This window comes from Pleuronectes platessa, chromosome 11, assembly GCF_947347685.1.
Source record: "Pleuronectes platessa chromosome 11, fPlePla1.1, whole genome shotgun sequence".
In the NCBI taxonomy this organism is placed as follows: Eukaryota; Metazoa; Chordata; class Actinopteri; order Pleuronectiformes; family Pleuronectidae; genus Pleuronectes; species Pleuronectes platessa.
The window spans coordinates 10,626,269-10,698,357 of record NC_070636.1 but is presented as its reverse complement, the minus strand read 5'-3'; the positions used below and the strand labels follow the sequence as shown (position 1 = coordinate 10,698,357).

Sequence of the window (72,089 nt, the reverse complement as noted above, 5' to 3'; positions counted from 1 at the left end):
TTCGAGCCATGTGTCCTTGTTTCTTGCAGCATGCTTTGCACTTGCACCATATACGTGCCCTGAATCACACAATACATTTGTCCTCCCATCTCCTCGGGAGTCTTTGCATTGAATTATCAAGCCAAGTCTTTCAACACAATTCTTTTGCCTTTGTTTGTTAGCACGCTTATTAAAAAGTAAAATAAAATTGTAAAATTGCAAAAGTTTCATTATCTGCTGAATAGAAGAAGATTTAATAGCATAATACAATCACTTTTTAATTAAGAGTATTGTTTTTGAAGGACCCAAACAACTGTTCAATTCACAGAGTTAATTTAAACAATAAATTATTACAAATGTTCACCACCTCAGATGTGTGATTTAGTCAGGTAAAATAAACAATGTGTGCGTTGTCTGTTAGAGACGAGCGCTTTACGTAGATTTCATGTAAATGCCAAGAAATTAAATGTTCCAGGTGAAGATCTATCAACACTGAACTTCAAGGTATCATGAGCTAAAAGTGATGAAGGGATATGCCGGTAATTTGAGCAATGAAAATCTGTGAAGATTGAGAGACTTGCAAGGTTTGGATTAAAAAAAATAAAAATAAACCCTAACCCACAAATATAGCGACCTTTAAATCTACCTCAGAAATATAACAACCTTTAGACATGAACATTAGCGAATAGTGTGTGTTTGCAGATACAGCGATATGAAAACTGTTATTTTACATAAGGGCAATGAACAATACAGAAAAGATGTGCATTCATATCACAGTAACTTAACTCAAGTTCAATATGTACTTGGTTTTATTTCTATTTTCTTTTTAATCATGGTTATTTAATTTACATTTTTGGGTAAACTGTTTTTTACTGTCAGCCCCCATATTCTGTACCAGTCAGGCTATAATTTAAAGTAAACTTTCTGTCCTCAAGAGAAATTCATGCTTCTACCCTCAGTTTGTTTCGCTGTTTATCAGGTGAATAAAACTTAACTTGTGTTTTCATCTTTACTCCAGTACAGAATTCATGTGAAAAGCTTACAGCAAAGTGTGAAAACACTTCTGGAAGCCTCAGTATTGAGGTGGGCGATGAAATGGGACATTTCTTTTTATGTCTGATTACAGAACCCACAGTGTCACAGACAAGTGGCTTGAGTTCAAGTATGGATTGACGTATGTGTGGACGATTATTTGTATTGATTGTGTTGCTATAAACCTTGTCATTATGGAGACACAGAGCACACAATGTCAGCTCTCACACTCCAATAACTTCAGCTTTTTCTACGGAGGCTAACACTTACAAATCCTCTGTGTGACAGCTTAATACAGCTGTGTCCTCCAACACAGAGATTTACAAAAAGGGCAGGGATTCCTGAAGAGGAGATTTATGTAAATCTGTCACATACAAGTCTGTAAAGGGAGGAAGATAAATGACTGGAAAATCCGATGATTAATCCAGGAAGTAGCCACAGATTTATGTGTCAAAGCTGCTGTGGAAACACACAGACACTCCACAGACATTCAGCTCTGCACCATTTAACCAACGTTCGTCAGTGAGAAAGACAAATGAACTGGTCGGTATTGCATTTATGAATGTTTATTTAACTTGGAGTTTATTAACTGTGTAAAGGGATTATAGATATATTGTTGTAATTCATATGGATGACGTGTAAAAATAAAAAGATCCAATGAATACAAAAACAATGATATATAAAGATAATTTCAGATCCTCAAAGGGGTAAAAATATGTAACACACACACACACACACACACACACACACACACACACACACACAGCTCAGTAATAACGTATTTCTGCACACATAAATCGAACAGAGTCACATTGGCAGGATGCCTGACAGAATGCTCACTGGGAGTTGCTTGATGAGCGCGCTGTCATCGAATGTCAACAATGCTGCGTTCGTAAAAATAAACCAATAATGTGAAGATGATAGTGTGGGGATTAAAGCCGTTTGCATCTCCCACCTGATTGACCGAGAGGTTAGGTTGCCACTAGGCAGCACCCTGGGAAATATGTTAACGACTGTCGTACCACAAACAGAGTCTATGGAGCATATGCTTGTATTCATAGTGGTTTAATTGAAGGTCTCTTCAGGGTTTACAGAGGCAAACATTCCTGATGATCTGCACTCCCCGATGTGTGAGGCAACTGGTGACCTGACCTGAGACAAAGGCAGCAGTTTACAATTCTACTCAATATGCCCTCACATTACTTACTTGGTCTGACAAAACTCCAAAACTCAAAATATTGAGAACTCTCGATAAATCCAAATATCTCAACTGTGGCGTTATGTTTGTCAGTGTTATCCAATTTCGTGTTTAATTTGATTCAGTAGAGAGTTAAATACATCATGTTCAGGTAGTGGTTAACTAGGTTCACTAATTCAAAACTGTAATTTTTATAAATGGGCAGCAGAATCAAACTCATCCTCATCAATGGATTACTGCCATTTTGCTGTCACTATTTCTCATGGGTATAGCTAATCGTTATTAGCATGTAGGGTTTGCTCAGGTGTAGATGGATCTGTTAAACTCGGTGCACAGTAGGTTTGGTATTGACGGGTGTGATTGAGGGCTCATAAGAATGATATAGAGCCCTGACAAACATGCATTGCTTCATAACAATAACCAATCACAGTTTCCTGCTCGGGATAACGTAACAACATAGCTGGCTTCCGTTTTAATGTGCCGTGTTAGCTGGTCATGCAATGCTAAGTTTGACAATTGATGTCAGCCGTTTATTTGCATAAATGTGATTTCTACTGCACACAAAGCAAGTACAGTCAAGCAATGGGTTCACAACGCAATTCGATCTACTTTGAAATAAAGAGAGAAGTTCAAACCCTATAGCTCGCCTGTCACCTCACCAGCTGGTTACAGTTTGAGGTGGGTGTGAATGTTGATCTGTCATTTTTGAAGGGTTACAGAAAAGGTTGGACACGACCCTCACTCACCTTCACTAATCTGACATGAGGTAGAGGAATTTCCTGAGTCCACACCGACAAGCAGTTGCAGGTCTACAGGAGCTAACTGAGTGTAATTGCTTTAAAATGAACATTTCCCTAATAAACCAGATCACAATTTGCAGTATGACATCTCTTAAATCATCTTCATGGTTCAGTGCTTCAGGAGGCGATCTACGGGAGGTTCAACATCTGGAAGACCCTTAAGGACTTCAGATCTTTACATAAAATGAAGTCCTTCCTTAAATTGCTTTAATTCCACACCTCCGTGTCATCCCACTTACTGCAGAATGGTCCTCCCCAATGCCACCCCTGGTCTGTCAAACACAGTTAATATTAGCTGTAAGCTCATGTAGTAATCTCCATCACCGCCATCACCACTGATCTCACAGGGAGCAGAGCAGCCGCACAGGCAGAGAAACCCACGGAGCCATGAAAAGAGATGAGGAGGAGAGCGCCATGGGTGGCTTCACACAGTTGAATGGTGACAGACATGGTGAGCAGGAACATGCACATGAATAACGGAGTGCGCACACACACACACAGAGGTTTGAGTGGATTGAGTTGACAGATTGCCTCCAGAGTCTTGACGGTAAGCAAGAAAACACACTTTCCACATGTTCCATCTCAATCGCTGGGAGATTAAAGAAGGACGGGGGAAACACAATCAACTGCTTTCTGACAGGGATAACAAAACCCACTGAACCCTGTCATACATAAAATACAAAACACATAGTGATCAATCATGAGGAAGCTCTCCGTCTGCAGCAAGAGGTTTTTAAGAGAAGAAAATGCCAAAATACATCGAAAACACAAATCACGGTTGCAGAGGTGTTAACTGGTGCAGGTTACTGGCAGAAACTAAAAATATGAAGGGAGAGGACAGGACAGGACTTAAACTTGAACAAGATGGAGTCTGGAGATTTGACTTCATCCAAAACAGTCCAAAAGTCATTTCATACTTTGTCTGCATGTGAGAACACAAGTTCAGTTGCTCTTGACATTTTAACGAATTTACCAGTCCCCCAGTTGTGGGCGTGTTGGTGAGGTTTCAAACTATAGTTACCTCCTGCCGGCCGTAACTATATTCCAGACATTTTCCTGTCTGGAACATGTCCATCCCGAAACAATCTCCTGCTGATTCCTTCAAATGTGAAGGCAAACTTAAAAAAATGTCCATGCCAACTTTTGTTTGAATTTATATCTGAAACAGCTTTAGAGTGTCAGCTGCGGACATGTTGGCTGAAGACCCAAGAGGAGAAAGTAAAGATGGCAAAGCAGGTTGGCAGATCCAGAACAGACGGTCAAAACACAGGCAGCAGATCATGGACAGATTGACACATCAGACACTGGGACAGGATAAAGGCCCCCAGGTTCAGGTACATGTCAAGGAAGATGTGGTTTCAATCCAAGAGCAAACAGCAGCAGAGAAATACATGATTAGTACAGAGGCATTTACACTGAGTTGCAGCATCTATATGCTTCACAATGACTGGTTCATGCAATATTCATGCCGATGTACAGTGAGGACGTTATTTATGTAACTCTGAGGATTATGCTCATGGCAACAGCATTTGCATTCTGCTGCTCCCTCCAACCACACAACCCCCCCCCCCCCCTTATAAACTATCTTGTGTTTCTTTAAGGGTTCATGAACGTTTTGAAAGGAGATTAGCTCCACTGTAAAAAACTGTGTAAACATTTACTATGTGTGATCAGTTCATGAACTGCCTAATACTGGGGAGTTAATTAGGAGAAATTATGGTTTGTTGGCAGGTGAGGATCTGGGAGATGTAAAAGGTAAATGAGCTGCATTTACATCGAGCTTTTCTAGTCCTACTGACCTATACACAATGAGTTAACGTTCCCACGTCATTCATGCACTGCTGGCTCAGCAGTCAGGGGCAATTTAGGGTTCTGTGTCTTGCACAAGGACATTTGGGCGTGCAGATCGAACAACCGACCTTCAGGGTTAGTGGACGATCAGCTGTACCTCCTGAGCCACAGCCGCCCACAGGCAGGTGTGAAGGCGAACACGTCAGAGAGCACGTGGAGAGCAGGGAGGCACAAAGAGACAGATTGTCTTCATAAAAGTATGCCTGTGTTCTCAAAGCCGAGAGGCACCGAGATGATGCTATTATACAATCTCTATAATTTTAGGCAGTCAGACTTACTAAGGCTACTATAGGTTGTCATGTACAGTAGTTGGCACAAAGTCAGCTGGTGCGTACTTACATTGAACTGATATATGTCTTTGATTAGGGCACAGAAACCAAATCTTGGCTTTTGCACAAATCTAATACTCACACACTGGGATGATCTGCTCCAGTTTCCCCACAGATCAATCACGGTCCTAACAACAGGCCCCCGGGGACTGAGGCAAGTTGTCCTGCTGGAACTGAAAGTACCTGAGGCAGAGCATCTAAGAAAGGAAATTCACACGGCAGGATCTTCTGGTCAGTGACCCGTGCCACAGCAGCAGTAGATGTGGATTCATGCCATTTAAAGTTAGACGCAGGGGCTTTGCTGTCCACTCCTCTGCAGCCTTGAGTAGTCGTCAGTATTGTAGGGAAGAGGAAAGGTAAAGCCAACCGAGGCGTTAAGAGATGCACAGCCACAAGAGCAGCTAGCCACCTGGACACAGGCTGAGGCCTGATAAACTCTCGGCTAGTTCCTCTTGGGGAGGATTTTCTGAAGAGGAAACACCAGAAACAGGAACATCATTAGTGGTGCAGTATAAAAGAATGCATTAAAGGTTTCGTCATTAATACATGAATATTTCGCTCTGATATAATGTGAAACATTTACAGGAATAGTACATTCCTGCTCTCAGGAAATAAGCACATCACTGTCCTGTATGTCTGAAAGGAAATTTACAACATATGTTCCACAGCATATCAACACTTTATGATTCATATATGTATGCGACAATTACAGTTTGTCCTCTGCCAACAAAACGTCTCCTCACCTCCCTTGATGTAAAGTATAGGTATATAGCTTCATCGTGTGAAGGTATGGAAATCTCTGCAGCTGTATGGGGCCATTTGTTCCCTTCTTTCCCAACTCTCAGAAAAGTGAAAATGGAAATGAGGCAGCTCTCTCTCTTCACCCAACATCCCCCGGCCCCAGACCTGTCAGGAGAGTGCGATGGGGACAGCCACCTAGTTCTCGAATAACTACCCATGTCTCACAGAGGCTCCTACAATTCACTGATATAAATGAAACCTAGATGTTACATGACAGTTTCAAGTTGTACATTAAATACATGCTGATGGTTTACTGGTATGATTTAACTGTGTTTCTAGATGTGCTGTAATGTCCTGGTTAATGTGCTGTAAAAACACTCCATTAAAGAGGGAAAATGCAGGGGCGGCCCAAGGCATAGGCGACATAGGCAGCTGCCTAGGGTGCAAAAAAATACAGAGAGGGCGCCACAAGAGACAGATTTATCATGGTGTGATTCATGCAATGTTAACCAATGCAGTGACTTCACACCATCCTCGAACCCCGGGGACAAATCGGAGGCAGAAGCGTTGCGAAGCGTTACGGAAATCTGTCCGCCTCCTTTCTGCGCCAATGTTAATCAATTGGGCTGCTCACACCGGCAGCGAGGGTTTCGTCGCAAGTATATCAGGCCAGAAAACAAGCGAATCGGGCCAAAAAACAAACTGAAAATCGATTTAAAAGGATATAAATTAACAAATATGCATCCCATTCTTTTGATTTCCTTGATGTTCTCCTATAGTTTCAATTTCCCAGATTTTTGCCCCTACATGACATTTCCCCATCTTTAATTTTGTACTTATTCTACACATTTGTCAGTTGTGACAGACACACAAAAGCACAGAAGGGAGGGGGGGGCGTGGCTATTTGAGAGCATGAGAAATAAATGATGTATAGCATTTCCTTATGTTTTACATATCCATAATTCAAACCTAGTTCATATTGAATTAAAATGCAGACACCAAATGGATTCTGACCAGAAGTGTCACAGTCTAACTGTTACAAGCAGTTCATTGATATGTTGGAGTTGGTCGATTATTTGGTACAAGCTTAAATAATTCAACAACTTTTAGACGGGTTAAAATATATTCATGGCCCCCAAACAATGAATCTAATACAAACTAATACATTTGGTAGCTGATTCAATATTCTTCCATCACCCCCATCTGGTCATAGTTGTAACTTTCTCGAGTACAAAATCATTCAAGTTCACTGGTCTTAGCTTCTACTTAACAAATATTAGCATGCCAACATGATGGGCTAAGATGTTGCACATGGCAAACAACTGCTAAACATAACTTAGCATTGTCATTATGAGCTTGTTAACATGCCCACATCAGCATTTAGCGTATAGCACTGTCAGCATCCCTGTAGATTTGCCTGCATTGACAATGCATTTGTGTTTACACATCACATTCATACATGATCACCTCCTGAGGTTGAATGGCTGGATCACAATTAAGTCCCAATGCACCTTGGGCGGGTTGACGCCTTCAGTCTCACATTTTCAGAACCCGAGGTCTATATGCACATATATATCCTTAGCCTAGTTGTGTCTTGGCAGAAAGACCATTTGTTTCAGCTTGGACGTCAAAAATAGTGATATAATAATCATAGGATTTGACAAATGGATAGTTCACTACAATTGTAATAATGCACACATTGCTTAGAGTTGGAGGGACAGGCTAACAAAATATGAAGAGGACTGTTGACGACATTGACAAAGTTTGTTCCGACTTCATCCTCCACCTCCCACAATGTTGTTTGAGCCTCACATCAAACCTTAAAGTTATCTGCAGGAGGCACCACCATGTTGAGCCTTTCAGCAGCCGCAGTAAGGAGTGGGAAAAGATTGCAGCTCAAATACGTATTGTATAATTCATGTAGTGTCTGTACCCTTTCACCCTGTACAGTTTAATAATACATACAGTATGCTTTTCCCACCCTGGAAAAAAACACACCGCGCACAACCACCACTGTCAGCTGTCGGGTCAAAGACGTAAATATATGTTAAGGGGTGAGAACCTGTCGTCTCTTTGGTCACATCATCTTTGAAATGTTATAGTGAAATATCTACAACATAGTCAGCTCTCATGACCAAAAATAGCGTCTTTATTAATTGAATAAGCTAGAGTTGTGGGCAGTGTCTTTCTGTCAGTTCAGTCTGTCACTTTGTTCCAGACTCTAACATTTCAACAACTATTGGATGGATTGCCATGACACAGATCCAAATGATTTTGTGCCGACATTATGTTGACATCGAAAGAAATGTCTTGACGGTTGCCAATAAATGTGCTACAGACATCCAATTCCCACAGCGTGAATACTAACTTCAGTGAAACCTTAAGTTTCAAAAAAGCAAGAGGTTCAAAATTTCAATCTGTCCTTTCCTATTCTTTTAAGTTGCTAAACTAAGGATGTTTATATCAGCCTCAGCAATAGACTATATATGCACATTGAAGACATGATGGCTCCCCTAAAGTGAAGCCAAAGCACCTTTATCGCAACCTTGTGGCTGGCTACAGTATTGTCCATAAACCCTGCCTACTCCATGTTATCAGATGGGACATGGATCAGACTAAAATGCCAACATTTTATCTTAAAGACAGGTTCTGTCATTTTAGGTAGTTTTTATCATACTGATCTACGTACAAGTGCTATTTTTTGGTAAGTTGGGCTTTAATTAGTTATTTGATGCTATTAAATTGTGACTGACTCTCGTATGTGACGGCGAGAGCTCGATATGGCGGCTACTCACCATGTTTGCTACTATATAAAACTAAGACATACAGGCATTTGAGCATGTTTATATGATGATATCCGCATATAGCTCAAACCACTAGTTACCGACTAACGGAGAGGAAAGGAAGGACACAGGTAAATAACAGAAAAGCTGCAAATAAACTCTGAAGTTTGTTTGTGTATACTTAATAACTTTCATTTAATTGGATGAGTGACACTTGTTTTCTCTTATGAATAATGCATCACAAAACATGAGGCTGAGTGGCAGAATATAAATGCAAACAGCTTATCTTAATTGGAGAAGCACCTAGTGACCACAGATTCATTAAATAGATTCAAGCACAAGATGAGGCACAACACTGCGATGTTATCTGCGTGTGAATCGGAGATTATGAAATATAGGAAGGGAAGAGTGATGTTCGTCTCCTACACGTACCGTCATCTTTTGCAAGGTTATTTCACCAGGCAACGTGTGCCTAAAGCTTGATGGTACATTACTTGCGTCTGAATCTATTTTAATTAGGAGCCTTAAAGACAAGCATATCTTTGAAGTACTACAGCTCGGATTAACTGATGTATCACGAAACAGCGGGCTGAGGGTTTGAGTTTTAGTCAATTTGATAATCACCCATTGGTGGTGACAATTTAAAATGGGATAATATAGAATGTATAATTTCATTTCCAGTGATGAAATGACTCAATGCCGAATAATAACCATATACAACTCTCGGACAACCTTGGGTTAAAGGACTCAGAGAACTTGGGACGTCTCGCTGCCTGAAATCTGAAAGGGTTTGACTTTGTGGGCTTATTTTGCAAAGATAATAAAGATGTGAATTTGTGACCTTTCTTTCTTGCAGAGAGAATATTACTGTTGAAGCCACAATTTAGATCCAAAATTCCTGAAGGTGTCCATATCAAGCATGATGCAGATGGATTGATGGCTGCAGCACAGGTAGGGGTGATCTTCCAACATGACATGACATGAAATATTCCATTATTCTTTTTTTAATATTTTTTATCAAATGTAAAGATGTCACGTTGTATAATTGGCCGACACGATGGTGCAGTGGTTAGCCGAAAGTCCCTGTGCTTGTGGGGGTTTTCTCTAGGAACTCCTGCTTCCTCCCACAGTCCCAAAACATGCACAATGGGGTTAGGTTAATTGGAGATACTAACTGGCCCAAGCCCCACCTGCGACCCTCAAAGGATAAGCAGTATAGATAATGTATGCTTGGAAGGCTCGACATAGCATGATTGAATCCATTATAGAGTTTAAACAAAATAATTGACACCACCTCCATTAGCCACCTTGCAGCATTTGCAGTAATCTATATGCATCATTCTTAAAGCCCAAGGCTATTGAAATAGTGTATCTGTGTATAAGGTGTTTGTGTCGCTGAGCTCGCGAGGATTAATCCTTGCAATCTTGCGCTGACGGATTTATGACTACTGGGCAATCTCTCCATTCTGAAGTACCTGAGGAATAAGTACCCCAAGCAGTTTTAAAGACCACTGGATTGCCTCACCAATGAATCCACTAATCCAGTGAGATACGAGTCCACAAACACAGCTGAGCTTTGCTGTTGGAAGAGAGAGAGACAGACACGGCAGTTGGTTGATTTATTTGCTTTTGATTTGTGAGGGGCAGTCAGAAAAGAGAGGAGGGTGGTTGCTCCTTTGAAGAACCGAGGAGGCTTTAAAGCTGCTGTAATCAACGTTTTAACATTAACGATGGAACACATGATAAATGGGAAAGGAGCCGCTCGTATGGACAGAATTATCATCCAGCTCTGCGGCTCCTCTCAGATCTATGGTCAATGGAGATTTATGGTCTTTGAGGCTCAGGAATACAGCGGGCACGTTCGGAGCTTACATCTGTGTCGAGGCTCAGCTGGTACCTGTACTACAATAGGCTCTTTGGGAGGTGCCAGCACACAGGCTATTATGGTTATTATGGATTAATCAATACAATTCATCAACTCTAAATATCTTGTTAGGCTCAGAATACAGTTCAACTACTGGTCCGTGTAATAAAATAAAAAGACCCTGAGCTGCAGCTGCTGTTTCCAAGGCCACGTTGTAGTTTATTTATATTTCTTTAGATATTTCAGAACAGGATCCAAAGAAGTTCTAGATCAACAGTTTTCTCACTCAAATTAGTTTGTCTATCGATAAATGAAACTCTGTAGACACACGTCATGTCCGCATAAATATTGTCAATGCCTCCGCGACAGTGACAGGCAGCGACTCAAGGCATGTTTTCAGTTTGTCCGTCCATCCATCTCAATCTTGTGAACATTCTTTCTCAAGAACATCTGGAGGGAATTGGCAAAAACATAAATTTGGACTCTTAGAAGAACTGATTGGAATTTGGTCATCAAAGGTCAAAGGTTAAGGTCACTGTGACCTCACAAAACACATCTTCGGTCTCGTGAATGCATTATCTAAAGAACGCCTTGAGATAGTCTTTTCAAATATTCACTTCGAATCACAGATTAACTGCTTCGGTTTGGGTGGTGAAATTTAAAAGGTCAAAGTTACTGTGGCTTCACAAAACATTTTTTGGGCCCCTTGAACATGATACCTCAAGTCTGCCTTCAGGGAATGTCCTCAAAGTTTGACCAGTTATCATTTGGACTTAAAGAGGAACTGATTAGATGTCAAAGGTCACAGTGACCTCTTATGAGTCTGTATACTGGTACTTCTAGTGTCTAAGTATACATTTATCTGAACATAAAGACGAGAAGACAAAGTACAATGCTGCCCTCGGAGAAGGTGAAACTTACCTTGCTTCTTTTGCTGTAATGGAGGTATTGTTACCTGCAGGTCAGGCCAGCAACCAGAGGATATGGTTCTCGATTCCGTAATCTTTAATCAGATCAGGTGACGGGGGAGTGAAAGCGGACTCTTCAGGGGAAGAGGTTTGCAGCCTTGCTGGATTGCCTGCAGTAATTTACACTTGAATGTGGTAATAAAAGAGGCCATTTGCTCACTATAGGGTTTGTCTGCAGCTTACATTTGATTTGCATGAATTCCACAGTGAATTAGATAACAGCTCCTATAGAACGAAAACCCTGGAAACAAGCACATGTGCAAATTATCCCCACAACACATATGTACACCGGCTGAGGTTGACAGCAGGAGTGGTGCATAAAAAACAATGAAATCAAATATTATTATCGGTGGTGTTGGGTGAACTGAGAAGAGCACAACAGGACAATTTAACCAACAACATCATTTGTATAATGGTCCCTAAATAAACACCCTGTAATAACAGTGAAATCTAATTAGAGGTTATCTAATAGCTTCTGGCAGAGCTCGCTGTGGACACCACCTCAAATACTTTTCCGCAGCCTTACTGTAATTGCTGCTTAGTCAACTGTTAACATTCAATTACTGATAATGATTTTTGCTCCCATCATTGCTGAAAGAGCCCCGTGGGCCGATCGGATATATGTAAACTAAGAATAAAAATGCCACATAGGGTTTTATTGTCCCTTGCAAACCACAACAAGCACACCCAAACATCCCAGTAAAGGATGCAGCTTGAAGCGAAGACCGCACAATGAGAGCCGAGGTGATCTGTATTCACCGTACAGCGCTACGCATTTCCCCAGGAGCCGATGACTTGACAGGCTCGTGTGTGAGTTCAGGGTTGTTTAGTCTTTTGATGTTGAAGTGACTCTTCAGTATGGCTCTCTATCCACCTCCTTCAGTGGCTTCCAGCAGAAACCATTGACCTCTCAATGAGGCTTTTGAAGTCGGGGGCGAGGACACGCGGCCACTGTACACGTGTGTGACTGCTGCTGGAAGCGTGGAGATTTTTTCCAGGTTACATAAATATTAAGTATAATACACAGGCGTCTTGGTTTGACAAGCAAAACAGAGAGGCATTGTAAGTTCCCACTGTGTCCTGAGTCCACTTCTAATATCATGAGTCGATTTCAGACTCAAACTCTGGAGAATGTCCCCGCAATTGTTAAAAAACGCCCACTGAATCTCCTGCCGCAGAGCGGGTCGTCCACTAACCAGAAGGTGGACCGTTTGAACCCCTGGCTTGGTCAGTGCTCATGCTCAAATGTCCTTAGACAAGACACCAAATTTCTGTTGACGTGTGTTCAGTCAAAGTCGGACTGACATGTGATAGAAAAGTGCAGCATAGAGGAGGCATGTATGAATCAATGTGACTTGTAACTGCCCTCTCTGTGTTTGGTATTTTGACTTTTCTGACTTTCGTTTTCTGTTGTGTATTCAGAATTCCTTGTGTTTGATCTTTCGTACACTTGGTTGTTCAGAATTGTCTTTGTTTGCACTTTGAGTTTTTAGCTTCCTCTTTTATTTAGAAACTACTCTCCTTGTTCTACTTCTTGTCTTTGTCCTGTTTCCCGTCCTTGTGCTCATCTGCACATGTCGTCCTTGTGTTCAATAATCCCTCCTCCATTGTGTCTTTAGTCTCTGTGTTTCCCTTTGTCTCTGTCAGGTCGTCTGTTTTGTTCAATCTTGCCATGTCTCTGAGTCTCACCTATGTTTTGCTACTTGAGTTTTGAGTGATGGTTTACCTAAGTTTGAGTTTTTGGACCTCCTCAGTTTTTACCATCTTCCTTCAGAGACAGTAAGACTCTTTTGGTTTTTAGTTAAATTTACCTTCACCAACTTTTGTTTCTGTGACCGCTTATAGGTCCTGCTTGCTAAACATGACATAAAACAAATTTTGTAAGTTTTGGGAAAAGTTTGTCTCTCCAGGGGCTCTCACAGCTACATTTGACACTTGTTGGATTTCATTTGTTTAGATTGTTGTGAAAACTGGTGCGGACTAAAGAGGCAGTAAACAAAGAAGACAAATACATATTTGTCTGACGGAGGTGCATCGTTATTTGCTGCTGTGCAGCGGAATCCATTTTCTGCACCGCAGCGATGATAACACACAATATGAAAGCCGCCAAAACGACTTCATGATTTCTCCTCTTGGTTTGTTTGTAAAATAACACAAAAAACATCTTCCCTTGTTCCAGATTAAATATTCCAACTGCTGGTGTGAAACTCCCTGTTTGTGCTGTTTATTTGAAGGGTAAGGAGACGTGCCTCTGACTGTGGCCGTTCAGGATATGAGGTATTCAAGTATAAATACCTATGTTTTAGACATGGTCTGCTGACAAGTTCCATGACCTGATTTGTTTGAAGAGCACTGAATCCAGGAGTTCTCCGAGAAGTCGAGCATCTCTGAGAAGTTGTGCGGTAAATTGCAGAGATGTGGAGAAGCATGATGTTAATCATGTGAAGCACACTGTGCATAATTCACACCTGTGACTGTGGCGTCTTCCCTTCAGATCTTGTATTGTTCGCACTCGAGCTCTCGTCAAATAAGCAGCTGTTGGAACAGGCACTGCAAAGTGTGTTTTCTGTTGTGTGACTGGTGCAGGGGACAGAAAGGCATGGTGTCTTTATCTGTCCTTCACACCTGAAGCTTCCCAGGATTTAAACAAATTCATCTTCCTGTTCAGCGCCTTCAGTGGCATGACTGTGTTACTCCTGATTTTCTATATATCACTACCTACACATCTCTCTGCTCACACTAAGAATAAATTCACCCTGATTTGATAATTAATTCTCATCTCAATTCTACTATATATACACTGCCGTTCAAAAGTTTGGGGTCAGCCAGACAACTTCGTGTTTTCCATGAAAACTCACACTTTTATTTATCAAATGAGTTGCAAAATGAATAGAAAATATAGTCAAGACATTGACAAGGTGAGAAATAAGGATGTAATGTAAACAGTGTATTTCTGATTAATTTAATGTTATCTTCATTGAAAAAAACAGTGCGTGGGCAGAAGGCGGAGGTCAAGAGAGCGATGACGCAGGAGACCAAGGCCTTCTTTACATTAATACAAATATTTGTTTTGAATGAATATCCACAAAATCTCGATCCACAAGGATTTAGTTTTACAAAATAAAGCACAAAACGTCACCAAATGCTCAGATAAGTATGCCGGGCCAGTAGGTGGCGATAAAATCTGCACTTTGGAATGAATGGAAGGAAAAAAATCTGTTTTCTGGGCTTAAAAACTTCTTTTGCATGTGGACGAGAGGCCCAAACTCGGAGGAAACTATTACTGTGGACAGAGTGTAAGAAACTTTGGAATCTGGAGGGACAATTATTATGAATTTTAATGAGCAAAAGCAGACAAATGGAGTTACAATCCTCCATTTATTAGTAAACATGAGTTTAGCGTTTTCTCGCTTCTCCTCCACCGCCCGAGCCATAGGAGACTTGAAATGATTAATGTGGTGACGAGTAGATTCAGCAGCATCTTCCTCTCCTCTTCCTATTTGTAGTTAATCTCACCTCTGGCCGAGGACGAATGCTTTTATAGACATAATTGGACAATGTGTTTAGATCATCAGCTTTAAAATGTAGAAACTTCACGGGTAATGTCACTCACTTAAGACTCAGTTTAGTCTGTTACGTCTTGTCATCCAGCAGACTTGGTAGCGGCTGCAGAGTCAGGTGTTTTGAATTGCTTTGTTTTTTTTACTGACCATGCAAAATAAAAATAAAACAAGAGGGATTTATTTCTTGTGTGTTTTAAAACAAAATGCAGCCTCTTTGAATATTAGTCAGTGCTTCAAAGTTTTTTATCTCAGTTTTTAAGAGTCTAATTTCATTATTATAATCTGCAGCTGAGTTGTCGGCCCCACCTCTGGGGCGCAGACTTGTGATGATACCGGGACATGAATCAGGAGGATTTTTTCTCTTCCTCCTGGGTCGTCTCAGCTGGGACATCAAGGTCTGTCACATCCTCCTGTAATCGAAGGAGGCAGCAGACTTCACCGCCCTCGTGCAGCCGCAGCTCCCCGTCTCCGTCGTCTTCCATTGGCCAAGCAGAGCAAACTGGATGGGAGTCTGATCGCTCCTGCCTGCAAGCGGTGAAAACCTATCTCTACCACATTTCCTCGGTCTCTGGAGAAAACATCCTAACCGACTTTATCGCTCTGAGCCCAAAAGTAACAGCTCTGTCACACTCGTGCTCCAGTTTGGTCCTGAGGGGACAGCGGCGCCCAAAAGACTGGAAATTGAAGACAAAAGGGGAGGGAATATGGGAAGAGAAGCCTGCAGAGGTGAAAAGCGGTGGAGGTTGATACATTTCCACAAAGGAATAGATCCAACACTTGACAACATCAAAGTGAAGAAAAATGCAGTTTCACTTCATTCATGACTCTTCCTCTGACCTGCACAGTTGTGGTATGATTTAAACTTTTAAATTACAGCTTCTTGCAGCTTGTAAATTTGTACATTTCTTCTTCGCCTATATAATTGTATTTATGACAACCAGGAGGAGGTGGTGTAAATTGTTGTTGAGTCATTGGTGGAAACAAATTAACTTACCTGAAATGAATAATAAGTGACTTGCGGGGAGGGTGAAAGGTGGAAGCAGCTCAACAATGCAAATAATCGAATCCTAGCTCTGCCTGCTGTTCTGACACACTGCTGCCGACAAGCAGAGGGTGTCATCGTTATAAATGGGCCCTGAGCGGATAACCTTTTGATCTCATTGAATTAGTGATCATGCTCACGGAGCGAAAGATCGCATACCTGCCTGTGGCGGAGGACTGTGCCTCCCACTACCACTCACACTGAGAACTGGAGGCACCGAGAAACGGAGGAAGAGGGTGGGAACAAAGGGTGATAAATGTGTTCGGGGTGATAGAAGTGATGGGAGGTAAAGAGAGCGACATAAACTGAGGAATGAATATAAATTGGTATCTGTGTTTATCTAACATTACCACACTGAGGTTGTATGCCTTTGCCGACCAGTGCAGTTTCAGTCTACATACATGTTATTACCAGATTCCTATGAGGTCACTGGGACCTTTGACAACTTAAATCTGATCATTTAATCTTTTCAGTACAGGTGACAATCGAAATTGTGGAAATTATCTAAAAGCAGACCTGAGATGTTCAAGAGGCCAAAAGCATATTTTGTGAAGCCACTGTGACCTGGACCTTTGACCTCTGATCACCCAAATCAGTTTATCCATGACATTTGTGCCAAATTTGAAAGGATTTTTTTTTAGTCCTTCATAAGATCATTTGTTCATCAGGCAGATCAAATATTTTCTTCGTCTATTCTTTTCATCTGAGGATCAATGGAGGGCTTCAACAAATGGTTTGCTTCAGAATGAAATGTTTCAACATGTGTATTTTACTTGTCATTTACAGTTTGATGGCAACATTTGACAAATTCTGTCAATGTGCTGTGAATCTCCTGTTACGACGTCTGAATTTGAAGACAGCCCGGCTCATGCTCAAACATTAAGAATCGAGTTTATCCCTGACGTGAGGCATGACCAGTCTGTGGGAATGACTGAGCTGATTCACTGATGTGATGTGACACGTGAAGTCTGCTCCAGTGAGTCTCAGTGTGCAGGTAGAGGGGTCATGATGTGGAGAAGAAGTAATAACAAACACAAAGGATGAGAAAAAAAACGGTGCCAGTGAGGATGTGTAGTGAAGGAGAGGGAAGACGGAGAACAAAGGCAATAAGAGGTAAAGAGGGCAACAGATGAAAGAAAAAAGCTTCCCGATGAAAGCTGTGACCTTTTCTCATTTTTTCTGTGTGTTAGTCAAATGTCAGCTGTGATGTGAGGTACTGAAAATTCACAGTAATGGCACTTATAGAAACAGTATTGTGAATCTCAGTCCAATCTTTTTCTACTTGTTCAAAGGTTCCGAATAAAAATACAAGTATAGGAACGAAGGGTTTACTTGCAGTCATTAAATGTTGTTGACAACAATAGAATTATTCCCCTGCGGTTGTATCAGTACTCAGTCTGTAACGTGTTATCCAGACTCATATTAAGTCACGATGACCTTCTGTCCACTGACAACTATTCAAAATTTAAAGAAGTTCTCTGAAGGCAGACTTGAGATGCCTTTTTCACAATGCCAAAAACAAGATTTGTGAAGTCACCTGGACCTTTGACCACACGAATCTCAAATCAGTTAATCCGTTAGTCTGAAGGAACATTTGTGCCACATTTGAAAGGATTCTGTCGGGGCCTTTCTAAGATATTGCGTTCACAATGCTTAAAAGAATTTGCAAGGTAACTTTGACCTTTGACTACCAAAATTGGATCAGTTCGTCTTTGAGTCCAATTTAACATGCCTACCAAATTTGATGGAATTCCCTGAAGGTGTTCCTGAAATGTTACGTTCAGAAGGCAACAGTCTTGACCATTGAACTTTGACAAACAAAATCTAATTAGCTTGTCCTCAAGTCCAGCTGAGCATGTCTTCTAAATATTAAAAAAAGGACTCTCAATGCATCCTTCACAGGAGTGGGACAGACGGACGAATGGACAACACCAAAACATAATAAGTCCGGTAGCAGGCTGTTGCCAACATGGAGGTTTGCAACAGAGCTCTTGCAAATCCCAAGATTGATCATATTCTGATGGAGTTGACATCAGATGGAGACATTTCCCCCCTGACAAACCAGAAATTAACTAAAGCCTTCAGAGCCGTAGCCACTAACAACTACACATCAATGTTCAGGCAATGGTGAAACCACAATCTCCACCTTGGCTCTCTAGGACTGGTGGATGGACTTCTACATCTTCTCATGCACACTAAACTACCACTTATTTAAAAAATGACATGGACTCATGCCAGATCAGGGTTTGGACTTCGCCAAACTGGGACCAACACCAGCCTAATCTTGCGGAGTCTGGCTCTCCCTCTGTTAATGACATCTGTGAATCACATTTCTTAAAAAACTGTTTTAGCTGTAGCGCTTGGTCGGGTGGAAAATATACCACAATTTTTTCTCTAACAGTATGGAGAGGAAAATACTTTAAATGGAAATGTAGGTAAATGTAATAACTCTTAACTCCAGTCATAAACAATATTTGGTGGAGCTAAGAACAGACTGCTTGCTGAAACAGATGCTCACTGAGCCTGAACACCAACCCCTGATTTGTAATTTGCATGCTGTCGGTAAGTGAAGTCTTGCAGCAGGTGATGGAATACATTAAAAAGAAACTGTTCAAAATATTGGCTGTAGAAGCAGTCGTACACTTTCTGGACTCTGTTCTAACTGTAACTTTATATTTCTCACGTTTGCACAGATTGCTGCTCCTGATGCAACATTTAGCTCCTGTTTGAACTAAATATCAAAACCAGTCAAAGCTTTTATTGTTAGACACCAAGATATTGTGCTGTGATGAGCACAAGCAAGAAAATGTTTTGTACAGATTAATCACATTTGATATAAAATATGAATTCAGCCAAATTACCTGGATTGCCCCCTGGTGGCTGTTTGCATTTGAGGTCATAAACCCCACCTCCTCCATGTTAGAACATTTATCTGCGATACTTTGATACCATGTCTCTAAAATCCAATCACTACCTTGCAGACTCCAAATGGCGTCACATGTGCAACATGGCAGCCATCATATCCTGCAAATTTTGGCTTCATTTCAGGATGGTGAGAGGAAGGAGGGACGTATCTCGCACCTTTATAAACAAGCTAATTGAGCGCTGCTAGTAACTTTAACACACTTACATTTCTACAAATCTAACTCTCAGTAAGAATGATATACTGTATGTCTTGTTGTGAAGGGTATATCACAAGTTTCAAGGTTTTATGGTGACTTGGAGATAAACTGTAGGTGTGTAAAAATAATCATTGTGAAAGTAAACTGGCAAATTGTGCGGCACTGAGGTTTTTAATTATTTCTTTTTATTTAAAATGTCAATCTTATTTTCAATGCCGAGTCTCTGAAGCGTAGGGCTCCCTTAAAAAAACGCTGTTTCCTAATCCTTTAAGGCATCTGTCAGTCTATCACTTACCATTGCATTTTATATTTCTCATGCTTTCTCTCTGTCTTTCTGCTGATGGTAAATCAGAGGGCATACACCCGGGTAGCATCATGATTTATTCTCCCACCCCTGCTGTTAGCTGCCTGCTGAGCCAACAGCTTATTACCAGGGAATTACAGAATATTCAGTAATCACTCATCCACATTCATACAATTCAAAGCCCCCGTGTGTCTTTATGAGGCAGTTTGGAATATGGATACATTTTTTACTGGGCTGCGTGGAAAACCAAGTACTTTTAACACAAATGAGATCTGTAATGATGGCCCAAACATTGCACACTGTCTTTATCTGAACATAGACATTTTAAAAATAGCTCCGCTGACCGGAGGATAAAGCCCTTGTGAAGTATCTTTGGGCAGAATAAGCGTGGGGTGTGATGCAATGGCCTGGCAATTTAAACAGACTTCACACTGTCATGAAAGACACGCTGATATTAGAATTTCAGAGATGTAATGACTGTCAATGTGGGGTAGATAATACTTTACATAAGCACAATGTGTGCATGGTTCATACAGCACAGAGGATACAGCACTGTTTGACTTGTGTGTTTGACACAGAGAACAGAAAGGATCATAGAAGTTGGAATACCATTAATATTCATTTTTCTGGGCCTTTATAGTCTGGGTTTCGCTTGATAACTCTCCATGGCAGACATGAATGAATATGGATGTTTATGCATAATACACTTAAAACATGAGTGAAAATTTCCTTTTATTTTATTTCATGCTATAAGATTGAATGCAGCTTCAGTTTAGGTTAAGAAAATCTGTTTTTATGAATATATATATACTGTATGTGTGTGTATGTGTGTATTATCATTGATTGAAGATAAATATATAAAGATAAATGGCTAAGGTATATGAATATATACATGTTTATATATTGAAGCGATATACAACTTAAAAAATGTATAGATAAGATAAAGAATTACTAAAAGATAGGAATAATCTCAATAAGATGAAGAAAAAAAACTAGATTAAAGTAAATATAGATAAAGTCATAAAATGAAAGTGAATCAGACGAAAATAAAATAAGACAACATAACAGTAAAATGGAGAATGATACAAACATAATATAGTTATTAAAAAGTGAAGCGGCAACAATATTGTATCTGCAATGAGATAAATAGAGAATAATGTTACTTTGAATATTGGAAACAGGGCTGAAAGAAAATCCCTCATAGAGTTTGACAGAGTAAATGTAAAAGCAGAGGCACAGTCCATACATCAGTTAAACTGTTGCCTCGTGTTTATAGAACAGGGCAGAGAAACAGTGTGTGGGGGAGGGTCGGTGCTCTGCTGTGAGAATCCCTCTTGGTTTTCATGCTGTTCATCAAACTCCAGCCCCCACCTTTACATGTGCACATAAAATATGTCTTCATTCATCTCTCCACCTGCAGCAACTCCCCTTGAACTTAACGCCCAAGTCCCACACAGACAGCCAAGTTTCAAACTGCCACGTACTCTCACACCTGGCAGCAAGGGTCTGTCCCCTTGATCCACTCTGAATCTTCTTTATAAATCTATTTAAACTTTCCAGAGCCTTTGTATTTTACTATTTTACTACCACACCTTTCCTTCACCTGAAATCAGACATTCCCCAATAACTCTCAATGTCCATTACACACACGCACACACACACCCGCACACACACACACACACACACACACACACACACACACACACACACACACACACACACACACACACACACATACAGATTATATATCATTGTTTCCATTGTCTTGCAGCCTCGTCTTTCTTGCAGGGACATTGCAGCAGGGTAGGCAGCGCAGGCAATTCTCTTGGGCCCTGAGAACACCACACAGCGTTTTGCACTGAAAAATAGTTTTTGTGAAAACCCCCTTAAAGGCGATGAACAACGATGTACAGGAGACTAAAAACGATATCATTGTAAGAAATCCCCTAACAAGGTCCCATGCCACGAGCTTTCTGTCAAAAAGCTGTGTAATTCCACAGCTTTGGTTGAAGCCAATATGTCTATCAATTATCATGTGTTTCTTGGGGTGTGGGTGGTGGGGTTTGGCTTGCTTTCGCCCCCCCGCAGGTTCCTTTTACCTGGATCCCTCAAAATCCCTTTAAACACTCCTGCTCTCCTGCTGTGTATAGGCACTGACACTGCAGTAAATCTGTTGAGCAGAGAAAGCAGAGAAAAGGGTTCCAGGCCGGTAACGACGTGATGGGTCTGTAATTTTTCGCCTGGATGAGGTTTCACAGAGGAGCTGGCAGATCACTGCTCATCGCAGAAAGCGCTTGTGTATCACTATTAGTCATGAAAGTCACGTGACACTGTCTTTAAATTGGATCCATGGTTACGCTTCAGAGCTAAACTGACCATGACAGGAGGTTACATGCTGCAGGCCGGGGGGGTAGTGAGGCGTATGTGTGTGCTCTTGGACCTCTATCTTTCTTCGAAGTAACTCGAGCCTTAGACATCGAAAGTGAGAATATTTTAACTGGTCTTTAATTCAAATAAAGGCTATTTCACACACACACACACACACACACACACACACACACACACACACACACACACACACATGCTGCTCTTCAACAGCCTGCGCTGAATATTCTATTATTTGGCTCCAGCAGTAAAGTTTGGCTGTGTTGTGGTTTCGCCTGAATTTCACAAATGTGCCAAACTCATCAAAGCCTATTTTTTTTTATCTCACAGAGAAGCAATTTGGTGAGAATGAAGCGATGCCGTTGAATGTTTTGCTATTTTCAGCTCACACAGGTTATGAGCTGGGTCTGTTACTGAAAACAGGAAGGTAAAGCTTTTTAATTTGAATAAACTCATTTTGCTGACATGAATATTTGTATAGTCTGCTAATGCAACAATGAAATTAAAGGTAAATGTAAGAAAGCTGTTGACCCGGTGCTGTGATCCCGTAGTATTACAATCTACTGTATCTATTATAAACATACATTCTATATACAGATGGACTACATGTCTCCACCTATTTCCACTGTCCAGAAATGAAGCTAAAATATCCCCGATAGAAAGTTGCCATCTTGTAACTTTGGAGCCAGAGTCTGTGCAGTAACGATCGGGGAATGGAGCGGTGTTCGTGATGCCTTTGACTCAGTGGTTTCGTCCATGTCCTGGGATTTAGGACCTATATTGCCGCCAGCCACCAGGGGGCGATCAGGACACTTTGGCTTCACTTTTGGGGAGCAGTCAGGTCTTCCATCTTTATAACCAGTTTATGATTGTAACAAAGTAAATTTTTCACAGATGTTTTGTGGGAGATTATAGGCAACTACAGTGAAAATAGAAACTTTTATAAATTATACCAGACCAGTTTCTGTCTTAATACTCATCAATGAAAAAAGTAGGTGGTAATGAGGAAGGATGGGAATTAATCCTAAAAATAATTATTTTTTATATCCCTTCAAGTTAGGAGGAAGTTAGAAGATAATGTTAAAGTGATAATGATATTGGCAGCAGTGAACCTTTGTATAAGTTCTTTTAGACTTCAATGACAAACAATACAATCCAGTCTGATGGTGTAGTTATGACTTATCCTGATACAAAATGGCAGCGACAGGAACAATAAGTGTCTTTGTACATCTACATACATCAGATTCAATGTAACACTGCTATTTCGAGTGCAGATTATCATAAAGATTCCCAAAACTTTTAGCATAGTAAACGAATGACAGTGTTTACAGCCACAGGGAAAAGCTGTCATTTGATGAGATTTACAGGCTTAGTGAAAGGACACTGTATTCTCCCTGAACACAATAATTTATATTCCGTTTTAATGACAGTCAGTGTAATATTATTTTCCTAATTATTAAAACATATGTAAAGGATTGCAGTCACTTTTTTGTTGATGCTCAGTACACAATGTGTGTTCAGTCAGGTTTCCCCGTCTAAGGTTGACTAGGATGGATCCTGGCAAGAACACTCCGTCCTGCTGAGGTCCAATCCCTTGCCTGCTTTCCATTTAGAGGTCGGTCCGCTTGGTGGGATTTGAACTGACAGACCTCGGGTGAGGAGCCAAGATGCCGGGACTTTCAGATTAATGAGCTGATCCTGATTCCATCATTTCCACTACACAACAAACTTTTAAGGATCATGAGCCACACTTGATTTCATGTCCAAGTGTAGTGTTTGTGTTTTTGTGTGTTTGTGTGTTCGCCTGTGTGTGTGTGTGTGTGTTGTGGGGGGGGGGGGGGGGGGTGCAGGTGTGCATATGTAAGGGTATCTGACTGAGTGGACTCACCAGTTCTAACTGTATCTGACAGGAGAGTCATGTGGCATCCTGGGGCAAACAGACGGGTAGGATCCTACTGGGATTTAGAGTCATGCATAAGTTAAACAGGAAAGTTTCAGTACACAGTTTCTGTGCCTAACTGTGTGACACCTGTGTGTGTGTGTGTGCGGTGTGACACCGAGATACAATCCATGTATATAGAGGTGAATATGTGCCAAGATTCAGGAACATGAGGGACTTGAATCCAGTCCTTCAGTGCAGTAACTGTACTTCAAATACCTTGCCCCTACATATAAATACATATATAGAGAGAGATTTAAAAACATGCTTCATTGCCTTTGAAGGAGATTGGCTACTGGGATGTTGTTACAGCCTTATATAATCCATTAGGCGAAAGAAAACTCATTAGTGGCTTTCATTAGAAACAGGTCCCCTATGCGTGCCTGTGGTCAGATGGAGCCCAAACTCCATTTACTGCAGCTGTATTGATGTCGGGACGCTGCAGTTGCAATTTATCAGGACTCAAGTGTTTAGGGAATCTGGGATCACTCGGGTTATTTCCTCATCATGACTAAAATAGAACTGATCGTAGTTCGTGAGACCACCACTTTTGACACAAACGCTGATAATCCCACGAAAACATTCATTTTGCAAATGAACAGCTGTTATTATACTGTATGTTTCTCATCAAGGGTTCTGTATTGTTTTCTATGTTACAGAATGTGGTGATTTCTCTCAATGTGCGTAATAAGGTTCTAAACTGTTAAACTAACCAACCTATGATCATATTATATCTCCCAGCTCTCCTAATATGATTGGTGTAATTCGGAGTTAATATCCCTGTTTGTTTAGAAAATATTTTTACAGTTAATATAGTTATAAGCCTCATATATTTAATTAAATGTGATTTGTTGTAGTATTATATATATAATTATAAGAATACAGTGATTATTCACCTCTGGAGTTAAAGGCTCTGCGCTTGTTAACTAATAACGTGCTAATTTTGATTTGATTAATTTGTCCGTTTAATTAACTGAGCTGATAAAACCTTTAGCCAGAGATTAGATGGACTGAGCTTTATATACTGGCAATTACTGTCAATGGGAAATAAGAAGGGGCCCTATCTCGCCAATTTAATAGTGAGCCTAATTCCCGGATCTGTCAGTTCCACCCTAAAATGCAATGTCCTGTGTGTAAGATCCTGCCCCAGCCCTCCACAAAGTATCATGGAAGCAGGTGTGGTGCTTTTTGCGTTATCTTGCTAACAGTCAATCTAACTCGGATGAAAACATCCTTGGCGGAGGTAGCAATAAAAGAGGGAGGTGTTAATCAAACCATTTCGTATACGCCTCCACTTTCCTGAAATGGGAAGCAAAATTGGACTATGGACAACTAGGACCTATTTTATTATCAAAGAACTATTAACTATTTATTATACTATTTTCACACTATTTATCTTGGCTGTGGTGTTTATCACACTGTACAGCTGCCACTGTATGCGTGCGGCAGCTGCAAGGCAACCTCTGTAAAGAGTTGAAAAGGTGACAGCTTGTTATTATATCCTGTCAGTCCAGACTTTTCATTGTCGCCATAAAAACATTTTTTTTAATTGTTGAAGCAGTAGAACGCTTCCGCACAGATGCACAGATACTTTTCCTGTAATTTCCTGTCTCTGTCTGCTTTTCTGGCCGTGGTATTGTTTTGTAAGTGACAAAGGCAACAGTGTCTGTGCCATGGCTTGCATTGTCCAGCTTTTCTCATCCTGGCAACGTGTTCCCTCATCGTTCGGTCCTGCCTCTGTATCACTACGAGTCATTGTCGGAGCCAGAGCTCATTCTCAACCTCAGACATCAGCTGGGAAATCTGAGTGTTCAGCAGAAAATAATACTCTGCACAGTGTCTGACTTTGTAAAAAAACAACCCATGTCCAAGTGTTGCTATAACTCAGTGCAGTTAAATGATTGGATTCTGTGCTTGAATAAGATCGATCTTCCATCCCGTCGTCATCACAGACTGTATATAAAGATGGATGCACGGCAGCTCCCCATGTGGAGCCAAAGTGTCTTGATCACCCCCTGGTGACCGTAAAGATTATACATCCTGCCTCCTCCGTGTTAGTGCGACACGGACTAAACTAAAATGTTACTTCAAATATTTTCTTTTTCAAAGAGGTAAACACCTTGTCCTTGAAACCAGTCTAATTCACGATAATTGACATACTGTAGCTATCATGACATATACACCTTGGAAACTAATGGTGGGCCACTGAGCCGGACTAGCTGCTGTTAAAAATTCCTCTTCTTCACCAACCTGTGTTTACAGATGAGGTTGGGGCGCTCTTACATCCCGACTCATCTGCTGCTACAGCATCAGCAGATATGTATTCCTCCCCCTCCTCTATCTTTTCACCTTTCAGATCCAGGGCTTATAAGAAATCACTTGGGGCATTAGACCTGGAAGCCCGGGCCTGGACAAGCCTATGGGTTGAGATCCTCATGTGGGTGTTTGCTGGGAACATGTATCACACCAAGCTGTGCATTAATATTTAATGTCCATACAGCATTTATCAAGAGGCATCATTAACATTCATATCAAAACAACCCCAAGGCCAGGACTTGTATAATAACTGAGGTAAAAGTCCCGGGTGTGAAGAGGTTAGGCGGTGTGAAAAGACCCAGAGGAGCCGTTATTATATCAGTCTTCAGACCTTAACCTTCACGTCTGACTCTGACTCAACAGTTTGGATTGGAGATCAAATCTTTAGACGCCAGTGCCCCAATCGCATGATTTCCCACCTTTGACCTAAGACGGCATTTCCATTCTCAGAGCTTCTTTGTGTATCGATCAGAACAATTTGTCTCAGTGTGATATGTAGAGTAAGTGTGTGTTTATTAGTATACTGGTATACTAAGATGATAACGACAATAATGGGTTACACAACCACATTTATTCACAGCAATGTTTACAATTATGTTTTATTTAAAAAAAGGTTAGTTTCCATATCCTCTGTATATTCTATAATAAACACTGCAATGTCACATATTGAACCATCAATATAGAGATGGACGAGGCGTCTCCACTTCCTCTCAATGTCCAGAATGAAGACAAATATTCCATCTCATGGTTTGGAGCGCAGGACTCTGGCTCCAAATGAGCTCTTGAACATATTCTATCGCAAATAGGGCTGAATCTACTAGAGAGTTTTACAAGTGAACCAGATTTTCTCAGACAGATAGAGAGTCCAGAGGGTCAGTGTGGCTGAGCAGCTGTCTGAGTGTGGCCGGCAAACCGGGATAATGCAGGTGATCCTGATCAAAAGAGATTCCAGGGTTCTCGGGTGAAAAGAAAAAAAAGGAAAAAACGAGAGCTTTTCCAAAATCTTGTGATAAGGACAAATCTTGCCAAGCCGTTAATTCTAAAGGGTATTCAATGATCCGGCAGAGGAGTAGAGGTCAAGTTGGTTGACATGGACATCAATATTACAACTGCTAAGCTTATTCTGAACAAGACATTTCTGTGAATAGGATATTGAAATGCAACAGAATTGCCAATAGAAAATTATTTTCACATTCCCTTTTACAGGTTACACACCATAGTCTGATAATCACTAATATCAATATTACATGCTACTACTTGACTCAAACCCAGAGCCTGTGTCGTCAAAGCAGTTTGTAACTGATGTAAGTCAATGTCTCAGAATGCTGTGAAAACTCATATATGAGTTATTATATATTATTGTTTATTCCAACTTTGATCTTATTTCGGGTTAAGACAATCAGAAAATGGCAGTCTCCTATTCATGCTATTGTCTTGAGCAGGTTCACATCAGATTATTGCCGTCTGTGAAAATGTGTCAGAGAATCCCAGCAGTGGGCCGAGCAGAGAAGAAGAACACAGAGTAGATACACCTTGATGTTGGTTACCACCTGCACAATAAACCCAACAGTATAAGATACAGAAGAAACAAGTCCCTCATTGACTCATTAATGAACCATTAGCCTCAACATTTACTGTCGGAAAAACAAACTTTTTCGCCCTTCATTTAGAAAGCAGTATTTCAAAGTGTTGGCCCTTAATAAGTCTTCACTGTTTCTCATCCCCGTGGGTTTTTCTCCCTTTTCCCAGAACAGAGATGATGGGATCAAAGACAAATCTCTCCATTTAAAGCTCAGCAGTTTTTATTTCCACTTAAAAGGTGTGTATGTGTGTGTGTGTGTGTGTGTGTGCGTGTATGTGTGTACTGTACATGTTTGTGCAAGAGACGTGCTCTGTGTCTTCATTCGCATTTCCTCCACTTGAAGAGCTTTACTAATTAGCTTTAGGAGCTGGTATTGATTCAATTAAAGATAAAATATACAGGACAAGCGAGAGAACCAGGAGCAAAAAAAGAGTTTTTAATGAACTAACACGACTGCTCTTTCTGTGAATTACTACGGGTCTTGTAAAATAATTTAAAAAAACGTTGTTCTTTTTTAAAGTGGAGCTTTTCAGGGAATCCTCTGGGGTGTGATCCTCCACAGCTCATTCTCCTCAACCTGTGTGCAAACAGCACAACTCAACATTTACAAATTGAAATTTGCAAGCAGTTGATACGTCAATTCTTACCATGTCTGTGTAATGCTCTTCAGATAACAGCAGAATAATCAGACTTTTTCATTACGACCGCCAACAGGTTATGTTTTCACTCCTGTCCTGTGGTTGGTTTTAAGAAGGATTATGCAAAAAACTACTGGAGGGATTACCACAGATCTTTGTAGAAGGATTCGGTGTGGGTGAGTAGAAAACATTTGGTGCAGGTTTGGATCAGGGTGCAGATCTTAATGAAAATGAACCCAACTTATTTATAGGACAGATATTTATTCATGACAATTTGATTAAAATTTTGTTTCATAAAGGTTGTGTTGGCCCTTGGCAGAAGTTTTCAATTTAATGAGGTGGTTTTTGCTTATTAGGATGATACCATTTTTACCATGACTTCAGGACATTTGCATTAGACTTTTCTACCAAAATGTCAACTTTTCAGGGCATATTTTGATTTTACAGACACTGTTAGAAAGGATTGTTGGATAGCAAACTATTATTGATACATATCTTATAGGTAACACAAATGTATTAAGTATAGTGAAATTGAAAATAGTTAACTTAAATACATATTAAATAAACTTTGATTAATCTCTGGCTTAGTAATTAAAGTGGTTTTATCTTTCAATTTTTATCTGAAACCATTGATTGCCATGGGAACTATGTGAAGTGTAAAGATGTGTTATTTGTACACAGATCGATGAGACTGTGATTACTTTGGATATCCCAAGAAAACCCCACACCAAGTAGTTGTGAGGAAACATCTGCTTGATGGAAGTTGATGCTGGGATATTTGACTTTTCTATTTCTCCAAATATCTATGGAAAGAAGCTTTGTAACGGCGACATATGCTGGACACTGTGCTCTCTAAGGTCAATGCTATTATTAATGGACTTGCTTCTTTGTGATTTTGTACTTTTGTACCAGTTAACATGATATACAGGAATGTGCTTTAAAGATCAAAGTGCGTTGCTCAATCTTCAATTTCCATTATGTTCTAAAAAAAAAAAAAAAAAGCTGTCAAAGTCAGGCAACTTGGCTCTTTAAGTACAGGAGCCCTGTCTGCACAGGCACTTAACTTGTAGCTTCTTCAGTCCTTTATCTCACCAAACATGAGAGGTCAAAACACTTTGCCTCTTATTCTTCATGGCCACTCATTATTACCACCCCTGCAGATTCTCAGTAAATATCTCAGCAGTGCAGGTGAAGTAGATATACGAGTTGGTGGGATGTGGATTTATTATTCGTGACATTTCCAAGCTTCCTCTCTGCAGGTTGTTCCTTCAACCTTTTTTCTCCGACTTAACATTTTCCACTTTATTTCCAGGCGACAGGAGTTGTCCTCTGCAGATTATATTGGGATGTCCATAATAAACAAGATGAGGGAGTTGGTGCCCCCTATTGGACTCCCCCTCTGGAGGTCCTGCCCGTTGGTTGTGTAATGGACTGATCTCAGTTTGAACTCAGCAGCTGATCCTCTCTAAAAATGGAATGTTGTGGTGTTAGGGTCCATCTTGGATGAGGCCGTTTACCTGTAGGTTTTCAATAAGTCAAACCAGTTAACTGTTAGGGTCGTTTTGGCCTTGCTCATTAATTAGCTGATCAATAAAGACCAAGGGTGATGCAGCAGGGTTAGCTGTGGCTCAGGAGATAGAGCCTGTCGTCCATTTACTAGAAAGTTGGCGGTTCGATCCCCGTTAAGCATGCGGAACTGTCCTGATACCGATCCCCAAATTGCCGCTGACAGAAACAGTGTGTGAGTGATGTTAACAACCTCTATGGATGGATGTGTTGATGTAGTGGTTGTGTGTCGTTTAAGACTTTAGCCTCTTGTGAGCCCAGAGAAGAAAACCTCTGCCTTTCCACATCAAAGAGGAAAATCGTCCTAAACTGGGCAATTGTTTGTTCAGGAATCTCCTCCTTTCATTTCTGATAATCTTCTACAACGTCTGGAGAAGTTCAGCATTTTTCTTATACAACTCTTTCTCTGGTTTAGCTCCCAAGTCACTTTAAATCTTTACTATTATTATCAGAAGGAGCATATGTAAACGACAGTAACAATATTCACTCTGCCTGTTTTTTTAAAACATTGAATGATGTCATGTGCATTTTCAGAGTCGAACTAGTGAATACAATGTATTCTGCATCAGCATTACAGCACATAAGCTGTCAACAATGTACTCAAGAGTAATGTATGTGGACAAGGTTTTAGACCTCGTGCATTTTTTATGAAACCAGTGCACACTCTACAAGATTCTGAGGATTCACACTGAAGGAACATATTGTTCCTACAGACTTTTGCTGGAGATGACGTTTAATTTTTCAGTTTTCTTTCCTGGTACTAAATTAACTTTGAGATGGTGAAATGTAATACATCACTTTTTGTTTCTTGTGTAAAATCCAATGTGAAAGAATGTGAACCCCAGCCCATCAGTCTCTCTCTGTGACGGGACAAACAACACAAATGTGACATTTGATTCTTGATGGGGTTCAGTGTTTGAAATCGAATTTTTACAGTAACCTCTCACTGTAAAGACTCTGAAGGTAAACATAGACGTGTGGCATTGGTGTGATTTACTTAAATTTTTATAAAATTTAGATTGGAGTGTCAAAAAACTCAACAAAATTACTGGGAAATTCAGTGTGTGTGTATATGTATATTTTTGTTTGTGTGTGTGTGTGTGTGTTTGTGTGTGTTTTAGGGTTAGAGACACCCAGTACTGCCATGAAAACCTCCCACGAACGCAGATTTGAGTGTAACTTGTTACTCGTTGACGTCTCTCTGTAACCCCCCCCCCCACCTCGGGGCTGGATGGTTCGCATCAGCACCATGAAGCCCCCCCGCCCCTCTCACCGGGGGTTTAGTTGTCGCTGGAGACAGCCCACACCGGGATCAGCCCTGACGCATATGATGGGATTTCTTTTCTGCCACTTTTTTACGCACCCTGGTGTTTGAACTGTGGAGCAGAGCGCCCTGCTTTTCCTGCAGAGAGGAAACCAGAGTCTGAGCTGCTCATGTTTGCCGGACATGGGAGAATAAAGCTGCTCTGGATGCTCGCTCGCTCCGTCTCTCAGTGGTAACACCTACAGAAGCTTTCCGCAGGCGCCCTCTGAATATAACCAATCTGTATTTCGTAACGTGCGTAATGGAAGGACACGGCTGCCGGGATTTCCCTGACTGACGCTCTGCTGCGCTTTTATTCAAAAGAGAAGAGGAACAAAATCCCCCAACGAAGGAATTAAAAACGGTAAGTTTGATCAACCTTTATTTTTTAAAAGCTTTTTCGTGGCTCCCTGTTCGTTTCTTACCATTACGCACGGATTTGTGGGCGCACAGGAGACGACATTGAATTATGTTCTAAACGGATGAGTGAGGAATATTCTCTCTGCTTGTAAGAAAGACAAACATCAAAGGTGAAGATAATAAACATGGAATTTAAAGAAAGTATCTGAAATTATCCCATATACAAGAGACACAACTGAGCACCATAAGGTCACTTGTAATTACCAGTGGCATCGTTTGGCACTGTTTCATTAACCCCCCCTTAGGAGATGAAGATGTCTCACAATAGGCTATGAACAGGTCATAATATACAAAGTCCCCATGGGGAATAGCAGGAGCTTTACATGGTTTGGGGACATGAGAGGGATGAAGAGTTGGAAATAATCCCACGTAGATAAAACCTGCATGAAGCCTCAGTGTGCCAAAATGATTTTCGGGGTGAGGAGTCAGGTTAAGACTATTAAATGTTTAAAGGGGAGGAACACACTCAGTCCAGTTCATTATTTAGTGCAGCTTTGTCATACTTTAAACAGACCAGCCCTTTCAGCAGTCCCTGCCCCCTCAAACATCCTTCACTCAAACTGTGATTTTGTGGGAAAATAATGGTGATATGACTTTTTTCTGACTTGGTTTTGGAACCTGGTACTTAACATCTTAAAGGTAAGATTGACAGCAGACATGCATTTTTTTTATGTGATTTAACTGCTTTAATTTGAAAATAAGGCTTAACTATCTGTAGGGTGATGTTATCTGCTGTGCAAGGTGCTTCAGAGACCATAATATTTGCATTATATCGAAGGTGTTGCCTCCAACCTCCAGCTGAGGGTGTGATCCATGAAACAAATGTGGAGCACGAGAATGGAACTACATGGAGATGCTGGTTATAGGTTAGCGAGTAAGGACGGCAAACTTTGTGACATTATGCTGAAGGGAGAAACTGCAAATTATTTAATATTATTTTAAACATTATCTGGTAAATAGCTGTTTCTGGGCAGGGCTTTAACAATCCTCATATTATATACCCCGCTGGCATTTTCCCTTTGAAGAGGTAATAGAGATATCCATATAACATGACAAGAATCTCCTTTTGGCCATTAGCAGCTGCTGAGGAGAAGAGGTGAACAGCTCATGCAGGCATTAAGTCCATTTCAAGCCGGGAAAAAATAGACCTGTCTTCTATGCTCTCAAGCTTTTCAGAAAACCCACCTGGGGCTCTCTCTTCGCAGGAAGCGTGTTGCATTTTCTGCTCTAAGTAGCCGACTGATGTGAGAGGCACTCTGCAAAATGAAAGAGAATCACCATGTCCATGCAGTGATGATGAAAAGTACTTCTGTGAGCACAATATCCCTCCATTTCGTTTGGGAGACTCGCACATGTGGAGTCTCCGCTTTGACACTGATGCCCCCTTCCCTGTGTTCTCTCTCTCTCTCTCTCTCACGCACAATGCACACACACAAACACACACACACACACACACAGACACTCACACACACACACACACACACACACACACATACACACACACACACTTGTACTCTTGCTTTCTGGGCATGACTGGAGACACTGAACTGAATCAACAACCCACTAAAATGACGGAAACCCCTTTTCATCCCGTGCCATCTCTGCTGTCTCCTCAATAACGGAAATGAAGATAAAAAGTGGAACAACTAATCTTGGTTGAATATGTAATTTTCTTGCTCAATTATGACAGAGTCTTTTTCCCCCTCATCTGGGCCACGAGAGAGAGCGTATCACAAAGAGGAATCATTTGTAGCTCATTAGGCAAAGTTCTGGTTTAATAATTAATGTAGGAACAGGCAATTAATGCCCGACGGTTTCGCGAGTGCATGAAAGAGCAGATATGTATAATGTCTTATTACATGTAGAGGATATCCTTATTTATTTATTTTGAAGTCACCATCTATTCATCACTTGCCTGGAGCTACCTGGAGAATTGAGCTGAAACTGAAATGCAGCCCTCCCTGCTTGGACAGTCCCTCCTCTCACTCCAGGGACAAGTGATATGATGCAGAAAGTAATTGGACTATACAGCTGTGGACATTTTCCTGATATTTTTCTGGAGGGGGTGTATGTGCGGATGCAAATGTCCAAGTCAAGTGTTCCTGGTATTTTCAGGGACTTCTCCTGCCTGCCCCCTGGTAAAATATCAGAGTGAGCGCATGTTGAGATAGAGCTGGAAAATTCAGTGTGAGCTAGTGAGCGTGTTGATGTCGTTTCACATGATGTACGTTAAACTGAAAAAATCCAACAGGAATACCGATTATTTCTGAATAAAAAAAAAGTGCCATACACATGGAAGATGCAGACAAAGATGTTCAATGAGAAACGAGTCTGCGGTTCTCTGGAATTCAGATGTAATTTTGTGTAGTCCATTCTTCTTCTGTTACCAATAAATCAAAACTGTAAGCTTGACTGATGTGGACAAGCTCCTAATGAGACACACATTCCTTACATTACGTCACCAGAGATATGAATAACACTTCAGTCTGATAAAGCTTGTAATTCGACCTGCAGGTAACCAACACGTAGGACTGAGCTGAACCCCAGGAAGCAACAAGCAGATGTATTTAGTTGCGTTACAGCCTCATTCCCTGGTTTTAACGTTTGTCACTACTGTACATGAACAACGTGTTTCTGAAATTCCTATTATTCACAAAAACACACAAAAACCCTTGTGGTAATTTACTGCAGTGTCATCATCGCACCGTTTGTCCTGCAGACCGACACAACTTTTGTACGGTGCTGTGCGACTTACAGGTCAGCTGATTGTGAGAATTACAGTTGAGCAGATGGGGGGGGGGGCAGTGTTTGTGAGCAGGAGTTTACCATTGGGCCGTAAAACACCCCGTCTGAGTACGACTTTGTCACAACTATTTAAAGTATGACAGAAATTAAAATGTCCGTGTTAGAAGATTGACCAGGAGATACTGAGAGTGAAAGGAGGAAGACTTGAAGAGTCAGAATTGGCCCGCCACCGTCACGTTAGAGAGAGAGGGAGAGAGAGAGAGAGAGAGAGAGAGAGCGAGCGTTAACTATAGTCTGCCAAACTAAACTTCGCTGAGCTCAGAGCTGAGCAGTCAGACACCAGGTCTCAGAGCAGGATTACTTACAATTCCCATGACGACCATAACTGAAATCAATGTGCTGACTAGAGGAGCGCTCTGAGAGTTCATTCTGCTGACAGGGCTGATTGGCCACTTTATCGCCATATTGCATGTTTTGAGATCATCAAAGCGACATTCATTTGCCATTAGGATCCTGAAGCTGCATCCCCGCTGCTGTACAAAGGGCTGCTCACCTGTTTATTCAAAGTGCTTTGAAGTTGCCCTTGCCGTTGTCCTGAGTGCCCCCGTTCGTTGCTAACACACTAATGTCACGATCAACAATACATCACTTACACGGATGAGTCCCAGCTGCCACTGCCACATAGCGCTGATCGCCTGTTTATACAAAATCTATAAATACTGAACGTAGTGTGTATTTAACCGTATGCGAGCAGTATTAAGATGGAATTCCTCGCCATGTTAAAGACAATGACAAATGAATCTTCTCCAAAGATTATTGGGTTTTACAAAATTTTAAGGATAAGTTCAGTAGTTTTTTGAGGATGGCAGGTATGGCAACGTGCAGTCCAGGAATAAAACCTTCAATCTTAAACACTAGAGCCGAGGCTGCAAAGGACCTCAACTGCTCAAAACAACTAAATGCCAAAAGCATCATGAACTCCAGAGACTTGTGGACGACTTCAATCACAACTCAAAACCTGGCAATCATCTACTGCAACATACGGACACCGAAACCCCTACGGTGTTCTGCAAAGGCCTGAAGTCCTCAATCGGGCATCAGAATAAAATGCGCGCAAGAATGAGTGGAGCTACCATCATCCTCCACCTCTACAGGGAAAAATTAACTATGAGCCACATATGACAAAGAAATCTGCTCAGTTAGCAAAACCCTTGATTTACAGCAAACATTTCAGGAATGAAAAGACGGCACCGATACACATGATAGTAATCTTGATTATTGGTTAATGAATTATTCCAGAGGAAGCTGCCGATGGGGATTCCCTTAATGATGGCAGTTTCAAGAACGTCCAACTCCAACCCCCTGAAGTCCAATGCTTCCGGGAACATTCAGCGTTTCCTGCTTAGGAAATAAAAGTAATGAGTTCCTCCACCAGTTTCAGAAGCAACCATTAACTTGTTTACCTTTTTAATAGAAACATTACGATTTTTTAAAGATTTACCAGGCGAGGAGCAGCATGTTGGCAGAGCAGCAGATCCAGTGTGTCCACACAGGGGGCGTTTACAGACAGTATTGATTTCGTGTCACCTGCATGTTGGCAAAGCTCGGAGCTCGATATACAATCAGCTACACATAGAAAACGATAAAAATCCAGTTGAAATGTATAAAGGTACTCAGATTAGCAGGTGATCAATAGAGCTTGTTAGCTTCACACGTAGAGAATGAGAGCATCACGGAGAAATACCAGGAGAAAAGCTGAGTTTTTTACATTGTCAGTCAGAATCAGAGGTACTGATGTGTGAGAGCAAAACTCACCGCTGCACTAAACACCAGCTGGAGTTTAGTCGTTTTCTCCAACTGAATCTGAATCAGGTCTAAGTTGAAAGGTGCCAAAGTGCTGATGAGCTGGACCGTTGTTGTCAATGGCCGTGTTAAGACTGGGCCCAATTTCCTTTTTGGAGAATCTATGATCTAAGATCTCTGGCAAGAAAAACGCATTTGTAAGGACGTGTGCAAAATCGTCTAATTCCCAGACCTCATCACTGAACTCTAAAGCTGCAGCAGATAAGGAAGTCCCAGTTGCACAGCTGGTTTTATATATGGAATATGGACATTTGTAAATACATGTTAATGTGCTGTCCTCTCTTTCATTCTGTGCTTTACCTTCTCTCATCAAATCCTCTCGTCACTATTTGTGCTGCAGAGATTTCTCTTTACACTGGAATTAAAGCAATCCAGAAAATTGGGACTATATCAGTGGTAATCCCATCGGATTTACCGGCAGGATTACTCCCAAGGGATTGGACTCGGCGTGAGAAAGCAGTTTTTCACTCACTAAATAACTTCCCTCTGCCCTTCTCTCTCTCTCTCTCTCTCTCTCTCTCCCTCCCTCTCTCTTTCTCTCTGTGTCTCTGTTCATCATTCTCTAAACCACTGTTTCAACAGAGAGTGTGATCCACTTCATTGTAGCGTGACACTGCAAATCTTGATTTTAACCTCAGAGATCTGTTTTAATCGTTTTTCTTCTGACTCCATCTTAGTTTACCATTTTCCTGAATGTTCCTCCTCTTATGTCATTATATTTCTCATGTTCTTCTTCCCCACACCTCCCTGTCTCTGACTAATCCGCCGTTAATACCTGCGTAATTGCAGCTGAATCCTGAGATTGGCCCCTCCAGATGAAAGTCCTAATCATAAATCATGACAATGTGTCAGTCACCATCACGATGACAGCAGGGGTCATATCTGAATCCATTCAAGCGTGCACTCAGGCCATTAGTGGTCAATGTTTTGAGTTTGAGTTGTTGAAAGACGGCCTGTTTCTTGATGGCAATTAGAGGGGGGGTCCTATCTCACATTTTCCAAGACACTGTAATTTGTTGACTGAGACCTTGTACGGAGAAATGTTACAGAAGAGAAAAATACTGTGTTTTTTGAAGGATCTGCAACACTCAGCTCAGTATGGTGCACATCAGCAGTATTATATGAACCGTGTGAGGCAGAGTGCAAAAGCCAAAACATAATTAGAGCTTTTTAATCTAGATGTTATGTTCTAATTACAGCAGCTTTTAAATGAGCCAAGTCCAGATAACACAATAGAAAATGACCGTTATTATTAGTTCCAGCTCTAGTAACTGTTGTGCTATCTTGCAGATAATCAGTGTTTTGTCTGTACTGCCACAGCTAATGGTGAAAAGTGCTTTTTTTGCAGGGTAATGCGTAATTACACATTTAACCAAATGTTTTTATGCAAAACTATAACATACGCTTTCCCACACAGATACAGAAAGGTCGAACATACTGTGTTCACAATGTGGATTGACCCCGATGAGAACCCGACAAGCTGGGTTCGGGTTGGGTTCTGTCATGTCCGCTGGGCTAACTACTTGATTTTTTACTTTGCAATTGCCTGTTCTCGGAAACACACTAGCTGTTGGCCAAGTCAAAACTATAAGAAGTCTCATGGAAGAGCCACGTATAGAAACAGACTAATTTACCAATTTCCTTGTACTGTAAATGTTCAGTTTGAGGATTTTCTTGGCGTCTGTGTGATGAGGTTGCATATTGCAAACAATGGAAGAATCCTGGCCTCATTCTCCAGTGTGTGGGAGATCCTACGGTGGCCCTCAGTTGACCTAACACCTCGGAAGGCTATCTCTAGAGCCAGTGTTTGGTTTGACTAGAAGGCTACTGCAGAAACATGGTGGTGCAACATGGCGAACAGCGTGGAGGAGGACTTGCTTCTAGATATAAAGGGATCCTTCTAAAAGATCAGAAACACAGTTATTCTTAGGTTCAGGTGATTCATACAAAATGTCTGAAAATAGATCACCATAGGATCCTTGGATCCTTCACCTTTAATTGAGGACAAATGTTTTTTAACATCGAACTTGGTGGTATTTTTGTTTCTCCTGCTGGGTCAGTAACCCCTCATTATTTCTGTTACGGTACAGCACTGCTCTGACAACAATTTATACACACGGGTCATATTTTCTAGATGTTCCTAACACCACTATACTGAGAGTACAATTGTAAGATGTGAAGCTCCACAGTGTTAAATTCCCTTCTCTACTCTTCAGGAACTTTTTGGTAAATTAAACTTTGCCACAACAGAGTCCAGGTAGCATTTATAGCGTTGTTAATTATACTAATGATCAAATCTCATAAACGGACACCTGCTTGTGACCAGATTGCATTCATTAGGCTGCAACAAGCAATTCACCATTTATTCCAGCGTTTGGTTAACTCGATATTTACACGCTGGCACCAGTAAACCCCAAAGAGAGATTTACGATGAAAATAAAAAAAGTATTCCTGTTTGAGTTCCACATGACAATTATATTTCAAACCCTCAAACAGATGCAAATCAGGCACGATGTCAGAGCTTTAGGACAAGCTCCAGAGCAAAGTAAAACAAAGCTGTAATGAGGACAGAGACCATGACGTAATCTCCATGTCCTCTTTGTGACTTCATCTTGTTCTGCTGAGGTTCAGAGCAGGATTTAAAGTTTCTCTTAATTGGTGGCTTTCTATGTAATTTAAATTTCTCCTGTGTGTTAAAATACTTTGGTATGGTTGAATTATTGTATTTGATTAAAGAGAATTTTGCCAGTATGACTGAAGCTGGTTTTGAATGGAAGGTTTTTAAGACTTTCTAAGTTTAATGAGTTGATTGACTGCGCCATCTTTTAAAGTCAAAATGTCAGAGTTTCTGTTCCCTTTACTTACAAATGAGTTTGCACTTGTTTTCTCTAGGATTCCGGATATTCTGTGAGGATCCATCCTGCTTAATTGACAGTAAAATCAATTCGCCAGATCCATGACAGATAGAGATGAATTTCTGCAGGCCACTTTTACAGTTTCAGAAAGAAAGGGGCAACCAGAATCAGGCCAAACAATCAGTCCCTTTCAAACAGGCAGGTGCTGGTTTTATTATTCCATACTGTCTTCTACATCAAACAGCCTGCACGCTGTTATTTTTAGTTTTTATTATTCCTTTCTATGTTCTTTCTATAATCACAATCCGTCCATACGGGGAAACTAAACCTCTTATACGCTTTGTCTTCTTCAGCGTTCTCAACAAACATTGACTGTTTTCTTTCAACCTCTGGTGAATCAGTGCCCCTTCATTGCCATGACTCATATACACACACACACACACACACACACACTCAAACACAGGAGTTAAAGATAAAAGCACTTCACTTTGTCATCAGTCAGTGATATGGATGCTAACTGCAAAGCTTCCGCACTTAAACACATCAAATTTAGATGTACGGATATTGTTGGTCTACGTCCTCCTCACTGTCATGGCATCCACTGAAGACCTGATTCTTTTCTGTTTGCGTGGAGGTATTACACCACTGTAGTTTTTTTTTTAATTTAGTCACTGACCAAAGGAAAACATTTTTTTTTTTATCCCTGCACAATATTTTCAACTGAATGTGGCTTCAAAAAGGTCGATAGTTACCCACTACCCATGAGTAGAAACTATTGACCATAAATAAATGTTGACAACCCAACTGAACTTTCTCATGTTCTACAAAAACCTATAATATTCTGGTGCTTTTAAAGTCATTTGGAGTCTGTGCAGGAGTGACAGTAGCGTGGAGCTGTGGTCTCAAGGTCCCGCCGATATTTGTGCTCGACCGATCACAAGTCAGTTTCAGTCGTCAATAAGGGCCTCACAACCTGAACTGACAAAAAACATTATTGAGAAAAATGTATTTGAGATGCACTTTGACTCTATTGTTTGGTCCATGTCCCATCTACTAACATGGAGGCAATGACTCATAGGAATAAGGATGGGAATTATGACCTATAATGGGGCCAGCCACCAAATATAGATCTGAATTTTAGATCCGGTAACCAAACAGTCATGTTAAAATAATAATGTGGACCATTTCATGTATTAAACTGCAGCAATTTTACTGTAATACGTTGCTTATTTCTTGGTTTCTGGATATAACATTTCTTTGAAGACAATGCCCAGAAATTTTGTTAAAGCACATTTAGTACTAACCGTGTTCTAATCATAGGTTTGTGTATCATCACCTCAGGTTTAAACCAGATCCCCACGGTCTCTTCCTCTACGTCTCCTCTCTCCAAACTCGTCGGCAGCTTGGTCTTACAATCTCCTCTGCATCAGCTCATCACAGTCTCACTCTTTAAGAGTTGGCATCTCCTAGATGTCGTAGGTCTGCACTTGAACTGTTCCACTCTAGATGGGGTCCTGTACCTTGAGTCTATAACTTTGGAGTAGTTTGAAAAACCATCGGTCTGAAGAATCACTGCAGTAGAGGGTTTTGATGATTGTGATGTAAGTTGCTGAACGCTGCATTTTGACTAATGAGAACGTCTTTAATTGTAACCTCTTAAAACTGTGAAGAACTTTGGAACTAATCTGTTTCGAGCCGCGGAAAATGCTTAATTGTCCCATTTTCAACAATCTGTTTGCCTCTTATCGGCTTATGGACGAGCTGAGATTATCCTTCCCAGCTGCTGTAATGAGTCCTGAGGTTTGAAACCCAGTGGTTTGATCAGACCAATGACACTTCACTCCCTTACACTCGCTCTACAGTTCATTTATTGGCACAGGAATCAGCCACCATAACCCCCATGAACTTGCGAAGCCCCTTCAGTGTCATCCCGTGTCTACTACTAGGAGGATTATATTGTTTGGTATTTTGCATTGTATTTGTGTGTGTGTTTATGTGGGTGGGTGGGTGATTGTGCACGTGCGAGCTTGTGCACACATGCAGCCCACACAGCCTCAGAAAAACACCCACGCTCCACACTCCCAGGCACCTGCAAACAACTGAGATATGATAAACCCTGGAGCCCTCAAGAAATAATGTGATTCCGTTCACTACTTCCTGTCTCGCAGCGCGACATGGCAGCGTGTTACACTTCACGGACTCCATCGCCCTGCAGTCTGTTTGGATTTGTATACTCTTGCACTTGTAGGCTATACTTTAACAAATAATCACTCTTAAGTCATGTTGACTGTTCAAGCAACTAATCAACAAATTAGAGTTTCATTTTCCCTCTCATGATTAAGCTCAGTCGTCTGTTTTCCAGGATTTGCATGGCACTATGCAAACAAAAAATAAAAAACTATGTCTGTCGCCAAATCAAACAAAAGACTCCTTGATTGCGCATTGACTGGAATGACAAGCAACATGAGCCAAAGTCATTCCTGGCAGAGCTGACTTGGCTACGAGACAGTTAAAAGGCATTTACCTACTTGAAACCACTGAACAATGATTATTGATGAAACTAAACATCTTCAGGGGATGAGTTGTTTCTGCAGGTTTTACTGTCAGGCTAATGATGCTCAACACAAAGTAAAGGCAATCTGTATGAGGATGATAACTGAACTCATTACCTCCACCAAGGATGTTGTGTTTTCACCCCTTTCCAAGTCTTGCTGTTTCTTGGTTGTTAGGTTTGTGTATTTGTCAGCAGGAATACACAAAAAAGTACTGAACAGATTTCCACTGTACTTGGGGGAAGGATGGGATATGAGTCAAGAAAGAACCCATTTAACTTGGGTCTAGATCCAGAAAGTGTGATCCTCCAACCAAGGCCTGTCAGGTCCAGTGCAGACTAAAGTTTGGGATATCTACAAACATTTTTACAGTGCAATTTCCTGTAGAAGGAGAACAAATTGGGCTTAGTTTGGGTTTGGACACAGATGACAGAATGTCTGTCAGGTTCAGCTTGGTTATTGCTCTTTCAGGCTCTGAGGAGTTCGGACAGAAAATTGCAGCCACATGCTGACATAGTGTGGCCTGTTTTTCCAGCAGGGGACTGATATCCTGGTGTATGCTATTCGGTGCAGCTTGATTAGATTTAAGGAGACGGTTGGTATGCACTCTCCTGACCTTCAGCTTTTGTGGGAACAAAAATGAGCATTTGAAACCCTCAGTGGTTCACAACATGATTCTGTACAAAGTTGAACCTCAACAGCTCTTTTGACTCCTTTGACTCAATTTACTGCATCATTCCCATCCTCTCTCTTCATTGATGTAAACTTCCAACCCCCCCGCCCCACACACATCGTACATCCTCGCTCAGCTACCATATAGCACATGCTTGATAAACAGAAGACAGTATCTGACAGCAGAGGTAGCGATGGCTCAACCCTCTTTGAGCTAAATCAATTAGTCAGCCAATTAGCGTATCTCCATAGGGGCCATGCAGTGTCTGCAGGCCTGCTGGGTTCACAAGGTTACGCCCATCTCGACAGACCTGCTGCTACACATTCTGCAGTATCTGCTGGGATTGGGCCTGAACCTGCAATGAGGAATGAATTGGATTTGTTGTTCATGGGGTGTGGTGCCAAGGAGCTGACAGGGCAGGACTGTGATTCGAAGTCAAGCTTTCTTCATCTGACCAAACTTAACATTTGTTTGACGTTATGTGCCTGCTTGTTTTTGTGATCTTTTTTAAATCCCCCCCCCCCCCCCCGGATTTAAGTAACATGAATTAACCTCCTGCCGGGCCGATCCATGCCTGGTTACATTACATCCTCAATTTCAAAGCCAGATGTAGACGCTAATATATGCCTCAGAAACAGTATACAGCCCAATTTAGAAAAGGCCTGTTCTTGATTGAAAATCCTTCCTCTCATCCACTCATTATGAACCTCATTATCCTATTGTGCTGTGAACCAGACCCCGAGGAGATAAGCCTCGGCCTTGACTCGTTTGATGTGTAAACAGATAAGCTATTCAGCCATCTATCAAACATGCTACTGCGCATATGTGTGTGTACGTGTGTGTGTAATATTCACCAGAAACCCATTTCAGTGCAGCAGCTTACAACAACGACAAGTGACTGACTGATCCTCGACCGTCCTCTTACTTAGTATTCTGTATTACAGCACTGCCACTGAGCGCTATAACCAGACCTGCGATTTATCAATCTCCTCTGCACTGATGCAATAAAGTGGGACGCCGTGAGGTGGTCTCAGCGATCAGTATCTCCGGGCGTACGTCCACACATGATGTTTCCTTCGTTCCGGCTACAGCACACGCCAAACAAAGATGATGAGAGAAACATGTTGAAGTTCACTCCAGAGGATAAAGGAGACGGAAAGAGCTCAATTCGACGTGAATAAGAGTGGTGAGTCAGAGATGAAAGCCTGTAGGAGGCCGGCGGGGTCTTGTGAAAGAAGTTGTGAAGATGAATTGTGGGTAATGTTGGATTTAAGGGCGCGACTCACTTCGATTTTGACCCATCATTTTTACCACTGCTAAGGAAGTTGCATTTTCACCCCTGTTTGTTGGTTGGTTGGCTCGTTTGTTTGTTAGCAGGAATATGCATAAAATCGATTATCACAAAACCTGATGATACCTGTTTCGTCTTAGCAGTGAAAATCAGGATGAGGAGCTACATTACAAAATAGGTTGCATGTTTATTAGAAACTGTCATTACGAGTTAAAATTGGAAATGATGCTGGGGATACATGAAAATAGAAATCTTTAGCTAAATGAAATAGACAAGTGTCATCATTCAGGTATGTATTTACATTTGGTACAAACCAATGAGGAGCCTCAACCCTAATCTCCGAGGATTCACCATAATAATCCTTTTTGTATATACATGCATATATTTTCTTTCTGTGTCGTGCCAATGCAATTTCCCCATCCCCTCTTGGGATTATAAGACATCCTCAATTCACAAACACATACATCTTCTTCCAGAACGTTCACAAAACATGCGGAAAAATAAGCAGAACCATAACATATCTATAAATTAACACGATAAAGAGTTTTTTTTTATTTTTTCTCTTCTCCCAGGCTTTCTCCAGAGAACTGGCTAATATATTAGTTTCGTACATAAACAACTCAGCCTATGCACATCATCCATTAAAATCGTTTCCATGCACCATGCAGATAAGAATAAAGGGGGACAGTAGAAATCTAAATAAAACCAGTTCTATAAATCACTGAGACAGCACATCGGACAGATCTGCTTGGTGTCTTCTGAATGAATGTCCAGTTTCCACAATCAAAGGGCTGGGAACACAGATCTTTGCATTTTAGCCACGTTATAAATAACATAATTCTCTGTACCATTTTGCATTTTGATCATTTTTTATGTCATTTCTATATAACATATAAAATAAACTGTAACTGCTCTCCCATTGTATCAACGTGCAGGGCTTTAAATAACATGTCTTGATCCTAGACAACAAACAGGACTGATGCTCGTGGTTTAGGCTTCAGCAGCGGATACTAACATGCAGTGCAGAGATTGACTGCTGTAGGACACCATTACACTAAAGCAAGCTGAGAGAGCTCTGTTGCTGTTTAGCAGCATCATTAGGATTCAGGAGTCGGTTAAAGCAGCGCTGCACGTGTTTGTCTGTGTGGGTATGATCAGTGCTCTGTGCCCTTTCCTGTGCTGTTAAACAATATGTGCAGCTCCTGGATGGAGGGCTGCCGGCAGTCCACTCCGCCCTCGGCCATTTGAATGTCACAGTGCAGGTTTATATTAGAGCAGGGCAGAGCACAGACAAAACGTTTCCTTGTTCAATTAATGGTTCCTGGAACTAAAGCTCAAGATCTTAGATTGTTACAGCTTGTCACCTATAGCAGAGATTAATTATGGACCTTGGTGACAAATCCACAGTGTTCTAGTGACGTATGAGTATATCTATTGAAGCATATATACCTTTTATCTGCCTGTTTTATCTGTTTATTAATGATTGGAACTAAATTGTGACTAAAAGTTCTGTATATATATATAAATGGAAGAACTGACGGATCCCCAAAAGGGAAGCCACTGTGTCTCTTTCACCACCTAGTGGCTGGTAGTAGTATAGGTCGATAATCTTGCCTCCTCAAGGTTAGCGGATGGGACATCGACCAAACTTAAAAGTAAAAATATACTATCACACTGCGTTTTTTCAAGTTTTTTCCAGTAAGCTTTGTCTTTATATACAGTCTACATGTGTAACTCAGTGAGGGAGTGCAATATATTTACCATCAGTGATTGGAACTCATCACCTCAGAAAGCGAACTCTGCATATTGAAGAACACAAAAGGCTCAAACTGGTCAGTCCTGCAGTTTGGTTGATAAGAATCTTCACGTTGACCTGCTCGTGAGACAACACTGTCTCTTGAACAGAGCAGCCTCTTTTCCTGTCACGGCCAATGCACAATAATCCCTCTCAAGGGCCCAGCTGCCAGTCAACACTTCAGCTAATGGATGTGACATGCAAAGTCGTATCAGGAACAAACACGCGTTCAGAATTATTTGTCTTTCACACTTAAAATACGCCAGCAGAATGTGATTTGTTATGTGTGAGGAGGCAATCACTTTTTAATTACTTCTGAAAATATTTTGTTGATTGTTGTCCAGCGGGGTTGTTCTTTACTGTTCCAAATTTACTTCACATATAGCTTGTATAGATATGTGAAATACAAAATATCCCCCAAGAAATTAAGTTGTCAAACCTCATTCCAACAACCCAGTGTTTTTATTTGGATCCCTATTCCTCCCAGTCATTTATTTTAACATGCTTAAAGGAAAATATAATTTATGTAAACCATTTGTCCCAATGCTGATTAAGGCATGATTTATGTTTGCTGTGTGGGTTGTGATACAACAATAAGTGGTTTCAACAGTCAAAACTTCCCATTTCAGCTGCACAGATTCCATTAAATGTGTCACTCAATGCATATTTGCCTCTGAATTACAAAGGGTCAGTATTCATGCTTCTGCTTTTAAATAATACATTATAGCCGTCCTCATCTATAGATGGAGAGCTGGAGGGAGTGTCTTCTGTGGTGATTAACAGTCATTTGAAGTCCTCGTCTCCCACTGGGACATAACACCACATTTCACTTCCTATCTCGTTCAGTGTAGTTGAAAGTGAGTCAGCTTTCCAGCCTTGTGATAGTGTTTCTTTACCTGGAGGCAGCATGGTCAGTTTCTCTTTGTACCTCAGTGATCCAGCTCCCGAGCCCCTCCAACGGTTAATGTGAAGCAAGTTTCATCCGGTTTATATCTCAGAAGTCTGTCGTTGGCCATGTCAGTGAGGAAACAAGTTTAGGTTGCTAGTCATATTTTGTCTTTTTTTAAAAAAAATGAATCCAAGGTCAAGGGCGCGGTGACCCCATGTTCTTGTAAACGTGATATATCAGGAACAGCCATTACAACTGGCACACACATTCACTTGTGTGCAAGGAACATTATAATTGGGAGGTCAAAGGTCAAGGTCACATAAACCTCACCAAACCATTTTTTGCCTCATGAACGAGGTATCTTAAGAGCGCCTCAAGAGAATCCTTTTAAATCACTTGGACTCACAGATTAACTGATATACAATTTTGTTGGTCAAAGGTCATGGGTGACAGTTGCCTAACGAAATGTTTGTGGACTCTTGAACTTAAAGCTCAAATCTACTGTTGCAGATTTTCTTCAAGTTTTCCCCAGTTGTACTCAGAGATGAACTAATTAGATTCCAGGGGTCAAAGGTCACTGGGACCTCATATGAGTCTGGAAAAGAAGTAGGTGGACTGAAAGTGAACAGGCCAGCGGAGGAACACAACCACAGATCACACATTTTAATAAACTACGGCAATCTGACAGAATATTATTGATATAAATGGTCTTAATGGTAAACATGTACACAGCATTTCCCAGTGAAGCATCAGTGTTGTTGATTGTCATGTTGAATGCAAACCAAACTGCTCGTTCGATGAAGTGCCTTTATATTTTGCATTTGCTTGTCTTGGAGATTTCAACCCCAGTCTTACAAGAATTGCAATAAACCAACACACTGGCAGCGGCTGTGTGGGCGTTGAGTCTGTTTGTCAAGTCATGACGCTCCATTTGCAGGTCAGGGTTGAGTTTACAGGTTGTTGGAGTGTATTTACTTCCCCTAATGTGTAGGTGGTTTGTTTGTTTGTGTGTGTGTGTGTTTGCAGAATATGGGGGAGGGGATGACGGTGAAGCTGCAAGTAACTAATCTTCCTTCCTATTTTTCTCTCTCATGTTGTGGCTCCCAGGGCGAAGCTGCTGCCGAGGAAGCTGCGTGAAAGTTGGACACAGTCGTCTTTTCTGTGCGGACACTACAGCTGAGAGTTTACGGGAAAGACGACGCCGGGACGCGGAGACGCCAACACACAAGCATTTAAAGACGGGGAACCACTGGGGGGAGAAAAACAATCTGCTGATCATCGCATTTTAGTGAAAGTTTCTGTATACCTGCCAAAACCACATGGATCCCCAACACTTATCTACACACAGACTGGATAACAAAAAAATGTGCTCGTCTGGTTTTGATGGTGATCGTGTTTTTGCACAGTTCTGGCTTCCCAGTATCATCGAAGACGCGAGGCGCGGCCAAGTTTCAATGCAAACCTCAATTTAGAAGGCTCCCACGCAGACTTCGGGATAGATAAGAGCAACAACAAGCAAACCTGTGTATCTGCCGTCATCATCTTCCTACATGCAGCTGCCTGCTTGGCTTTATTGAAGAGGAGGAGCCCATTAAAGCATTTGAGAGATAGCGGGGTTTGGTCTGAAGGTGTTGTTGGCGGCTGGCTGCTGGTTGGAGATGCGATAAGAGCGCTGGGAAGAGAGGAATGAAGTGACTGTCTGACGGGAGCTGAATATAAATTAGGACTCATCTCTCCTGCAGCTCGGCCAGCGAGGCGAGAGAGAGGAGCGAAAGGGACAAATTGGTAGGTTTCGGTTGTGTGAGCATTATTGTAAACTGTCGCTAAAGGTTGGTGTGACTTCACATTACAATGCACAAGATGGAAATTTAGGAGCAATGTTGTGTTAACTACTTAAAAGAGGATAAAAGAGAACTTTCTAAAGCCGAAACTAGCAGTGCCACTACGGACTACCTCAGCGCCATGTCTGAACTGATCTGTGCGCAATTTCAGATAATACGTATGAGGCTTTACCAAACCTTCTAGAAACAAGGTTTTAACAGGAGCATAGGTGAGATGGAGCTGGATAACAGCTCCCTGGACTACTTCACCAGCAACTTCACAGAGATCCCCAACGCCACCAGCACTCCGCCCTGGAGCGAGGCCACGCTGCTCGGCCTGCAGGTCTCCCTCTCTGCGCTGCTCGCTCTCGTCACCTTGGCCACCGTGCTTTCGAACGCCTTCGTCATCGCCACCATCTTCCTGACAAGGAAGCTCCACACGCCCGCCAACTTCCTGATCGGCTCCCTGGCCGTCACCGACATGCTGGTGTCTATTCTAGTCATGCCGATCAGCATCGTCTACACTGTGAGCAAGACGTGGTCGCTGGGGCAGATTGTGTGTGACATCTGGCTGTCGTCCGACATCACCTTCTGCACGGCCTCCATTTTGCACTTGTGTGTGATCGCGCTTGATCGCTACTGGGCCATCACGGACGCTCTGGAGTACACGAAACGTCGAACCATGCGGCGGGCGGCCGTCATGGTCGGGGTGGTGTGGGTGATCTCCATATCAATTTCCATGCCTCCACTTTTCTGGCGGCAGTCCAAAGCCCACGAGGAGCTGACGGAGTGCATGGTGAATACAGATCAGATCTCCTATACCCTATACTCCACCTTTGGAGCCTTCTACGTTCCCACAGTGCTTCTCATCATACTGTACGGACGGATCTATGTTGCCGCCCGCTCCCGCATCTTCAAAACGCCATCGTCCTCTGGGAAGCGCTTCACCACAGCGCAGCTCATCCAGACCTCTGCAGGCTCCTCTCTCTGTTCTCTTAATTCGGCCTCCAACCAGGACTCACACCTACACTCCGACAGCGCGGGAGGGGGCGGAGGAGGAGGAGGAGGGTCGCCTCTGTTCATGAACATGGTGAAAGTGAAGCTGGCAGACAGCGTGGTGGAGAGGAAGCGTCTGTGCGCGGCGCGGGAGAGGAAAGCAACCAAAACTCTGGGCATCATCCTGGGAGCGTTCATCGTCTGCTGGCTGCCGTTCTTCATCGGCACACTGGTCACGGCCATATGTAAAGACTGCTGGTTCGACCCTGTGCTTTTTGATATATTCACCTGGCTCGGATACCTGAACTCCCTCATCAACCCTGTGATCTACACCGTCTTCAACGACGAGTTCAAACAGGCTTTTCAAAAACTCATGAAATTCAGACGGTGCTCCTGAAAAACCTTTACAACGGATTTAAACTGACTTCTCAAGGAAAACAGGGACACAAAGACAAATAAGATCATGGATAATGATAATAATGAAAGTACTGTGCACCTAAATGTCCCATCATGTGAACACATTCTACGTGTAAGATGTTCTTTATTTTGTAGAAACAGCTCCATGCCATAGCTCTTAACAGTATATCCATCATATAGACTTATGCATGCATGCTTAAATAGATATAAATCTTTATTCCCGAGGATTATGGGACTCTCCTTCAAGAGATAAAAGAAGGAGATTTAAAGTTTATTTCGTGTCACAGGCACGATGCTGAGATTTCTTGAACTAAAGCATAGATTTAAAACAACTAAAGACGAATGATGTAAGTGTATGTAAAGAGTGAACTCAGAGGGACTGGATTTAATCCAGCGGAAATGAAAAGCCATGAGATCTATATGTATGTTGTCTTAATCTCTGTGTGTGTACGATGCTGCTCCCATAAAATGTTCCTGTGGTACAGTAAAGACCGTGAACTCAAACCTCCAGAGATTCAGTCAAAATATCTTTATATGTGCAATTATATTAAGTGGTGTGTGTGTGTGCATATGTGTGTGTGTGTGTGTCACGGTACTAACTTTACTGTAATATATGCGTGTTTGGGGAAATGAGGATTGTCGAGTGTTTGATATTTCTGTGGGCTCTCATCATTACAGACTGAAATACAGCATTTCCACTCTGCCTCTGAATATTCACCAAACGCCAGGTGTCACAGCAACAAAAATAGATTCTACAAAATGATGATGATCCCGAAAACAAAAAGGAAGGGAGGTGACGATCAGAGCACTGAGAGATTTGATATCTTGATGAAGATGTTTGTTTTACCACGTGAATGATTGGCTGATGCGGCAAACTCATCAGCTAATAACTAACTGATGAAACAGTTTTAAAAAATGCACCAACCTCTAAGTGGGATGGAAGTCTACCCCCCCCCCCCCCCCCCCACGAGGCCAACAGTCACCTTGAAGTCAATCAAGCTGCACCAAATGGCAAAGAGACTTCAGTCACCTTAACAGGTCTGATGCCTTTTTCAAGGTTCATGAAATGTTCCCTGTGAAATTAGTGAAAATGTTGTTGTTTTAAAATTAAAAGCTAACAACCAATGTTCAAGAAAGTGAAAAACATTCCTGGATCTGAATCAAAACGTTCCATGGTAACCTATACAGTAGTTTCTGTGTAATCACAAACACACAACACAACAAACAATACAATACAGTAGATAGAGGCATCAGTTTAAAGGGACTGTTCCAATACATGCACAGAACTCTGGACATTTTCCCGAAATTTTCTGGAGCAGCTTTATGTGAGAATGCAAGTGTTCGAGTCAGTTGCTCCAGACATTTTCCCGGGACTTTTCCTGCCAGACCCCCGGTAAACTATCTGCAGAATATCCTTGTGAGCCCTCGGTGAGAATATGGCAGTAAAAGGTCACAAAGAGTGAGGGTTGATGACGTTGAATGGATGCAAAACTGACAAAAAACACAAAAGACCACAAATATGTCAGGAGGAAAAAGAGGTGCTGTATACCACTCCGAGAAGGATGTCAACTTGCTGACAGCAAGATTCGTGAGCTGTGGCGATACGGGCCGGCTTGGATGTGCTTTAAACAAAAACATGTGATTTCCACAGTGGGAGAATATGCTTTGTTCCGCCTCCTGTATGCTCCACAGCAGGCACCACGCCTCACCTGAAGGTTTCTGTTTTTCTCACATTTTCCCCACATCTGAACCAGACAATCTCCTGCAGCGTTCTTTATATTAGAAGATAAACCTTATTTTATGGAGATTTTCAAAAGTTCACGTCTGAGAACAGCTATATAGTTTCTCAGCTGTCGCATTTACATGATAAAAGAAGCTGCTCACAGCAGGTTTGGAATCCGTTCGGTCAACAGATGTAAATTAGAACCGAGTCAACCATCTCCGCCTGTGGAGCAGCAACACAGTGTGACCTTATGGACCTCCATCTATTTCTACCATCGATTCTTTATGCCCCTCAGAGAAGCTGCTGGATACACATGTGCTCCACACGTACTGTCTGAAATCGATGGAGCTGGGCCGCCTGCTGGGGCGGGAAATGTTGGAGTTATCACAGATATCAGACCTCCCAGCGAGGTGGGATCTTTGTTGAAATCCGAGTTCTGTGACCTTTCTTTCTGAGGTCTGCTTTGACTCTCACGTCGGCTGGGATTAGCCCAAGCACCACGTTTAGTCTTTTTATTACTTACAATAAATTGGAGTAATATTATTGATTTAAGATTCAGTAGTCTCAGAGAATCAAATCAGCCGGTAAGGTTAAGGTTCCTTTATTGTCTCCCGTGGGAGGAAGTTGTTTTGAATTTCTGGTGCTGCTGCATCAAACAAGACATCGAGTTAAACAACGAAGCAGTTTAGTTCGAGAACATTGACACTGTTAAGGAATTTCCTAGATTTTGAAGGCGTACTTGTCAAAGACACACACACACCTCAATTCATAAATCACAGGCTTAGAGGCCATTAGTGGAGCCTGCAGTTATTAAGGAGCCCCCCCCCCCCCCCCCCCCACCCGCTGTTATATCTGCTGTTCCTGTTGAGCTGCCCATTAATAAGTTTAACTGACAGCGGTATGAATGAACGTTCATTAATACATACTCAGAATACAACACATGAGAGGGGCCCTGCTGTTTGAACCAGATTTTGAATTTGAGCTCTCCACTCTAGATACCATAACGTAGCATGCTGGTGACCTGTCCACGGTGTTTACTCACCGGATGTGAGCTGTGATTGGCTCAAGCTCCCCCTGCACGAGGCAGTATAGATAATAGATGGAAACCAGCTGAAACTTTACATAAGCTCATGCAGGGCCCATTCGAACTGTGCACGTCTGTGGAGGTTGATAGTTTGACCTGGGTTCTGAAAGCTTGCAGCTTTTCTTGAAAGCATCAACGAAACACTTTACAACCAACGCTGCTCTTCTTTTGGTCCTGAGTCACCTTCTCTGCACCGTTAGACCGTGTAGAAAGTGCTTTCGCAGCTGGGTAATGACTTTCTTAAAACCCTGACATGTTTAACCAGATGCAGCACTGCACTCGTAGATGTAGAGCACGCAGAGCGATGTTTGAATTTTCTTTGAGAACCTCTTTTTCTGAGAAACTTCATAGTCGAACTTAAAAAGTTTGAATCACATTCAGAAGTACTTTATTGATCCCAGGGGGAAGTGTGAAGTGGATGGGATGAGCGGTCGTCCAAAGAGCGGAAACACAGACAGACAGAGACTAAGCCTATCCCGTAACCCTGTTAAGTTTATCACACTATGAGTGCAAAATGCTCATTGAATGTGCTCTCAGAGTTTAAAGGTGGGTGTTAGACAAATAAAACCGAATTATTCAGAATACAGCATTAAAGATACCACAATTAGCTCAACAGCTATTGATTTTTGCCTGTGGGAATAGCTGGGGCGCAGAGATGTGTCTCAATTATTCAGAGAAACGAGACCAGCCTGAAATCAATTACAAAAGAGGAGCTTTTTCAGTAAAAGCCGTGCTATCGTTACATCTGGGGGTTAAATCAGGTTTCACGTTAAATAAAGGTTAAAACGCCCAAAATGTTTGACGCTTAAAAAACGAACGGGAGCCAAAAGTAGTCCTGTCACTCCAAATTTTCGCGGGTAAGAGACGGCTTCAGATAATGCTACGCCGTCTTGAGCAGTGGAACCGAAAGGTCAGGGCGCACTTAACCTCGCGGGACGGCGACTGTCACTTCTTGACTCGTGTGAGGAGTAAAAGCCAAACGGGACCACGGGGGATAACAGACGGGGGAGGAGATGTGAACGGAAAGAGAGCGACAGACCAGCAAACAAACACAATTAGTCAACTGATCAGACAGGGGGATGCAAGTCAGGTCAAGGGCTAATGAGGTGCCACTTACACAAAAACCTTAGAATATTTAGCCTCATGAGAGTAAATGATTAATAGGATCTACTCCATATCCGCTGCTTTTAGGTGATACAGACAGTGGAGCTAAGTAAAAAGTAGATGATACCAATCTACTTAATTTGACTGAATGTATATGAAAAACAAAGCAGCCTCATCAAAAAACTGCAGTGTTTAATTGCCGTGGATCGTCGGAGCCTCCGCTGCTTCGCTTGACTGACAAACAGCTGCCCTCATATCCGTTGTTTTGGTTGTGTCAGTGTGAGCCAGTAGTCAGCCGACTTCCTCACCTCCTGTCTATCATTTTCAATGTATGTATGTATGTATGGTGTTGAAGCCAAAATCACTCATCATATTAATTATCATATGGTTCATAGTTGGGATTATCACTTCAGCACAGCTCACCAGTTTTCTCCGATTTGCTCTAACAACTGAAACAATTACAAATGTTTCCGATAAGGCGAAATAGAAATGATGACAAGTGAAAGACAGGGACCATTACAGTGAGGTACATAGGACAATAGTAACTAAGAATAGCACACATACTTTCCCCAATGTCCAACAGTCCTTTTATCAAACCACAGATACATTCACTATAACCAGCTAGAATTTCCATGGGAATCCATCAGGGCACTTAACTTAAATCGACTAGTATCGACATCATGTTGGAGGAAGAGTAAAAGACGGAGATTGTCAAAATCAGTAGCCTTTATACTTACTATCAACTTTCATGGCAACCACAGCGTAAATAAAGTTTGAGGATGCGTTTCCACTTCATCTCGTTGCATAAAAATAAAGCTAAGAGGTCCCGGATACAGCCGCCACAATCTTGTGACTTTGGAGTCAATCATGATGTTTCTGTCACACCGCGGTGAGGTTTGTCTTGTCTTGGGTTTTTTGTCTCGTAACTTCCTGTTTTATTTTGAAATCCTAACTCTCCTCTCGTTTCAGGTCACTTGCCCTTCCTCATGTGTCACTGATCCCGGATTGTTTCCACCTGTTCCCTTCACCCTCATGTGCTTATAGTCTGCGTCTCCCCTTTGTCTTGTGCCAAGGTGTTTCGTCCTTGTCCGTGCACCTAAGCCTTTTTCCACAGTTCTCCTTGAGAGTGATTTTTCGTTTGTTAAAGTTTTCTACTTTAGCTTTGTTTTGTGTTGTTTGTAATCTGTTCTTCTTCCTCCCTTTTGGAGTGATTTATGTTTAGAGAGTTTTAGTTAGTTTGATGAGCCTCCTGTTTAGGTGAGCCTTTTTCTTTTGTCCCGTTTCATAGTGGTTTGGTTTTCCTCCTTCGGGAGCGCTTTTGATTTTTTGCTCTAGCCTTTTGTTTGTCATCCTTCGGGAGTGATTTATGTTTTATACCTCTTTCCTTGTCTAGCGAGTGTTTTGAATTTATTAGGGAGTTTTTCTATGCCTGAGTTATTCTTTCAGGTCATAGATATATTAAGTGAGGTTTTCATAGCCCAATTGTTTGTCACTCTTCATAGAGGATCGGAATTCAATAAAGTGTGCTGGTACGTGTAATCCTCTGCATCTGAGTCCTCAATTCAGTCCAGGCCTGACAGTTTCACCCTGCATCAAATAACTAATTAAAACCAAACTTGAAAATAAACAAACCTGATGTACTTAAAAGTGACAGAAACCATCTATGAGAGAAAGTCATTTGACGTGTGCTTTAACTTTTTATTCTCGGCAATATCCCAGCGGAGGAGGTATGGTTTAAGACCTATACTGCAGCCAACCACCGGCGGCTGATCAAGATGATTCTTCATGTCATGTCTTCTATGTTTTAGATATTTTAGCCTGGACCAAAGTGGTATGAGAGACCTTTACATCATGGTTCAGGTTTGCCCCTACAGCATGGCAAAAAAAAAAAAGAGGCCAAGTTGAGGTGTCACATTTTTACTTCAGAGATTTGCTTTCAGAATGCATCTTTAACCTGAATATTAATGTCCTCTAAGAGATCTGACCATCGAGTGTTTCCCTCCAACTTTCGCGTGTGAGAATAGAGTTGCAGTATAGGTCAGAAAGAAAGGGTACAGTACATCATATATGCATTGGTCTCACCATGAGATAGAGTGATGCTCGCCACCGCCTCACATTGTGATTAACAGGCGCATATGCAGTCCGACAAGCCTGCCTCCACCTACACAAATACACAACCACTTAGGATGCACGGTCCAAATATGCATATTCAATGTGATCCTCTGCTTCCCATGTATCCACACTCGCACACCTCACACAGAGACACCGCCGCTAACATACATGATCGCAAACACTGGTGATGAATGATTCAAGAGGCTCGATGAATATTTTACATTTCATGTCTTGTGCCGCACAGTCAATTCAAATCCCTCCTTATGAACTGTTCAGGCACAAAGGAAACGGTGGTAACTCAAAGGGAAAGGTGCTGGCTCCAATTAGATTGCACTGAAATTAATTATATTGATTCAACTCTGACACTTCTGCAAAAGATAAAGTCTGCTTTAATACAGAAATGAAAGAAATGCTGAAGATGTTGATTAGCGAGAGATGCTGAAGAATAAAAATAAAACCACCCACGCAGCAAGAAGTGAAATAATCAATCACCGGTGGATCAAATGCATCTCTAGGAAAAATAATTGTGATCAGAGATTCAAAACAAGCCAAAAGCAAGATCATTATCTTTCGTGTAGAACTATTCAGAATACAAATGAATATCTAATGCTGCAGGTTTGTTTCTAAGATCACTTTGTTCCTTTCTCTGTTCTCCGTTTTATGTATCAACACAGCCAGCAGTTTTTTCAACACACACCAAGAATTCATGTTTTATGCATGAACCAAAGCAGCATGAGTCCATAAAAACATTTGTTTAAAACATGTATGAGCCTATGACACATTCTTTTTTTGCCACTGTGTCATGGTTGATCTCAACAGCTACCGCGACCACAAGGTCATCGCCTCTGTTCGTTTCACCGAGTCGCCAGCTGTGAAACTTATAGCGCTGACGGAAACTTCGATTTTTGAGCGGATGATAGGGCAGGGTTTTGAAAGAGAGTTAAAAAATTGGGTTTCACAGGGAAAACCGCTGAATGCAGTGAAGGTTAACCAAGCAGGAAAATGGACTCAGAGGCAGCAGGAGCTGCGTGGTGGTTCGACAGAAGGATTAAAACATGATAAATAGCTGTAGGGGCGGAATATGTAGCTGAGAACCATTCTTACAAACCCTGCTATTGGAAATCCAAATAATAAATCATACTAGTACAATATTAGAATAGAATTTAGTGATATTTACATATAGAGTTCTAGTGGTATGAGAGCCAAAGTATTAATAACATGTTAATAGTACAGCTGTCAATTATAAAGAAGAGATTTTATTATCAGCAGGTGATGTTATATTGTTGGTGAAACTAAGAAACTACAGCTCATAGCCCCACCTTGGACCTTGTACTGCCTTGTCTACGTAGAGCCAACCCATAATGACGTTGGTACATCTTGATATTTATAGATATTGTTAAATATATACAACACATTTGAAAAGGTTAACATCCTCAAATAAAAGAGGGGTGATTTTCTGCCACCAGCGACTGCTTATGAGTGGGAATCTGGAAAGCTGCACTCATTTTTACAGCTGCTGAAACTAAAATCCTAAACAACCACCTTCTACCATTCTGAGACGTCCTCCATCCTCCCCTGACTTCTCCTAACCTCCATGACCTGAGACGTGGCTGCTTCAGCCTCGGTTGTCTCACACACGCACCATTTGCAAAAGATATGTCACACGAAGCAGAACCAGAAGTAACCATATTTGGAGGAGCAGTGGGTGGAGCCTGACTGAGGTGACTGCATGTCCAACTACTGCGACCTGCGACCTTCTCCTGGACCCCATTGAATGGTAGAATCTTATAATCACACAGTATCCACTCCCCCTACCATGCTATTAACGTTTATTTGACCTTAAATGGAAAATTTAATTTGCCAAACGAAAGCTATGCAGTATTAAAGAAGACTCGAAGCTAACGATTCAAACAAACTCTTCTACTGCAGCATAATTCAAATGAGGCACAGTCATTTTCTCATAGACTTCAATAAAATAATTTGACCAATCAAGAGCATACAGATTTCAGGCTCTGTATTGACTTTACTTACCAGACCCGTAGTCATACGTCCATTTTTTTTAGACAGTCAATATAATCAACACAACTGAGCTGCGTAAATCTGCTTTCAAGTTAGAGCCTTGAAGTTACAAAATCAGGCTCTGATATTCTCCTCTCTGGACAACAGTGAGGTGCTTGATGAAAAAAGGTTGGGATATTAAAGGTGATGAAAGGTCTCCGTAACATTCTGGTCACTGAGGCTTCGCCAATTAGCAAACACATGGCAGGTAAAGCCTTTCATCGAGGAAATGGACAGTCACTATGGAGGAGCAGATTAAGAGTAATGTCAGCTACCATAACAAGAAGTCCTGAGACTGACACTGAAAGTGTCGTCTGCATACAGCACACGAGCATGTGTACGTGCACGGGCCTGAGAACATGAGCTGCGGGCACAATTCACAGAGACAGACACACGAAGACAGATTGTTGCACAAACATAAGCAAAAAACGGTGTTGGCTGCCATAACAATCGCACAGTGACAGTGTGTACTGCTGAGGAGCTGCCACGGGGAAGATGTTAGGCTTTAAGGTGAGAGGAGAGAACGACACACACACACAGTTGTCTCTCTGTAGTTGTGAGGACACACAGTGACATAATGTATTCCCTAGGCCCTTACCCTAACTTTTACCATCACAACCAAATGCTAATCCTAACCCTAAAGTTTGAATTTATAAACAACCCATTGAATTTGTAAGGATCCAGCCAAAATATCCTTATAATGATGGTATTGAACTAAATTTGCCCCTCGTAACTATAGAAAGAAAAGTACACACACAAACACACACACAGCCAAGAGATTGTCTGTTCCAGTCAGATCTCTACTTTGGAGCAGCTGAACCAGAGTTGAACCCAAATGGAATGAGGCATGGCAATCATCTTTATTTAATGAAATTTCCCTTGATCAAATTATTTAAAGCAGAAAATAAAAATAAAAATAAATCTGGCGATCCAGATTCGGGAAACCAAACAAATTAAAAAAATCATCCAATTCCTTTATTTTTTTATTTATTATTCATGAATCCATCTGTTTTGATTCTTCTTTGACTGCAGAGAATGAAAATATGATTTTAATTAATGTATCAATTTATATGTAAATTGACAATATGTAAATGTTCTGTTATTTCAATAACATTTTGCACTTGCAGAAAGGATGAGCACTTATTATAATTATAATAACAATAATGTTGTTATTATTATTATGATGTCACATTAAAGCACTGCTGGATAGGTGAAGATGTCTGCCCCATGATCCGAATGTCGTAACAGCAAGAAACAATTCTGTAATATGGAGAAAATATTAAATTTATCATTCAGAGGTAGTTAATTCATAGTCAGTTAAAGTTTTACAAAATTAATGTCTGAACACAATCTTGATATGAAGGATTTTTATGTAAAAAAATTCAGAAACTGGAAAAGACACAATTCCGATGAATGGCCCTTTAAAATGAATGATATGTTAATAATAATACATAATAAAAATATGAATTATGTCAAACACGCTCCACAATTATAATAGGTTTTCTTTTCTTGTGGCTCCTTCGTTTTTCGGCTTTTATTCAAGTACAATGGGACGTGAGCCATCATTGTTGGGCTGCGTCTGCATCTGCACTGCTGAGTGGACAACTCCACCACGGCCGATCCTCCCACGCCGTCCAGTGACAGCTCCAATAAATACTTCATAGCTCCTGTTCCTTCAGCGAGTGTTTTCCACGGATAAAGAGCAAACTTCTCATTTCTCAGACCTTCACTGCAGCAGTTTTTCTCTTAAATAGAAATTCACCGCACTCACTCAGAGAGTATTTTGCCCTTTTACGACACACACTATATTTCAGCTTTGAACCAATTTGCTCTCAAGAAAGTAATGAGTCAATCCATCGAATAGATATTTCACAGGATAAAATCTGGATTAATGATGGCGTGTTATAATTAAGCCTCCGTCTACCAGGACATACATGAACACGTCTGTACAGCATATCATCACAAACATCAAATACTTCTCCAGATGTGTCAGTATGGATCAAGTCGTTTTAGTAAGGGAGGTTGAGCAGGTCGTCCACTAACCAGAAGGTCGGTGGTTTGATCCCCAGCTCCTCCAGTCACCAACATATTGAAGCTCTAATTGCCCCTGATGCATGAAAATGTAAGAAAAATGTAAAGCGCTGTATGAATTTATGCTTGATGTGAACTTAGAGCTGGAAAAGCATTATATAAATACACTACATTTACCCTCTCTAGAGGCTGAATGCTGCGGCGGCTAAAATGTACTTATTCACTGGAATACACAGGGTACACAAGCTACGCAGACATTTTGAATTATTGCAGTGAACATAACAATACATCTGTTCTTTCTCCACCAATATCAGCTTCCACAAACAACAACGGCAGCAGTGTTCTGAACAATCCTGAAAATCTGGTCATCCCTTCCAGCCAAGTAACGTGCACTCACACAACCGCACACGCACGCATGCACACACACACATAGAAAACAGAAAACTCACATAAAAGACACCATCACAACATTGCTCTGACCTGGAGGGGAACAGAAATCTGCCAAACAATAGAAAAATATAATTTCATCAGACTCCACTTTGTAATATTCTGCCTTATATAACCACAGGGTGAGATTACAAATCAAAGTAATTTTCCCCACCTGCTTTAGTTTTTGACTCTGAAGTAAAAGGGATTCATTAGTGTGTTATGGTAAAATAAAAAATCGTTTTTTTGTGCGTTTTTGAAAAAACCATTGAGTTCAAAACAATTTATTGGAGTGAAAATGTTTAAAACATGTATTAACAAAACCAGGACATCCAAACGGTTATGTTGTGATTTTATGACCCACTCAAAAAACATTTTGTTATAGATATAAATGCGTTGGGGAAATTATTAATTTGACTTGATCCTTAAAACAGCCAAATATGCAGCCTCATCCCTCCAATCACTCTGAGGTCCTGATTTTGAAATTTAAATGTGTTCTTCTTCAGGGGGATTTTGAACTTCACGTCTTGTGACGCAGCCTCATGTTTCTGTCTCTGTGGCACTCGAGTACATTTATAGGTCAAGTTGGATGGTATCTGATTTGACTCAAGAGCACAGCCTTTTACCAATGTGGAGAAGCCGGCCTTTCTGTCAAACCTCTGTCTCGGTCTCCAGCCGCCTGTACTCTCCAGATTAGCCCGGGCAGCCGGCTCAATTTCTGACCCGGGTGGCTCACCAGCAGAGAGATACTGAGCCGAGCCGCACAGGGAATGCTGACGATGGAGCGGAGAAGAGATAGGATGAAGAAATGTGAATAGGACGGAGCGAGAGAAAAGACAGAGATAGTCAGAGGCGCGGAAGAGGGGAGAGAGAACAACCACAGGCTGACAGAAGGACAGTGCTATTTTATTTTATCAGATGTACATTTTACAGCTGGACTTAATCTCAAAATGTGGGGATGAAAGTAGAAACACTGCATAACTTTCCTACAATCCTGTGTCAAAATCCATTCATACGATTTACAGCTTTTCCTTCTCACGAATCATATTACAGGTAAAACATAAGACTCTCGCTTGCAAAACTTTAGTTTTCTTCCTTGCAGTCTCAATGTTGACTCAAGTGACAAACGCCTTTATACAACTTTTTTTCACATATAAAGTAGTACTCCCCAACACTTGTAAACAGACTTTGACATCTACAAACTGTTGAGGCTTCCGTACGCTTCAAAGAAAGATCTTGTCAGATGGTTTAACAACGATGGAAAAAAGAAACCCCCACAATAAATCTCAATTAAGCTGTAATATTTGCGCCACGTATTCATGTACATTTTGGAACAGTATCTGTCTGGGTCGATTCTGGGTCCTTTGAACTTCTGACAGTTTTATTTAGGGAACTTGGCTCCATTTCCTCTGTTTGATTTAAAGTCCAGATGTTCCACATTAGCCAGCGTTTCATCCCACTCATGTAAAAACATATTATTTCAGTCCATAAATGAGCAACAACAGGAATATATGAGCCACTTAAGCCTTGAGTTGTCTGTGAGGTGTAAACCAATCAATCAAATCCACTGTTGGTAAAAAAAAACAAATACAAAGACAAAGCAATGAAGCTTCTAACATCACTTTATAATTTGTAATTTACATATATATATATATATATTGTATCAAAAAGATTTAGATAATGGATGGAGGGTTGGATGGAGTGTTGGATGGATGGGGGGTGGATGTATGGAGGGATGAAGGGTTGGATGGATGGATGGATGGAGGGTTGGATTGATGGAGGGTTGGATGGATGGAGGGATGAAGGGTTGGAGGGATGGAGGGTTTGATGGATTGTACTGTATAAAAGTGAATCTAAATTGAAATCTACTCTGCTTTGTTTGCAGCTAAATCCGATTAGAGCCTCTTTGAGTCTTCAGTCCTTCTCTTCCCTCCTTCTCTAGCTCTCCCTCCCTTTACTCCTCCCTCTAATGCACTGACAGCTGCAGCTGTGATAAGCCTTTTCATTTCTCTTTCCTACATTTCATGACGGATAAAGGGAGGTAAAGACCAAAAAAAAGAGAAGAAGAATGTCTTACCACCACACAGAGGGGTTCAGTCTCATTGTTGACATGTCCCCCACAGTGTAAGAAGAGCCTGCAGACTTCATAGCTCCTTGTAAGAGCGATTTCTCCTCTCGCTGCTGCAGCAGAAGAGAAATCACCAGTTTCTTTCATCACAGACAAAGACGGACAAACCGGTGTGAGAGCAACCATCAGAGTGACGTGGCGGCTGTAGATACTGTCCGGACTGTCAGTCCGTTCCAGCTGAGAGAGCCAATCACAGACACATGACGGCAGGACCTGTTTGAGGTATAGCTAACTTAACGAGAGGTCTTACCCTGACCTGGTTTACAATGCACTGCAGTCACTCGGCCTTGCAGAGGGATGATGTGTTTGAGAGAATGTTTGTGGGTGCATGTGTTGATCAGTGTGCGTCCGTGCAGGCTTGTGTGGGTGTGGACAAGCACAAGTCATTTTCTCTATCTTTTGCACAGCTAATCTTAAAGCTATATTAATACATTTTAAATTTAAAATACCAACAAATTACTTTAACAGGATTATGTTATTTTTTGTTTAATGATAATAATGTGCTTACGTGCTCAACGCTTGGTGCCAGCAACAAGAGAAGTACACAAGACAGAAAATCCACTTCCAGATAAACACACCCCAGGTTAGCCAGCTGGCTCTGCCTCCTTTTTCTTATTAGGGCACGGTCACGTATATGCGACTGCAAAGCAGATATCGTGGGTCAAAGTTCACCGAAGTTGAACTCCATGCAAAGCCACTCTGCGATTTGTCTCGGCACGGGAAGCAAATGTTTTATTTGTGTCCTGACGCTCACGTCCTTAACATGACTTAATTGAATCTGGTCATTGCGGCAATAGCCAATCAAATCGCATTAATGCCAAAAAGGGAGGCAAAAGCAGCTGGCTAACCTTGTGTGTGTCCATCTTCTCTTTAGCACTCTGATGAAAGCTAGCATGGTAACTTAGTATGCAAGGCAGCGATGTTGCCACTGCCAAGCATTAGACTGCGGTCGTTGTTGTTATGACGATTCACCAGCACTTATTTCATTGATTTACTAATTACTCTCCGAAAGCAAATAAGTTTTCTACAAATGTCTAATAATTGCTATTAAAAGCATGGCAAAGTTTGCTACTGTAGTATTTTTAATTTCAGTATAACCTCAGGTTGATTTTACTGATCACAAAACTCCAACAAAATGTCTGTGTAGACGTAAAATCTTGACTATTGGCCTTATTCTGAATAAGACATTACCACGACCATGATGTTTGCATGAGTTGCTCATAGAATACATCATTCATATTCCGATTCAGATGTTACAGAGCACAGCCTGATTCTGACTTATGGCATTACGTAAAAAACAAAAATAAAATGAAATAGTTTCATGTACGATGCTGCCGTGAACAGTTTGGGGTGTACTCTTTCGAATTTTGCAAAAACAACTCCTTTTTTGGAGTTAATATGGGTTAATATTGAAATATTGATGTTCATGTAAACATTTCTATTGTGTGGTAAAGATTTAAAATGTAAGTGTGTGTGTGTGTGAGAGAGAAAGAGAGTGCATTTCCCTTGTCTCACATGTATTTATTTAAAGCCTGTTTGTGTTTCTGTGCATGCATATGTATGTGTCACAGATGGGGAAGACATGTGCATGCTGACAGTTCCTTTTAATGTTTCATAACCCGCTGACTGATAACGTGGCTCTGAGCTCTACAGGCTCATTTCAATACGGTAATCCCTGACGTGCCTTTGTCTCGAGACCTTAGAGGCAAAAAGGAGAGAAATACCTGCAGTTAAATCATATTGTCAGCTCAGCTCAGGGCTCGAGGAGAAGAGGCAGACGTCTCTGGTTCCCTCACAGAGACTTAACTGGGCAAACGTGATTCCATATTTCAGTTTTCGAGCCAGTATTTTACTGATTCACAGCTTGTTGTGTTTTAAAATGTGGAGTATCTATGTGTGTTTCCTGAGAAGCAGATAAGACAACCTGAGGGCTGTTCTTTGAAAGACAGTCCCTTCTTACCCACAACAGATACAGACTCTGTGAGAGATGTTGTTTCTGATGAGAGAGGCTAAGTTGAAAACTGATGATCAGGATGTTTATGGTTCTCACATTATTGTTTCTATGTGGACTTTTATTATTATAGAAAATGACTTGGCAAATTCATCAAAATAAAGTGCAATGTGTTGTTCAGGCATAACCACAGCACCGTGTAGCCCACACACCCTGTGAATGGTCAGTGAGTCTCTCAAACTTTTCCTGCTGTTCAAATAAATGATGAGGTGGGGCGCCGAGGGGAATCTATACAATCGGATTCTGAAAAAGACCTGCAGCAGCTCCAGGCAGCCAGAGGAGAGAAGAGGGTAGCGAGTCTGCAGAAAGGTTTGTGTACCTCTGTGTCAGAGCCGAATGTTCTGAATGAACGTCTGGATCAGAGTTGACCATAATGACGTGCGATGGATTTACTTCACCTGTGAGGGTCTTACCTTTATATCCTCTCAACTTATTGCACTTATAGGGATGATAATTTATCAGTACTGCAATCTATTGTGTGTTAGTAACGTCATCAACAAGCCCATCTGATCGCCTTGAATTTTCCAGATTTTTACATTCTGGAAAATGTGTGGGGTTCAGTCTGAAAGCAGCCAACACCAATCGATCATGACCTTTCCATGCTGTGCCCCACCTTTTGTCCAATGTCAGCTGGGATTGGCTCCACCTGCCCTGCGACCCTCAAAGAATAGACACTATAGATAACGGATATAGCACAAGGAAAAGAGCCCAGGGAAGATGAGTCCGGGGAGCGACTCCAACTCTCCAGGGAAAAGCTAAAGAGGCTGAAGCTAGTAGAAGAACACAAAGTGAGATCCAGAAGAGTTGGCACAAAACAACAAGATGACGTCAAGAAGTAGATAAGGGCGAAGGGACGTAAAAGGTCACCTTGAAGAAACTGGAAAGTTGAATCCCTCAGGAAGATGCTCCAGAAGCTGGTGGTACACGATGTTCTGCTTCCACACCCATTAAACAGCCATCTGCTGAGGCAAGGTGAGGGCTCCAGCATCTGTGTGCAGAGTGAGAGCACTCCATCACCGCCAAGCACAAGCATGTGCACATCAACTGTTACTAAAGTGCATGTTAACAGGTTTCAGTATATTGGTATTGAGTTTTTTTTTCCTCTGGTCCCTGCAGCCTCAGGCCCAGTTCAAGTAGTTTTATATGGACAACAAATACTCACTGTATTGTTATAAATATTTTGAAACAATCATTTTAATTCAATCTATTACAATCTACACTGAAACTAGAGTGGATACCTATGCCTGTCTTTAGATTTCTGTGTTTAAGAAAGTGGAAAAAAAGGAACTGCCCCTTGATCCAGATCTACACAGAATAGTTTTGGTATTGTGTTTGTACAATATTTGTTACAACAAAATAAAACATGCATACCAAGCAACAAAAGAGCAACTGTTGGACCTAAAAATAAAAAAAAGTTACATTCCATATTTTTTGACATATTTCTCTGTCACAACAAAAAGTCCATTTGCCGGTGGATAGCATGTGGTATGATGTATGCTGTGGCTCAGGAGGTAGAGCGGGTCATCCACTAACCAGTATTTCAGTGGCTTGATCCCAGGCTCCCCAACTCCGGGTGCCAAAGTAAACTGCTAAGCGCCCCTGAGGGCTTTGTATGAGTTTTGTATAATAGAGAAAGTGCCATACTGTACTGTAAAGCACTTTTAAGGCTCATCAAGACAAGAGAGGTGCTTTACTAAAACAGACCATTGATCCTATTGGATGTTGTTGTAAAAAAATAGAGAGAATGAAGGATATTCAGAGGTCTGGAACCAGGCCTTAATGATAGAGGAATACTAAGACTTTAATTTAATGTACAAATTTGATTTAGATTTGATCTGGAAACATAAGCTCACTAGAAACAGAGCATACACCTCAGATATAACCTCTCACGTTTAGCTTGTGTATGTGACATGAACATGCTACATGGACATGGACATGGGACATGAAAATGTGACTTCACTGTCACGAACATATCCAACAAAACCAGGCCGTGCACTGACAGTTTCCTTTCACAATAAGAGCAGATAAACAGCCTGTCGTGTATTTAAGTGTGAGCTCGTGTGCAGCAAGCAGTACACGTCCACGTGTTATCACTGGGGATCGTGCACCTGCGATACAACAAAGTGATTTCAGTCAACCGAGCCATCTCCCTCACACTCTTTTGTTCTCTCCAGCTTTAACAAGCTGCCCATTTCTCTCTCTCCCTTCACTCCGTTCTATTCCCCCCTTACTGGAAAAGTAAACAAGCCGTCGTTGAGCGGCCCCCACTCCTTAGCCTGATTGGCTAAACAGCTCTCTTATAAAATCGCAGCGGTGTGTTATGGCAACTCACGATTCAGGGACTGTGGTGCACAAGGTAGATTGTTCTCAAAAAGAGAGAAAGACAAGTCAAAGTAGTGAAGAATGCATTAGGTGGAGAGAAAATATTTGAGAATCACACTGAAGTGAAGCTATCGGGCAGATTTGTGTGAGGGAAATACTTGATTTGTCTGCTGGAGGACGACGGGAAAACAAATCTCGCCCTCACATCACTGGTACTCTTCATCACAGCTGCCTGCACTCCATTTATTGCGTTTGCTTTGTGAAGAAAGGACATATTGTGCTGTCACACATGCGTGCAGGCTCTCGTCCGCCCGGCCGCTCACACGCCCGCGCACACGGTGTTGTTGCATTCGGTGCTGTTGTGGGGACAGGAAATGAAAGGAGCAGTATCAGGCAGTAATAACGGCGTGCTGATGATGAGGCTCTGGCCATGGACAGAGGCTGAGATGGAAACACAATGAATCAGAAGACAGAACGCTCTCACAACCTAATCAATACACACCAGTGCATCGACGGCCAGAATAGCATGCAATCCCACTCTGTTTGTAGCCCACACATGCAGTCATCGCTCATGTCAATCTAATCATGAGCAATGAAAACAGAGCATTGTGGAACCGACTTAAAAAAGTACTTCAGGAAGTAACAAATAAAATGAAATGAGTTTGTTCAAGCTAATATAATTCCTAATTTTCATTTGATAGAACTTAATTACGTCAGCCAAGGAGGTTATGCTTTCGCCTGTTATTCAGCAGGATTATGCAAAAAAACACTTGACGGATTACTATGTTAAACTTGTTAGGATGTGTTGTCGGTCAGGGAAGAACCCATCACATTTTGCTGCAGATACAGAATTTGTTATAACTTTCTTTCCAGAAAGGAAGTTTTTGGACAACTCCAATGATTTCCCAAATAAATATTTATGGATCTTGAAAAAATGTGTGCTATGCGCGTATACTGAGTGCAGCTCATCTTCATCATGTCTAGTTCATTTGTGTGTTGTCGATGGAAAGTTTTTTTCTTTCGAGTGTTCTGTTTTTCACACACTAGTTTTAATTCCTGGAGGAGGCGATGGAGAAATTCAACCAGAATCATAATCTCATAAAGCATCATATTGGTGGTTTATGTTTTCACCCAGTTTTATTAAAAAAACATAATCACATTTTGTCTTGGATTTTTGTCAATGTTACATTTTCATTGCTGCAGTTTTCTCCAATAATTTTCCTACAAACTCCTAAAAACAAACACCCAGAAGGAAGAGTTACTCCCTGATGGAAGACGTATTGATGTGCTTGTGTTCACCTGCCTGGAGATAAATGAAAACTAAATCAGGAGAAGGAAATGTCAATTAAACAAAAAAAAGAGTACAACACTGCCACCATATGGGCTGACTCAGATACTACTACAACACAAATGGATGTGGAAAATAATACCCAGAGAAAGTCAATCACAACCAATTGCGGTGTTCTCCATGGAATAGCTGAAGGTCAATCAGCTGAAGGCGCAAAATAAATGTAATCACATTTGAAGAAATTGAAAATGGATTTGTGAATCATGGCTTCAGCTCTGGGAGACTGGATGGTTCCTGAATGTCTGGGGAAATCAAGAAACTGGCCAATTTGAGGTCCCGGGTCTGATCTATGACGTTAATCCTGCCTTGTGCATATCCTGACTGGATTAATGGTTACAGACCCCTGCTGGAAAAATGACCTGCATATGCTGGTGAGCAGAATCACCCACGTGGGGGGAGAGGTACTGTACTGTATGTTTGAGTGGGGGTTACCATATTTTCACTTATGAGCAGTGAAACCTGCTGGAAATAAACACAAGGACTAGCTTCAAAGTTATACCAGGATAAAGATTGTTTTTTCACACATGTAATCAGAGCGTTTGGTATCTGTGTTACAGTCGCTCAGGGCCGCTGTCACTGCTGTGGAGCTTTTAGTCCCATCAGTCATTGATATTCATTGTAAAATCAATCAATCCTCTTGTTGAGCGTTCCCTGCCATGTATCCACACTCTGTGGAGAATGGTTCAGTGACCTCTGGGAGTCAGCCACTGCACCTCTGACACTAGCACCAGTGAACAACCCCTGATCAGAGAGGGAGACAATTCAGTCCACGCTCCGCCCAGGCACATGTACATATATGTTGATTATCATACTGCTCACTCCCAAACTTGCATCCACCATTTGTGTGCCTGTAAGCAATTGTGTGTAGAGCTTAAATGTGGCATGACATCTCCCTGCAAAATTTGTAACCGCGGTTATTAGATATACAAAGTCAATTTATTCGTTGAACAAATTTTAAAACAATTGGCGTTGACCAAAGTGCTAAAATAGGGGAGATAGGCTACCTAAAATAGATAAAACAATAACTCATATAGTAAATTAAAAAAAATCTAAACATTGAAAAATAACATTCAACTGCATAAATGATTATTCTTGTTCTAAAAGCCAGAAAGTAAAAATGGGTGTCCGATATGGATCTTGCAGCTCTGGAGTCAAAGATACCTGCAAAATTAGAAATGTTGTCTTGTTTGCATGTGCCTTCTTCTTCTTCTTCTTCTTCTTCTTCTTCTTCTTCTTCTTCTTCTTCTTCTTGTTATTATCATCACTCAACCAGTCATCATCACCACGTGTCAACAAGCTAAGTCCAGACCCTGATGAACCCACCACCTCTACAGCGCTCTTTTTTCCAGTCACATTACTGACCTCCTGCGGCGGTTACCAAACATTACAGTGTGCGTGTGTGTGTGTGCGTGTGTGTGTGTCCGTGTGTGTGTGTCCGTGTGACAGTCAGACGTGCTGAGCAGCCCTCTGCTGACAGTGTGTGTGTGCCCACAGGCTCACACTGACCTGCTGACACCGAAGAGAGGAGTTCCATCCCAGCATGCCTCACAAGAGCAAAAAGGACAAGGTACTGTGACCTTTTTAATACACCTGCTTATTTGTGAATTCATCTTTTTTCATAATATTATAATAATATATAAATTTATCTTTGTTGTGTAAAAATCTGGAAGTTAAAATGGGCCCTGCAGATGAAGTAGATTCAATGCTGAGGTGCTTTTTGCTCTGCTTTGTAAAATATATCAAATTGATAATAATGCCAAAATAGGAAAGCTGCACAAAATGCTACAAGTAATATTATTATTATTATTATTTTACATAACCATGAGAATGATCAACACATACCACAAAAAACTGAGAAGATTCACAGCAACAAAAATGCAATATAGATAAATGTATATACATGAAAAACTAAGAAATACATTAGAAACACAAGTAACTATACAAAATAGAAATATGTACAATGTAAACAAAATATAAACAGTAAAACAGTATTGAAATATTGATATTATATGACATTTTAATTACATGGATAGAAATTGAAATTACATGGATAGAAATTGATAATTTCAAGTTAAAAGTTTAAGTATTAACTTATTGAGTAGTATTTGTGGTTTTATAGATTTGAATTGCTTCTGTGCATTTTAGTTGTTCTTTTTGTTTGGTTTGAAATTATCTTTTTGCCTTTCCCTTTATATTCTATACACTGAAACATCACAGCAATTTAAAAAAGAAGACTCAATCTGCAGATGCAGGGATGTTCCTTAGGTGTAAATCCTTGATTTCTACAATTACGTGTTTATGTGACTAATCATCCATTCGTGTTTGACCTTTTGTTCTCATGAAGTTTCTCATGTGATATCGTGGCATGATCTTATGACTTTATTTTCTCTGGAAATTATCCTTCAGGTTCTCCCCCATCATGCCTCGTTTGGCCTCCGAGAATAATACCCGGCTTTGTAGCAGCTATTTTTATCCCCTTATCATTTCTGCCGTACGATGCCGTACATTGCCATTGGAGGAGACCTGATTGATTGACTTACTGGACGTGCTGGTTTGTCCTCGCTGACGGCTTTATCAGCTCTGTCTCCGCTCAATTATTCTGGCCGCCGAGGGCTGTCGCACCCCCTGTCAGCCGGTGCAGTTCTGTACACCAGCGGCTGAGATCAGGTTGCCTCACCCAGAATCACCTGATCTGATTCGGAAGAGACTTGGCCCTAAACCACAACTCCCCTCTCCTCTCCTCTCCTCTCCTCTCCTCTCCTCTCCTCTCCTCTCCTCTCCTCTCCTCTCCTCTCAAACCGTCTGTGACACTTGAGTAAAACGATTCCTGTGTCATTTCCTTCGGGACAGGAACCACCTGACCCTACCCCTGCTCTGGTAACGGGAGACCTTCCTCTGCCCCTCTTTTGTTTCCGCAGGGCTCCAATAAGAAAGTGCCTCCTGCAACTCAGCTGATGAGGGTGAAGCAGCCGGGGTCCCACTCGGCCGTGAGGAAGGAGAAAAGGTTCAGCACTTCCTCTTTCCCCCTCAGTACTAACAGAGAACTACAGAAGCTTCCTGCACTGGCAGGTATGCCTCTTCAGTACCTCTATATGAGCTGTCACTCTTTTCTTTTACATGTTTGTACACTTCCTCCTGGAAGACGCCAGACGACCTTTAGCCACGATTGCTTGTTTGGCCTATATGTATGAAGGGAATCTTATTAACTATTCATAGCCTCAGTGGATCCTTATAACTTCCTTTTTAACCTGTAAGACTTTCCTCACTACATAATTTATCGCTAAGCAGACTTTATCTTGAATGCCAATGCTGTGCAATCACCTGCATCTCCAGCCGTGACTGGAGGAAACAGATATGACCCTAACTCAGACTGCCTGGAGCAGAACATGGAAGAATCTGGGCCAATCCGTTAATAACTCAAAACATTAGTGCAATTTGGAGTAGGAGACGTCCCTGATTCCTAAAGCAGCTCATTATGTGCTGCTCTCTGTCATCAACTGTGTCAACACAGTTATAATTGTTAAATAATACTCTCTCAACAATGAATAACTGCAACAAAAGATTTGCACTCACCACTAAAATAACAATCAGGTCATACCGGATTTTTTATTTACCGTAATGATTGATTCTACAACACTCACGGCAAATTCTTCAGCGAGATAGTGAGGTTGCGGTTCACATCAATGTTTCATGGCTTCTTTGTTTACACACAGCGTTACAGACAGGATCAGGCCTAAGTGGTTTCCTGTAAAGTACACCGAGCCTTGCTTTGTTCACGTACCTGCATGAGCCGGGTGACACGACGGAGCAACAATGGAGGTGCACGGTCCGAGGATTTGCAAGTTTGATGGCGGCCACCGTGTGTCTCACAAGTTTTAATTTTTCACTTGTGTATTTACAAACATGCTCTAAAATGGGTCATTTTTTAGAGGAAGCCGAGGGGCACTGTAGAGAGATCAATGCACTGCAATTTGCTAGTACAATGATTTGACAACACAGACAAACACACACACACACTGCAAATAATCACAATAGAACTCAATTCAGAAACAAGTAGCGTAAAAGGAGAACAGTAGGGTTTCCAGGGGACACAAATAAGTGATGGAACCGACTGGGACAGG

At 41.5% G+C, this 72,089-nt stretch overlaps 1 protein-coding gene across 1 annotated transcript; it reads left to right on the top strand.

The window, feature by feature from the left end:
* Positions 1 to 31,377: 31,377 nt before the first annotated feature.
* htr1d (5-hydroxytryptamine (serotonin) receptor 1D, G protein-coupled) lies at positions 31,378 to 50,024 on the top strand. The gene is made up of 2 exons (XM_053434622.1): positions 31,378 to 31,669; positions 47,496 to 50,024. Exon 2 carries the CDS (start codon positions 48,444 to 48,446, stop codon positions 49,599 to 49,601), a length of 1,158 nt encoding a protein of 385 aa, XP_053290597.1. The 5' UTR covers positions 31,378 to 31,669; positions 47,496 to 48,443; the 3' UTR covers positions 49,602 to 50,024.
* Positions 50,025 to 72,089: the final 22,065 nt, after the last annotated feature.

Bases quoted from the DNA above. Each gene is read 5' to 3' on its own strand.
- htr1d (XM_053434622.1), top strand. From the start codon at position 48,444: ATGGAGCTGGATAACAGCTCCCTGGACTACTTCACCAGCAACTTCACA.